The sequence below is a fragment of the Pyrgilauda ruficollis genome, unplaced genomic scaffold, assembly GCF_017590135.1.
Source record: "Pyrgilauda ruficollis isolate IOZ18807 unplaced genomic scaffold, ASM1759013v1 scaffold1, whole genome shotgun sequence".
Lineage (NCBI taxonomy): Eukaryota > Metazoa > Chordata > Aves > Passeriformes > Passeridae > Pyrgilauda > Pyrgilauda ruficollis.
Genome location: NW_024508100.1, coordinates 22,189,361 through 22,261,449, shown reverse-complemented (window position 1 = coordinate 22,261,449; position 72,089 = coordinate 22,189,361). Strand labels below are relative to the sequence as shown.

Genomic DNA, 72,089 nt, shown 5'->3' with positions numbered 1-72,089 from the left:
CTTAAGACCCTCTTATGCAACCGCTGCGTTATGCAATAAACAGCAGCAGGTTGGCACACAGCAGCCGGCGGGCCGCGAGGAAGCCGCCGTACCTTAGATAAGCGCCGGGGGTTGGCGGCCAGGGGCTCGGGGGCTCGGGCAGGGCAGCGCTTCCTATGCAGAAGCTGCTCCAGTGCTTCGGCTTCCTGAGCATCTGCGGCTCACGGGACACGCAGCCCCCACCGCTTTCCCAGTAAGGGCCGTTTGCTTCCTTTCCAGCCAGACAAAAATATAATAAACCACCTAGGTTTTGCAATGGGGCTAAACTGAAACCGCCTGCTTCGGGGGGTTCTCTTCTTCCTCTCTCCTTGTGTACACATGTGTGCGTGTGTGTGTGCACACAAATGCACTTGAAAGAGCGCACTGTGGCGGTGATTTTCTCAGTGGTGGGATATCATTTTGAGAAGAGATAGTCTGATTTCTACACTGTTTTTCTCCGCTTGAAATCTCTTGTAATTCTCTTCACCAGACATTTTAGACCTTTATTCTTTCCTCACTGCACAATGTAGCTCAAACTTTAACCAGAGTGGCCACCACTGCCTCCATGAGAGAGGCAGTAACTCTACATTATTTTGCTCCCAAGGGTTTCTGAAGACATTTAAATGATTTGCATCCTGGCTTTTTCTGAACATGGATGGAAAGCCAACATTTTTGGAGTCTTTGATATTGCAGGCTGCAAAATGTCCCACATATGGACCACAGAGACTCAGAAAGGGACAGAAATGGCACTCTAGTGGCTCTGTTCCCTGGGATTTAAGGGAGCTCAGAGAGGGGAACACAGAAGCCAAAGCTGGGCTACCTTTTGGTGCTCAGGCTCTCAACACAGGGCTCTTTTACCTGCCCTGGAAAGCAGCTGGCAGTGACACCCCAGGGTCACTGCCAGGAGATGGGGAGAGCCTGACTGCTTTCTGTCAGGTGCTCGTTCCTGGCACGTAAAGCCTTGTTTCCAGCTCATTTAAGGAGAACTTTAAGGGATAGCTTTATCTCTGAAGCCTGATGTGGTCTCTGGGCACCAGTTCCTGCCTCGCTCCTCACAGGAGACAGCCTGGCACCTGTGGCAACCATGTGTTTCACGGGGCCAGCAGGTGCATCTCCAGTGGTCCCCGGCGCTTGTTCATCACACCAATCTGCCCCAGCCTGAACTTGCACCTCTCTGCCCTTCTGAGAAGAGAGGAGAGCCTAGCAGGCAGGGGGCATTGCCTAGGGGCAGTGTTTTTAGACATGTGCATTTGTCCAAATGTTTAATGCCAGGGTTTAGGTTGTTAGGATACCTATATGTTTAAAAAGGCATTTTATTTCAATATATTTTAATATTCATCTAAATGCTCACAGTTCCTAAGATTTCTCCAAAGACTAACTTAAAACTTTTTTGCATTGCACTTGAAGGTGATCATATACTTCACAGAAGGGAATGTATTCATGAGAATGTTATGATGAGCTGTCTCTTGTGGTGTCTCAAATAATTTTTGGTAAAACATTTTCTACTAATGCACATTAGTTCAAAAAATTGGTGTCCTGTACCTGGAGTTTCAAAATTAAGAAAGTATTGAAATACTATTTTCCTTTGAGAGTTTTATAATGATCCCAAGCAACGGTTCTCTGAGAAAAGAAACCAGAAATTTGTATTTTTAACGTTTTTTTATTTTTATAATTTAAGGAAGTACAAAATTTAAGGGATAAACTCATTGACTCAACAATTAAAAGCTGAAATAGGCATAAGAAATGTAGATGTTTTCAATTTTTTCCCTGTGTAATGAAGTAAACATTGTGCAACCATAATTCAATCTGATTGTGCTTTTGTCTTGTAATAAGATGCTTTTCTTTTCCCCAACATACTAGCATTAGAAGCATATGCCCAAAGTATTGTTTAAATTCCAGCCAGTCTAGATTGCTTGTTATTTGTTCCAAAGCTTCATTCTCAGTCAAGAAAGCTAGATTTCTGTGTCCTAGTAGATTTTGATTTTTTTTAATCAAAATTATTTGCACTGAAGGAAAACATACGGGAAATGCAAATAGCTTGTGGGCTTTACAGATCAGTACGGAGGAAATTCAACATGCAATCTGTCTGTCCAGCTGTGATTTGCTATGTGTTGAAGCCTTTATATGCTAAACATACGGTATACGGTTGAAGTCTCCTCATGCTATGGATAGCACATCTTTGAAGGAGTGACTTTAAAATGTTCCTTTGCTTGGGGGATTTACCAGTGTGCAGCAGAACTCTTTGAGCCGATGGTCATCGAGTTTTTACCAGCAAATGAACTGGGGAGGGGAGCGGGCTCAAGCACTGCATTAGGATGATTTACATGCTGCAGGGAAAGACCTATAGCCCAATCAGGGACTGTTTTATAGAAAACCTCAAAAGCTGAGCAGTGCTGTTGTTTACATACTGAAAGTGTGAATTTTCAAAGGAAAAAAGACACTCAGAAAGTTTCCATTGCTGGAAAGCAAGTTTTCCTTACTGACGCATGTGTGCCAGCATAAACACTGCTGTGTTGTGTATTTAGAGGTTTTCCAGATCACCCCAACATGAACCTGCTTGCTGAATTTTCTGGCTGTAGATCAGCTTCCAAAATCTCTGACTACCCCATGCATTTCTTTATGGGGTAGTGTTGCAATGCTATAAGAAACGTCATCTAAAGAGAATAACGTAATCCTCCACCATGAATTATCTTAGTCAGTCTTCTGGAAAACTGAATTGCCAAGGGCAAAACATCTCCTCTCTGCATCTGTCAAACTGGGGTAATAGTAATACTTACCTATATCACAAGGGTGCATTTAGGATTAATTACTCCTCTTCATGCCAAGGATAAATTTATCCCATGGCATTCGGTGCTGCCACCCATTAGTGGTAATTTGTATAACTAATTATTGTGATGCCTGCTTGCCTGCCAATGTTTTCACACACACACACACACACACACACACACACACACACCCCCACACACACCCCCCTCTATACCAACTTCCTTCTAGAAGACTTCTTGGCACTAGCACAAGTTCTGAGCAGATCTTTCCCAGCTAGGTCTCACTTATGTTTTCTTTATCTTTAAAACAGTCTTGACAGATGAGTTCCCAAGCAACCTGGGCTGTTTTTCCATAAGGCAAAAGTATTTCCTGGTGACATTTCAGGATACACTTTCAGCCATCTTTTAGAAAAGGAGTTAGAGCAGGATCCAGAGAGAACCTGTCCAAAACTAGGTTGTGAATCTTTCTGTTCTAGCGGGTGACATTAGGTTATGGTGTGCAGCTCAGCAAGAACGTACGGCTCTGCCATGTCAGGGCTGAGGTAGCACTCGGTTCCTCAAGTCAATTGGAAAACTAATTTCCATTTCCAAAAGTCATTTACAGACTGACTGAAACTGTTAATGTTTAACGGATTCACCTCCCACAGCCTCAGCAGTATAAATGCCTTCTTTGTAAGCTTGAGTGATTCATCCTGTCACAGGGTAAGCATCCAAGACAGGTGAAACAGGCTCTCTGCTGGCTGCGGAAATAAACCGGGGCAGGAGCTTGGCTAGGATGCCTAACGTTCAGACAGCCAAAATTAACTGAAATTAATCCCACTTTAAGATGCTTTTGAAGATGGGAATTAGTTTGTAAAGTCACGGCAGCCTAGAACAGCAAAGGTCAGTGAGCACTTCTCTTGGGCTCTTCTCTCAGCTCTGAAAACCTTCTCTCTGTATCACATGAAACTGGTGCTCAGTCAAAAATGCCTTCCCAGTTGTATATCTGAACATGTAAATACAAAGTCCTGTATATAGCACAGTACACTACACTGTTTGCATTTATTAAATCCTTTTCCACTGGAAAATTGGCTCTCTGGCTTTGGATATGCATGACACATAGGAAGGATGTCTGTAATCACTTACACAAATGTCCATATCCTTCTGTTCTTCCTGCTCCCTCCTTACTGTCTCTCGTGTCCAACCAAACTGCACCTTAAACTGGAAAATGAAAAAGCCATGAAGTACTTTCAGTCAGCTAGAATTACGTCTGGGTCTTGAGTATCATAAAAGCCAGAAAAACTGCATTTACTGAAACCTTTTTCTCTGAAAATGTATTAATAATGTATGATCATACTTTGTAGATAATGCAGTAATTGCTTGCTTGATTATGTAGCCAAAATAATCATTTTCAGAGATGCTTGGTGACTGCATTTTGTAACATTTTCAGGGTAACAGATGCTCAGCTATTTGTTCTGGTTCAAAAAACAGCCCTAAATTGAAAGTGAATTACTGTAAATCTTCCACAGATATCTAATTTTACTTTAAAAATACATGCAGCCTAAATAGTCTTATACTCAGGAGGGGGAAATCCACACACAAAGCCCATGTTCAAAAGAACTCAGCACACTGCAATTAGCGTCACACCCTTCCAATCCAGACAAAATACGTACCCAGAGAGCACACATTCACACACACACACATGCAAAAACATGTGCTGTCTTTCAAACCTTGCTTTTAAATGTTGATTCTGCTTCTATGCCCCAAAATAACAGTACTTTAGGTAAGTTTTTTTTTAAGTATGTGCCTATTTCATTAAATAAATACATGGATATGTAAATAAAGGAAAACAAATACATATAAGTAAATAAATTACTAAAGAAAAGTTAATAAATAAAAGCTGTGGTCTTGGCTAGGCTCAAATGCATTTGAAAACCTGTTTGGGTGGGTAACGCTTTGGAAAGTAACAGACTACGCAAAACCTGGCCTCCAAAATGGAACCAATCCAACATACATCTAGGGATAAAAAAATTACTATTTAAGAAAAAAACCACTAAAAGAGCAAAACTTATAAGAAAATGAAACTTTGAACTGACTGTTTCCACCAACTTCATAGACTCAGAGTCATTTAGACTGAAAAAGTCCTTCAAGAGTATCTAGTCCAACCATTAAACCAGCACTGCCAAGATCACCACAAAGCCACGTCTCCATGTAGTCTTCTTTGCCATGATGGTAATTAATAAGGGATCATCACCCTTTATCTCAACCTTTTAGCTTTTCCATCTTGATTTGCTGCCCTTTGCCAGTAACACTATGACCAAGGCTTCGTGAAGGTCCCAGTTCACAGTCTGTGCAGACCAGCTTTCTTACTAAGTGCATAGGTATCCTTTTACTCTGCAAATTCAAGAGCAAAGCTCCCTGCAAAAGGAGCTTTCCCACCTCTGGTGGGGTGCCATGCAGCAGGAGTGTCAAGGAGAGCATGGTGGTGGTGGGCAAAGCCTGAGCAGAGAGGGCATCCACTCTCATGCCAAGGGACAGCATGGCTAGCATGTCACCTGGGGAAGCTGAGCCTCCCACTTACAGGCATTGCTGCCCCAAGGAGGAGGCTATTTGGAAATCAGATCTCATCATGGACTGCTGATTTTTTGACTGAATTCTGAAAACTCCTGTTCTTGGTTTTGCCAGCTACTTTTTATTAAACAACAAATTGCTTTATTTCACTCTCTACAACTCCCTGAAAGGTGGTTGTAGTCAGGTGGGGGTTGGTCTCTTTCTCCAGGCAGCAACTGACAGAACCAGAGGACACAGTCTTAAGCTGCATCAAGGAAAATATAGGCTGGAAATTAAGAAAAAGTTTTTTGCAGAAAGAGTGACAAAGTTCTGGAATGGCCTGCCTGGGGAGGTGGTGGAGTCACCATCCCTGGATATGTTTAAAATAAGACTGGATGTGGCACTCAGTTCCATGGGTTGCTTGAGGTATTAGGGCATGTGTTGGACTTGATGATCTTGAAGGTCTCTTCCAACCTGTGAAGGTCTCTTCCACCAATTCTGTGATTTTTCACAAAGATGTGGGTACATTGTCTTCTCCTTTGTTCACATTGTCACTATGGCCAGGCCTGAGGTAGGAGACAATTAGGAAGCGAGCTGTGACCAGATGTAGCCAGTAGTGCAAATGGGCTCCCCACTACTCAATCCCACATATCATATCCTCATTCAGGGTGCTGCAATTAGATGAAGTAATGTCTGAGACTAAAAGAGGGAGAATGATCTTTTCTATGGTTAGTTTTGCAAATAAAACATTGAAATAAAATGTCTCACTGAAGAGGAAAATAGAAGAAAGAAGTGGCCAATCTGGTTAGTGATAGACTACTTCAGACCTGTTTTTAAACAGGAACTTGGGCTGGAAAAGCAGAAGAAAACATCCCATAAGGTACAGCTGGTCATGGCATGCAGACTAAAGATAAGGGCATCAAAAAGACAATCTGTGCTCAGCGTGGAAGAGGTCAGTGCTCAGAAATTACTCTGTATATTTCTTGTGGGAAGCAATGGGGAGACACTCACCCCTTCTCCTGTGGGTGTCTGTCCCAGCCTGGTGGCATTGCCCCCTCCTTGTACTGCCTCTGCCCATGAGGACATGGGAAAGACTGCAATAAAAATGCTAAATCTTGGAAGATAAGCTTAAATAAAAGAAAAGTAGAGGCACTCTACATGGTTATTAACCACCTCATTTAAGGGGTAATTTTGCAGTCATTATCTATCTGATTTTGAATCTTAGAGTACAATTAATATGGTTAAAAAATATTCCGTGAGTGCTCTACCTCCAATCACAGCCACAGGTCGCTGTTCCCTGAACAACCGGAAAATGCAGATTAGAAAGCAAACTGGGAGGCAAGAGCTACAATATTCTTCATTTCAGCTGGTTCTTCATACCGCGCAGCACAAAATCCTACCTGCTCAAGCACCAGATGCTGGTTTATGTGGTGCCTAAGCATGAACTGAAACTTTCTTTAAACAAAACACACTGGGAACTACCTTTGTTCCAATAAAGCCCTTAATGGAATGGCACAAGCATCAGTATTAGACCTGGGCTTATTTAATATATTTCATAATTCATGATGTAGAATTTTACAAAGTAGTAAATTAATTACAGCTGAAGAACAAACAAAACTGGAAGTTACATACTATGTTGCTGCCAGTAGTTAAACTATTTCTCTGGCAGGAAGATTTCTTTCCTTCCAGCCAAAATTAGTTGGGCAATTACCCCAAATTGCTCTCTCTCCCTGTCCTGGGAGCAACTCCCCCAGGCAGTAGAGCTGGGTGCCATCAACCCTCCCAAGGGAGCTGTGTGTCTGACGGTGGTGCCTGTGCCAGACTGTTTCAAGAGCTTGCTCAGATTGCGTGGACAAAATAGCACAGAATCCATGCCTCCCACACTTTTAGCCTATCTACTTTTATCCTTTCTGTATACTTCTTCCCACATACTTCTGTGGTAGGCATGGAGAAGAAGAACAGCTGCGCAATGACTGCAGGTGGTATTGGAATGCACTGGTGAGGATGTCATGAAGAAGATGAGTTGGCAGGAGCTATCCTGGTAACAATGAGTATCCTCAGAAGCAAACAGTTAGTTTAGCAAGTTGCATCTGCAGGCACTTGGTAAAATAGTTTTCTTGACAGACTTGTCAAAAATAATCAGATTTTTTTTCATGACAAAAGGCCTCTTGACAGCAAGACTAAAAATGCTGCACCTAAAGGGCAGGTGAAAGAATAATGCAAATTCCAAAGTATTTCTTCCTCTTGCAAAGTCTCCATGGTTAGCCTTCCATGCATAGTCATGTCATAATATGCATAATATGCATAAGTCATGATGCATAGACGGTAGAGCTGGCTGTCACAGCAGCCCTGTAGAGCCCGCTTTCTACACTTGGGGTAAAATGCTAGCATCTATTTCAAAAGAGTGATATTGAGCCTGTCTGCTTGGAAGTGATAGACTTTTTGAAGCTCTACGGATGTTCAGGAATGGTCTTTTCAAGTTCAGCATATACTTAGTCAGAAGAGAGGTTTTGGGCTTTATTAGACAAAATGAACAGTATTCATATGGTGTTTATAAAATACACTTGGTTGTTATTTCCCATTGCAGCAGATGGTACCCAAAATAAGAAATGACCTGGAACCTCATTACCAACTGCATCAAGTCTGCACAACACTGCTCCGGGGAGTAGGGAAATATTTGACTAGTTTTAATTTGAAGAAGGCTTTTCTTACTTTCAGGCTCTGAAAAAAGAAATGTAGTGGAAAAGATTAATCACAAATATTCACCATGACACTTGGCAGGATGGAAAATTAGAAGAAATATCCAGCCTTGTGGTGCAGAGTGCCAAACAGTGGTCACTGCTTTGGGTTAAGAAGATACATCCCTGCCATAAGGCAGCTATTCCCAAGGTGTAGGTGATGGACAACTTTTTTCCAACCTCCCCTGAAGCAGGTGATGGAGCTGTTGTCCAAGACTGCAATGCCAAATACCAGAAATAATTTTCCAGGGAAACAGATGAAGTTTCTATAGATGATCAGCTTTGAGGCTGGATCTCCCCACATTTAGGATCTTTGTTGGGTGTCTGACACCACATTCTCAGGATGCCTCCTACAGCTCAGTCCTTACTGCAAGACTCCTTCACTCCTGCAAACTGCTGCTGTCTTGCCTTCCTCTTTCATGCCAGTTTTCAAAAAGTCTGTCTTGGCCTTCCTACTGGAGGAATGACCTCCAGCTACACTGGATTTCACAGCAGGTACAAGTGCCCCCTGAGAGGCTCAGCCGAGCCAGTCAGCTCTGACATCACAAAGGTTGGCTTTCCTGCCTCTCCTCCTTCCCACTTTTTGATGCATTGAGCAGTATCATATTTTGATATTAATTTGAACCTAGAAAAATATGTGCTAGTGTGCAATTCATGTTTAATCGGTCACCAGAAAAATTACTCTTTTTAATTAAAAATAACCATTTACTTGATGGTTGTGCTCTTCAGTTTTTACTGGAGGAAAAGATATGCCAGAGGATAATAATGTTTCAGTGTAGGAAAGCTGGTTTTAGCCTGTTTTCTAAAACTTCCACTGAGCCCCAGAGGCTGTTTACTTGTCATGAAGGAGAAACAAAACAGTTTTTGTTCAAGTTCCTTGTGCAAAGGAGCAGATACATTTTCTTCTCCAGCTGATATGCTGTAGATCAGCTATAACCATATTTGCAGGTATTGCTGTGGTTAGGCTTGTATGAAACCACAGATTACAATTTGGGTGCCAAAGTATCCAGACAGCTCATCATATGACTGCAACAATCTCATAGCACAGCACAAGAGGGGTCTGTGGTTCTTTCTGCCATCTTTGCTCTAGAACTGGCTGCATGCATGTACAAAACTACAACTTCTTCCTATCTATTCTTGACTGGAAGGAGAAGGCTTGGGTAGGCAGACAAGGTGTGCAGATACTTGTCCACAGTTTTAATGTGTGCATATCCATGGGCTTGGGCATAAATCAGGCTCTGCTTCTGAGAGGCTTTTGATATCAGAAGAAAAATCTTGACAAGATGATGAATCTGCACGCGCTCTCTGGCCTGGTGATACCAGCCACATGTGTTGCTTGACGAGACACGTGGGCATCAGGCCAGGAAACATCCTTGGTGATTTTATTTCTGAAAATATTTCTCTTGTCACATAAGTGGTTCCTTGGACTGTCCAGTTACTAGATGGTAAATGAAAGCATTGAAATTCTTACTTTCCAACTGGTTAACAGATATTTTCTTCATCATTTGTACCTACATTACTAATATATACAGTATTTTGCATGCTATAATGCAAAATACTTTGACTTTCTATCAAGACCCTCACTTTTCTCTCTCTAACTCTGAACTAAGGGCAAAGTGTAATGAAGCAGGCATATCTTCAGAGTGAATTATTTTACTGCCATGGAAAATATGACAAAACATGGTTCTTCTTCATCCCTCCCTTCCCTCCCCTCCTTCCATTCAGGGGGGAATGCTCTTTGCTTTGCACAAATGACAAGAGCACGTCCAAACCACTGTCACATGGCTGTTCATGCAGACATTGCTCAGGGCAGAGCTGACAGCGCCGCTCTGATCCCAAGGAAGTGGATCAATCTATTACTTGTGATTGGAAAAGAGCTGGGGTGGTGATCGACACACATGACTATCACACGGCCTCAGGATCCTACGTAATTGCAACAATAGCTTACAAAGATGATTAAAAGCAGATTTGTTCCTAAAGCTGTTCAAAGGAGAGGCCAGAGGGGCTTGGGTCAAACAAGCTGTCTGCCCTGGCAGTGCGTTTGCCTGCGGGACAGTGCGTGCTGCAGCTACGGCCCTACGCAGCACACACACCCCAAAGAGAGCTGAGCCTCCTCCTGATTGAGGAGCAGCTTGCCTAAAACCAGGATCTTCTCCAGTATTGTACTCCTTCACAGAAAAATCAAAAATAGGGAACCCAGCAAGAGCCGAGGGTGGCAAGGCTACTTTATAAAGGAGCAATAAAAAAAATCAAAGCAAACCCACCAACAAACCAACAACAACAACAAAAAAATTTAAAAAAATAAACAAAAAAAAAAAAAACAGCTAACAAAACCCCTCCAAACAAAGAAAGAAAACCACCAAAACAAAAAAAAGAATAAAAGATCCTAAAATTAATTGTTTTTTTCATTGCAGCTCTTTGGGGCAGAGGCCGTAAAGAAGCAGACAATATGCTTCCTGCTGGGATTAACTGACGGAGTAACAGAGACTACCTGGGAAGCAAATCCTCTGGGTTAACTCCTCTCAGTGCTAGAGAAATTCCTGCTCCCTATCAAGTGCTGATGGCATCTTTGCAAGGGCCAATGAGACGCAGTGCAGATGTTCTTCTTGACCCTGGAAGTGCCACATGTGGCTCCACAGAGAAGCTGACTGGTGAGCGCTGGTGGGGATGCTCAGCCCTGTGGTGGAATCCCACTGCTCTTGCTGCCTCGGTCCTGCTGGTGCCTCCCAGAAGGAGCCACACAGCAGAGTGCAGGCAGTGCAATGCTACTTGCAGTCAATGAAGGAATCTTGAAAGAATGTTTTTTTGATGAAAAAAAAAGGTTTTGCTTTTTTCTTCCACTCAAGTGACCAAAATCAAATCAGCTTTGTTCTTTTCCCTGCAAACTTACATGTGAAACTCAAAACAACTGCCACCATTCAAAGGAGTCTGAGAAATGCTAGGAGATGTCTCAGGAGCAGTGGCCAGATGGGATGCAACAAGGTCAGCCATGTCCTCTGGCTCCTGAGGGAGCTGCCTCCCTGTAACCCAGTGCTCTACTTCTGAATGGCAACTCCCCACTACCAGGCTCAGGTATTCCCTGGTATTGCCCCAGGCCTCTGAAGTCTCCAGTAGTTTAACAATAAACTTCTGAAAGGTAATTATAGTCCTTGTATTCTATTAATTTCCTGGGGACGGAGGGGTACTGTTCATATTTTTCTATTTTCTCCATGCCCCATAATGCTAGAAGCTCTAAAAGGAAAAAATAAAACTTCAAATTTAGATAACTGCTTGTAGTGAAGCTATCAGATTTTATCCTACTTAATTTATTTCATCAATATAGTACAAAGGATGCTGACAAACACCCTCTACAAACATTTATTTTCATTATTAAAAGAGAAGGTACTGTAAAACACACTTAATTCCTTACCACTACTACCCTTTTTAGCATCAGTGTTCTGAGACTGAATAGCTGAAATGTATTACACCAGTCATTTCTCCCTCTTCCTTCAAAAGAGAAGCTTTGCAAACACCAGGATTAGAGCGGAAAGCTTTACATGCCTGGCTTCTGAAGGGATAAGGCCAACATTTCTTCTGCTGCAGCCAGCCTTCCCCATGTGCTGGTACCAGAGCAAGAGGCTTGATGGGCTTCTGCTTCTCTCAGCAATGCAGCAATTCCAGACTGTCCCCAGACAGCAGGGGCTGTGCAACTACTTACTGCTTTTGGTGCAGCATTTGCTACTTTTGATCTGTTGTTTCTAGTCCAAGACCTTCCCTGGGTCCTTTGCTCAGAGACATCCTATCGACCAGTGACTTACTTAAAACCCAAAATATGTTATACAAGAATACAGGAAATTTCAAATAGTGCTAATTTCTGGAAGTAACTAGCTAGTGTTTAATCCTAGCAAAAGAAGAAAAATGCAAACAGCTTTTGAATGGCTGAAGGGGAAAATACAAATATGCTTTAATCTCATAAATAAGTTTGAATCAGCTTTGCTATTTTAACTCAAAAGAGAAAATGCCAAAACCAGCATCTGTGAGGTTGTAATTGCCCTTTTTTATTACACTGCTGTGAGGAACTGATTTAATTTTAAAATATTAATGCTTCAACATTGTTTATTTCATTTCTTGAACTGTGGGTTATGAATCTGCTATTTGATTATCAAATGGAAAAGTACCAGAAGGACACACGCCTTGGCAGTAACAGCACACGCAGCACATGCACAGAAAGGCTCTGTTGCCAGGAAACCCCCCCAGAGGGGAGGAAAGGAGCTCTCTCTCTCTAAGTGGGTACCCTCCTTTAGGCCACAGAGAAGGGTCCTGATGGCCACACCAGCTCCACCCACAACCACACATTAAGAGCAAGGCCTCCTGCCCAGTAATGGTACTTGAACCCATTAAAAACACATACAGTCTAATTTGCAGAAGAGCAGCCAGCCACTGGCACGCCTACATCTCAAAATGTACAAATTTGGCACTTTCTACAGCTGGAGAAATTCCTGGGGGTAACTTGTGCTACACACTGATGTTTACTGGTCTATGAGGGAAGCTACATGATGTGCCTTCCCGCGTGGGGACCTGATGGTTGGGTAGCACTAAATGTGCCATGCAAAGCCCTTATCTGATGTTGCTGACAGCGCTTGGGGCAGCGCACACACAAAGCCCAGCGGGCCCTTTGGGCTATACTGGTTTCTGCTGCCTGTCACAACCTAGCTAAAATGATTTCTAGGGTACAGACAGACAGAAAAATCAAGTGACTGGAGCTACTGCTGCTAGTAAATAATCTCTGCTGCCTGGCTGGTAGCTGACAGATAATGATTCTCACCAAGAAGAGTGAATGATAATCAATTTAAGAAATATGGACAATCTTTCAGGAAACATAGCTTCAGAGCAATTTCTGGACAGAAAATTACTAGTTACAGCATAATCTTCTAAGAAATTAGTGCACAGGAAACATGGCAATTGAAGGTCATCTTTAACCATTACTCATAGTTACAGAAGTTTCTATAAGCCACAACTGAACTGCAGAATATAGTATCACATTTTTGTTACATCTTAGGTTCTAAACCAGAAAAGTCTGTGCAACTGTTCCTTCTCCTCTACTGGGACTTAGACCTCCCTACAGGACAAGTAAGAAGCTCCCTAATCCATATACAGGAAGAGGGAAACATTTCACTCTCTGGGTTTCAGCCTACAACACCTGGAATTAAGGATGCTGTTGTCCAACTTCTCCAGTGATCAGTGTGAACATTTTGGTCCAGGGTGTGAATGGTCATTCCCTGGTGAGTTAGCCCAGGAACATGTCTCCATTTGCCTTCCCAAAGACCTATGTAAAGAACCAGAAACAAAAAAATATGTGGTGGTGATGCGTATGATACTGATCACTGACTGCATGTACACCCTAGTGTTTCCATGATCTTTCCTCTTCCTCCCACAATGCCTACAAGTATTTTCTTTTCTAGCTAGTAAAGGGAACAGAGGACAAGTCATTCTAATGTTCAGCACAAGGGGGGGATTTTCTTTTTTACTCCTGACCAAGTGCATGTTACAGCTGAGATTCTCCAAAGTGCCCTTGGCTGACTGCAAAATCACAGAAGGGCTGAGGTTGTAAGGCAGGTCATCTGGCCCAACTCCCCTGCTTAAGGAGGGACACCTAGAGCCCCTTGCCTGCGACCATGTCCACATGGTTTTTGATTATCCATGATAGTCCATGGCCCTGATGGTCCATGCTGATAACATGGTGCTGGTTGCTCTTTATAGCTGGGTACAACAATGCTTTGAAGGGCAGATAATAGACATATTAAATATCAGTATGTGCTTTTCCATGAAAGCTATTGCTTAGAACTGGCAATAAAATAATTCAGAAGGAAATGGGCTGTTTGACCATGAGCAGCAATGGGAGTGGTAATCACTGCAAGCTTTGTAGTAAGAAAATAGGAGCAAGATTTTTTTTTCAGAAAACAGAGATGTAATATCCTAGGGTGTTTCAGAACGGGAAACATTTCAGGAAAATAAAATTAATGATGTGCTAATCAAATAAATATATAAAATAGCTCCTTTGGCTATGCTAAATGAGAATTCACAAATTATTTGGCTGCAGGAATCCCTCAGTATGAACTCTGCTTGAATATGGGGGTGGACAAGATAGGGAAAAATGGTTCCATATCAGACACCATCTTCGTATCTTATGAAGCATTATTAAAAACAATGACAATGCCAATTTTAACAAAGCTTCTACTTCATGGCTCCTGACAAAACTAGGTTATAATTTCCTTAATTAGCTTTAAAAAGCAGAGTGAAGACCTGTGTGGAAGAAAAAAAGAAAAAAAAAAAAAGGAAGCTGTTTTACAAAGGAAGCTGAAGAAGGGGAGCTTTTCAAGGTGGTCTGCTGACAGAACAGGAATGTTTACGGACCAAAATGGTTGAGACCTGTCTCTCATGTAAGTTAGTATGGGTTTTAGTAGGGTAATTCTAGAGACTTATAGGCTCTGTAACTGCTATTAAATCACATACCAACCAGGCCAACCCTTAGGCAGCACAGGAAAAAGTGTGAGCAGGGGAGTCATAGATTTCAAACCTGGAGTAACTACATCAGAGAGTGTCCCACTAAGACACAGAGTACCTGCTCAAGCAAGGGCAGCTTTCCCTCTACAACCCCTCCCACTGCAGCAGCCCCAGGTATCTCCCAGCCGGGCTGCACTCAGCCAGCCCAGCAAGAGTTCTCATGCCAGCCTCAAAGAGGCACCAAGAGCATGTACATTTTTTTAAGCAAGGGTGAACATTCAGCATCACTGCAGCTTTTGAGTGGCTCCAACTGCCTCTGCAACCATTTCCTTAGCAATACTGAGAGATCTTAATTTTAAATACTATTCATGACATACAGACTGCACCAACAGTCTACAAGATCAATCTTCTAATTGCAATTTTCTTCCAAAACAAAGCTGCATTGGAATTTTCAAGTATTTGTCCCACATATTCACAGGTAAAGAACTTACATAGCAAATAAAAATTTTTGGCATGTATTTGCAAGTGTTTCAGAATGCCAAACTTGATCTATGTTTGGCCAGACACTGAGGTTTTGCTTCAACCCAGGAATTTATTAAGACTTACATGAAAATATTCAGTTTTAACGTAATACACATAGTTAACATTTGAATATGTATTTACAGATTTATTTGAACATTTCTTAACTGCAATTCTACAACTGAACAACATATCCATAAGTGTTTCATAAACTTTCAAACACTTACATATTTATACATATAGTTTTTGCATATATATATATATAAAAAAATATTTTTGAGACTCAAGGACTGAGAATAGTCAAAAGGACATTATTGCTACATCTCCATATTTACAAAAACAATGCATAAACCCATTCAAAACACCAAGCCATTGCAAAATAAGTTTCAACCCCCCCCAAATTATAAAAATATAAATTTCATTAACGAAAAAACCCAAACCTCTTTCAGCTAAGTGTCTGTAAAGTACCGAGACATCTATAACAACTAGTTTGTCTACAGTTGCTCCAAAAGCCAACACGTTACAAAAGATCTTTTATAGCATTAAACTGAAAATGCTCAACAACTAGTATGCATAAGAGTGCATCCAAACAAATGGCTAACTTTGGAAAGGTGCAACAGCCTAAGTAAGTTCAGTGCAAATGGCTAATTTTTTTATTTAACTCTGAAAGACAGATTCCTGTAACAATAAACCAAATGCACAGTCATAGAAGGAGCGCGGTATTCAACGTAACCCAAAATATACTACCAGCGTGTGTATTTACAATTACCTTGTATTTGGGCAGTTAGTTACACATGTGAATTGAATGTAAACTCAACCAAAATCCTGGTAAGTAACAGAGTGCTTAAGTGCATTGTAAATAAATAGGTACTCAAGTAGTACTCTGCCTTTGAGAAATACTTCTCTCTTTGCCTTTACTTATTTTTACGGGTCAGAAACAAAGGAAGAAAAGAACCAGCAGTGTTCCTGGTGGGAAGAAAAGGGGTTAGAAAACACTTTTAAGCACAACCCTGGGCTCAACAGATGCTGACCCCCAAGCTTCATTTCTTTCAAAGAAGAATGAAAGGATTATTTCTTTTATGCCATTTGTAAATTTGGCACTTCTCACTATTCTTCATTATCATCTCTGGACTACGAGAGAAACAACTTGGAGTGGAGGAGAATAGCCCTTTCCAGTTAACACTATCCAAGACTGCCTGTGGGAAAGATTCACCTGGGTAGGACAAGATAAAGAAAGGGCCCCCCGGAGAGCATTATTTTTCTCTGGTCTCTCTTAGATAAGATGACTCGTTAAACGGCCTCCTCTCCAGACACACAGTTTACTGGAAGCAGCCTTCCTCCTCTTTTTTGACCAGTTTGGCAGGGCCCACCTATCTTTGGTGAACACTTTTAGATGCAACTATTAGCAAAACAAATGTCAAAGTCTTTGGGCACCCCAGGCAGAGGGCCACAGAAGCAGTTCAGGCTCCATGGTGGAGTGAGACCCAGCAATGGGCAGCTTCATCCTGGCAGATGAAGCTGCCAGGATGCACCAGTGGAAAGTAGTGAATATATCCATGGAAACAGTGCAACTGGTCTGCAAGGGTGACAGCACAGGTGGGAAATAAAATTCCACGCTCTTCCTCCCTTCTTCTCTGGTTTAAATCCCAGAGCTCCCAGGAGGGTTTCCAGCTGTGCTGATCAGCTTTGGAAGGGTCTTGATTCCTTCACCTCTTTTTCCCAGGTAAATACAGCACCCTCACTGGCCTCCAAACTAGAATACCTACCTGGGAAAGCCTTTCAGGCTTGGCTGGATGTGGAAAGGGGTTTACAAAACCATTAACTTAATACTTGTTTATTTAATAAATTCAGAAAAACAAGATTAACTAGAAAATGACTGTATGCATTCCAGGCACAGATCCAGAGACGAATCACTGCAGATTTGGTTTGATCTACAGTCATCTAATTCCACACCCTGGCTTAGGATTTCTTTTGTCAGATGTTTTTTTTCTTTCACATCTGGCTCTCTACTGCAAATACACACAATACAGCAAAATATATACAGCTTCAATTAACACTGCAATGATGCCTGTAACCGTGCTCAGCAGATTAAGTTTATGTATAACAGTGCATGGTAAAGGACAGTATTACAACAACGTTTCAGCTACACAGTGGTAGTAGTGAGTAAAAGAAAGAGAAATTACTGAAGTTGTCCCTCTCTCAGCCCCTGCACAATACAAACAGCTAACACATCATCTCCTCTTCTTCACATGCCACTCAAACATCTTTGCGTACCAGGAGAGGCTGAGTCGAGGAAGCACTGCTGCCCACGGAGTTAATCCTCACCGAGTGATCTGGAGCATTTCCTTGACTGGAAGGTGGGGTTGAGAAATTGGCATAAACCTGCAGAAGCCAAAGACTGGTGTTTATACTCTGCAGACTGCTCCCTTCACACATTCTTGAAAAGCATTCCTTTCTTAGCCTTTTCCCACTGTGTACTATACACTGCTGTGGAAGTGTTCCAGCTCAGGAGCCTCTTTGCAAATCAAAACAGTGTCAAAAGGTCTTGGGGTTAACTACTATTTTAAAGAATCATGAAGCTCAATCTCAGTTACTAAAAACACTGTAGCTTCCAACTGTATGCCAAATTTCAGCTGAGCTCAAAAAAAAAAAAAAAAAAATTAGCTCAGGTTATTACTAAGCTCCCCCAGAAATCTCCCTAATAATTCCTTCAGATTCTTGCTTTTGTTTTAGTAATGCCTGCACCTGCCAAAAATACACTACAGGATGCAATCGAACACCAGCAGCTTTCAGTTTCCTCTTTTCTCAAATTGTCAGGAAGCCATGTACTCTGCCCAAACGAGGCATCCAGAAGGTAAAAGGAAGCTTTTATTTTTAAATCAGGTTTAAACATACTTTTGTAAACCCTAGTAACACACAAAGTTATGGAGAGAGAAAATCCAAGTTTAGGATGTCCCTCCAGTTTTTCTTTGGACTGTTTTTTCCAGTTGCCTGCTCAGAATAAGTTTTCACTATGGAACGGTTGAAAGAGCAGCACACACAATTTGTCACAACGTACCTCCAAGGTTAGGTAAATGGTATTAGGGGAGGGAAGTGAGAAGATGCAGAAGAGTGCCAAAGGCTCCACCCCTTCATCCAATGGCTTTCCTAATAAAAACTAATTATACTTTATTTCTGAGATGCTTCCCAGAATAACAGAATTTTTCATAGTTTAGGATAAGATGAATTTATGCAGTACCATTGCACTTTGTAACATCAAAATTGTTGTGACAAGTCTATTGTGAGTGAGACACATCAGTAATGCAAAAAAATGTTCTGCAGCTAATAAATTTTGGGTATGGGCCTAGATAGATACTGTCGAATGGAATAGCACAAACATCATTCCTACTACCCAGACTGATGATGCAAAGCTACATAAGTAATACTAGATATGCAGTGCCTGGGCTCTCTTTCTCACAGCTCTAGTGTAACATCCTGCTTGAAACTGCTTAGTCCATAACTTACCCGGGGGGCATTATCTGAAAGCTGCTGCTCTATCATCTGTACAATTTGTTTAAATGTGGGTCTCTGTAAGGGATCAGCATCCCAGCAACTCTTCATTATGTCATACCTGTAAAGATACCAAAATTAAGTACTGCTCATGAAGAAATCCTTAGGAGTTTTCATCTCTCCTGCATTATTATTTGAAACAAAAGTGCCACATCTTCTTTAAATGACTTTAAGAACAGGAATGGTGCTGCTAACACCTGTTTTTGTGACAACAGAGAACTCACCACTAATGGGAGGCTCTGGACACAGTGTTCTTTGACAGCTTGTTAAATGCCAATCCATTTACAAAATACTGAATTAGGAATGTCTCATAAAGAAGATCAGTAGCCAGCCCTCTTGCTGTCAGGAAGTACAGCACAAATGCAGATGCTGTACAGTCTGGTAATACATCTCACTGACTTCTTTATCTGAAGTAAAAATGTTTAATTATGTTCTGTGATCTGTCAATAATTTATTGACAGAGAGCAGGTGCCATGACAAAGTGATCAGATGGCACAAGGCATGAGCGTATTTCATTGCTTGTAACAACACAGGCGTGTATTCTGCCAGTTAGAGTACATGAATTATTTAAAACATGAAAAGAACTTCAAGAAATTACAATGGGGCAGTGCAATGAGCCTTAGTGCAAGAACAGAAACTTCCCTTTTTTCGCATCTTTACTGATGTTTGGATGATTGGAGGTGCTGGTTACTCACATTTCAGGTGGTGCACACTCAGGGCTGAACATCCTGTATCCTTCTTTGATCATTTTATAGAACTTGGAGTCCACAGGTATCCCTGGATAGGGGCTGCTTCCTGTTGAGAGAGCAGGTAAGCAACATGATTTCTGCACCTACAGTAAACCCCAAAATGAAGCAGATATGAAGTACACATCTTGAAGGAGCTTACCTAAAGAAAAGAGCTCCCAAAGCAATATCCCGTAAGACCAGACGTCACTCTCAAAGGTGTAGACGCAATTGAAAATACTTTCAGGTGCCATCCACTTCACAGGAAGACGAGCCTTTCCAGGGAAGAGGGAATAAATTAAGACAATGGACATAAGGAATAAAGAATTGACAAGGTAAAATCTACTTGTTCTGGGTTTTTTATGTGCATTAAATATTTTTAAAATCAAGAAGTATCCAATCAAAAAAGAAACTTTTAAAATTTTAAGAGTCTCCAAGTGCTGCATTGCTAGCGATCCATCTTTCTGTGGGTCTACGAAGCTAATATTGTTCCTTGCACTCTGATTTTCTGAATACTGTTTGACTCCTTCTGTCTAGTTAATAAAGGATATCAGTAAGTGATGCTTGGTTCCTTAAGCACATAAGCAAGTCTACTTTGGTGGACTGGCTGTCCCAGACAGCCAAATAAGATTCACATGGTTGAGATGCTTCAAGGCTTTAGTCAATACATCTGCATTAACTCCTCAGTCTACCAGCAGAAAAAATTAAATTCAAATTGAAGTAATATATATTAATATGTATATTTTGGGCAGAAGTGGTATCTGGACTAACTGGATTGATGAGCCAAACCAATTATATGAGGTTCAAAAAGGCCAAGAGGTGGATCCTGCCCTTGGGTCCCAACAACCCTATGCCTTGCTACAGGCTGGGAGATGAATGGCTGGAAAGCTGCCCAGCAGAAAAGGACCTGGGGGTGCTGGTGACCGTGGCTGAACATGAGCTAATGAGTGCCCAGGTGGCCAAGAAAGCCAATGGCATCCCGGCCTGTATCAGCAATAGTGTGGCCAGCAGGACCAGGGCAGTGATGACAATCACTGTACTCAGCACTTGTGAGGCTGCATCTCAAATCCTGTGTCCAGTTTTGAGCCCCTCACTGACATTTAGGTACTGGAGTGTTTCCACAGAAAGGCAACAAAGGTAATGAAGAGTGTGGAACATAGAGCCCTACAGGAAGAAGCTAAGGGACCTGGGGTTGTTTATCCCAAAGAAAAGGAGGCTGGGGGAGACCTTAGTGCTCTCTGCAGCTACCCAAAAGGAAGCTGTAGCAAGGTGGGGAGCTGTCTCTTCTACACAACAAGTGACAGGACCACAGAAAATGGCCTTGAATTGTGCCAGGGGAGGTTTGGACTGGATATTAGGAAAAATTCTTCACCAAAAGGTCTGTCAAGTGATGGAACAGGCTGCCTGGGGAAGTGATGGAGTCACCATCCCTGGACATATTTAAAAGACATGTTACATGTGGGGCTTACAGAAATGGTAATGCTGGGTTAGCAGTTGGAGTGAATTATCTCAAAGGTCTTTTACCACCTGAACAATTCTATGATTCTGTGATTTTTCGTAAGTTTGTGTGGGAATAGACACCTCCTTTATGAATGCTAACTGGAGCAGAAGAAAGGACACAGGAAGCCTTTGCATTTGCTTCCACCTTCCTCTCTCTGGTTTGCCCTTTCCTTGTCTGATTGTAGGAGCTGGTCAGACCTCTGTCCTAAACCCTCTTCCTGCTTTGGAATAAACCAGACCTCTTTCTTCCAATGATCAGAGGGCTTGAACACTTCTCATATAAAGAAAGTTTGAGACAGCTGGGGTTATTCAGTCTGGAGAAGAGAAGGGAGACCTCACTGTGGCTTATAAAAAGAGGACTTATAACAAAGATGGAGTGAGACTTTTTACTGGAGCCTGTGATCACTGAACAAGGAAAAGTGCTTTTAAACTAAAAGGGCATGGATTTAGATTGGAAACAAGGAAAAAAATATGATGAGGATGGTGAGACACTGGAACAGGTAGTCCAGAGAGGTTCTGGACTTCATCTGGGCAACATTTCCAACACTGGAGATGTTCAAGGTCAGACTGGATGGCGCTCTGAGCAAGTGAAAAATGTCCTTGCCCATGGCAGAGGGGACTAGATGATCTTAGAAGGTCCTTCCAACCCTAACCATTCTATGATTCTGTGATTCTATGAACTCAGGAAACTTAAAGGATAACCTAGACAAATAAAACTCAATTGCACACTTCCCTCCTAAGCTGCTGGTCTAAGCTTCCTACTCCCAGGACCCTTTATGATTAGGCAGCTCTTGACCTGACCCTGAGCCTGAAAGTAGCTTGGTTATGCTAAACCTTACTCAATATTTTGTCACAGCAGACATTCACTAATTACTTCAGCTCCTATTGCTCCCTAACCTGAACTTCTAGGCAACTAGTGGCTGGTACTGACATTGTTTTGAAGAAAACCAATAAACCTGTCTGTCCCACAGCCTAAAATAAGGATGCTGTAGATACCTGAGGCATCAAGGCCTGCTGGGTAACAGCACAGCAGCAGAGTTATGTCATACCTGAGCTACCATGGATTGACTGAAGTTAATTGGGAGGCAAACCCCTTTGGTGAGAGATGATCAGGTATGGCATTTTCTCTCTTTATCAGCTTGCCAAAGCCAGGACAGGTAAGCTTTAGTTCATGTGTTGTCAAGCCCCTGAGTAAGGACCAGCCCCTCACGATCAGCTGAACTGGGCACAAGGGCTGCCATGCTGAACAGGGATCTCCTCCTTTGAAAAACTGTGCAAGTGAAAGCATGTGTACTCTGAAGGCAGCAGCTGGCTGCACCTATCTGACACAGACTTAAAACACTAAGCCAGGCAGCATAAATCAATTTGAGATGCAAAATATCTATACTTCATAAACACTTCCCCAGCTTAACCACAGAGAAGCTCGATTTTCTTTTGTAGTAGGGCTCTTTTTACTACACTGGCACTTTAAAGGGGACTGCAAGTGCTGCCAAGGTAATCTGCATCACTTCAAAGTGCCTTTGTACCCCTCCAGAGGTTTAATAGGTACTTGTGAGGTCGGTACTCTTCTACATGGGAGGTTTTAAACTTTTCTCATCAAAACATAGTGTCTTGTTCCAACCCTGTTACAGGGTTAGAACTACAGCTGCAAGCTAAAGCTGTGTTTGTTATACATATGAGGTCAGGATGTCTCTGTTGAATCAGAGAAAACCAAGATGTTTTTGCCTCTCATTGATGCTCTAATCAGTAAATTCACACTTCAGTTTTCATTGTCTAAGTGCTCCCTCACAGAAAAGGAGAAGCTGCAAAACCCTGATTATTTAGATATTTTTTAAATAAGCTATTTCAATAATGGACAAATAGTGCCATATTGGAAAATGTTTCCAAATAATTCCAAAATTTAGGACTGGGATACTAGCATATTTCCATGTCAAAACTAGCAATTACTCACAGAACAGTACCTTTGAGTACATTCATGTATAATAAGAAGATTGGACATCATATTGGTGCAGCAAAAACACTTCTTCCACTACAACATACATTCAGCTATGAGCACATATTTTCCAGTATAACAAGTATAAACCAAGGATTTTGTCAGCACACACATCTATGTCAGAAATTTCCCCTTCTAGCCAACACGGATATATATATATGTATATACCAGAACTGGAAAATCCAGACTTCCATCTAACTAAAAAAACCTTTTATTTGCACATCAAGACAACAGGAACTTGCCTAACTTAAAACAAGTGCATTAAGTATCATGTATACTTACATTTCCTTTGACCACGTAATTTGAGTCATTCCTTATATCTCTTGCCAGGCCAAAGTCACAGATTTTTGTAATTCGACCATGAGTTAGAAGAATATTTCTTGCGGCCAGATCCCTATGAATGCACTAAATAGTAGAAAAACAAACAAAACTAGTTGATAATATCCCTAACAGGCTTGGTTACATGTTTACTTAGCTGTGTAACTTACTGTATTATGCATTTTAAGGCAAGCTGTAAATCACAATGAAGCCATGTGCTAATAAGCTTACTCAGATGAGTAAACATTCTGATCTCATATCTTTACAATAACTACATCAATCCACAGTAATAAAGTTGTCTATGCATTCAGTTTAGAAAATACCAGTCACAGTCATTGAATTTTGCAGTGTTTCACATTCTCAGCTAAAATTTAATGTGCTTTTTTCTGATTTATCAATATCATCACTGGCTTGTTTCCTAATACAGGATAAAACAGAGGGGAAAATGTGGTTTGTTTCCAAAATATTCCCAATATTCTATTAAGTAGTTATTGTCATTGACATAAAAGTGCCGAAAATCTGAAAATAGGGGAAATTAAGGTAACAACTCCAAAGCATACAAACACAGAAACTGAATCCTGTAACAGAAATACTCATCTGGAAAAACTGAATTATTAAGTACCTACAAGAGCTTAAGCAGACTTAAGTATTTTAAAACAGTGGAAATTCTCACATGCCAGTATCTTTCAACGGATGGTCATGCATTCAGTGACCTAACCACCTTATATTCCAGGTTTTACTTTAGAAGTGGACATGTGCTGGTAACTGCAGATCCAGGAGGGTGCCTGAGTTTACCAGCAGCTGTGTTTCTTTGTATAAAACTGTGGAGCCCATGTGTGTTTGTTAGAGAATAGAGGTGACTTTCTAACAAAATTATTTCTTCTTTCATCTGAATGGAGAGTATTAAGCTTCAGCTTTATTGATGGTATTTACCATGCGGGCCACAGCTGTCTAAAAAAATAACTGAAGACAGTTCAATTTTTCTTTTTTCTTTGAAATACAGAACTTTTGGAACTTCTAACCAAAAAATGACCTAAAATATCAAAAGTTATGAAAATCAAGCTGAGAAAGTAACTGCAGATTGCACAAGTAACTTAATCTCTGTCCCTTTAGCATGGTTACACAAGGAACGATTTTTAGTAGTTCCACTGTTTTGGTAGACTTTTGCTCACCTCTGTACACAATGCATTCTGCACTTTGCATACGTGAAGCTGTCATACAGCACTGAAGGAGTAAGGCCAAGGAATGGCCAAGAGTCAGTATGGCTCTGCCTTGTTCCTCCAGAATCAGTGCAGTCTGCATTGAATAGAGACTTTGTCCAAGGGAGGAAGTTCTGATGAAGGCACAGAGTGCTTAAGGCAGTTGCGCTCCCACAACAAGCTCCTATCCCGACTCCTGCACAGCCCTGACGAGTTGTGGAAGAGCAGCTGGGTACTCTGCGTGCTGGTCTTCATGAACCCTCCTGCCTCAAGGATGTGAGGCAATCTGAGGCACCTTATCTACCAGCCCACAGCAGTCTGCATTAACTATTTAACTGCTGGAGTCAGAAGAGTGTAAGTATGCAACAACTGAAGAGGACCAGTAACACATTAGGGCACTGCAGTTTCATTCTGTGATATAGGTGTTAACGCAGCGCTGCCAAAACAGTACCACACATTACTTCCCATCCTCAAGGCGAGGTGATGTTACATTATTTACTGCTATTTAATGCCACTGTGTCTGTAAAAATGGAAGGACTGTAAAGAAAAAGTCACCAGGAATAATACATAGTGGATCCAGGGGCTACTCTTCAGGAAAACAGAAGAAATACAGAATGTGTGTGCTAAGCACTGCATGTCCTCAACAGTGAAGGATGCAGGAGTGTGGTGAATCTGTGTATCATCTGTAATATGCTATGTTTACATGTCAGGCCTGTTTTGAATGTGTTGATAGATGAAAAATAAACTAAAGGGAAGCTTATGCTTTGGTTTGGAAGAAAGAACAGTGGGAGAAAAAAAAAAACAAGTGCAAAAGCAAGTTTTAATGTGCACTTTCTTCAGAGCAGAATTCAAGATACATTTCCCAGTAGCAACAGGACTCCAGGACTGTCTTCCTTTCCTTGAATTGCTTAACTTTGGTTTTACACTTTATTTAAAGTTCACCTGTAGTAGCTACATTAGTTATAATGTTTACATGTTAAATGGCACTTTTGCAATAAAATGCAAGAATAACCACAGGGAGATATTAATTATGCTGTGCTTAAGACTTCTTTATAAATCCCCTTCTATTATGCAATACCTCTCCTATGAAACCCAGAGGAATGTCTATCATGTTCAGTGTAGCCATTGAAAATTTTTTGTGGGTCTCTCAGCTGATTTCATCTTTCCAGAAACTAAAAATCAAGACATCTCCTGTGAATTAAGCCATGCTTAAAAAAAGAGCACACAATGTGGTATCTCCCCCATTTAAGGCAATACTCTGCACGAGAGAAGTAGCAAGTGCAGCATTGTTTAAAACTCATGCAAATAGATACCTTTGCACTGATTCTACTACCCCCAGCAGTGGATATACAGTAACACTGCTTCACAATGACCTCTGTTTTAGGGGATATAAAACATCACTTTTGGCCAAAAAGCACAGTACATAATTCCACCACCACATAAAGCTCCAGGTATGAGAGGGAGCCTATCAGTGCTTGTTGAAAAGAACATAGAAATATTCAGCACTTAAGCACAGATCACTTTAAAACACTGAAAGTGACAAAAAAAATCTACTGATTCTGTCCCTCTCTGAAAATTCTTAACTTACGTTTTTGGAGGCAAGGAAGCTCATGCCCTTTGCCACCTGGTAAGAAAAGCTTAGCAGATCTTCTACATCTAAAGCAAGTTCATCATCTTCTGGCATAGAAAGGGTAACATCCTGATCAGTGTAGGATCCTACACAATGTAAACAACAACAGCTTTTGAGTCAAGCAAGTGTAATCATGGAGAAATCACGTAGAGTTGTTTTGACATTAAACAAAACAGTAATTTTAGTAAGTACCTGTCTAGAATCACATAAATAGCCCATCACCAAAAAGTAAAAAATAATCCTGATACTCCATTTAAGTGTGAAAAAATACAGGACACTGTAATTTAGCATATTGTTCTTTTTCAAGCCCTCTCACATCAATTACTGAGTTTTAGGTGTCCCCATTTACAAGACAAATATGCTAAAACTGAACAAATCCATGAAGCCTGTCTTCCTGCACTCCCATCAGCAAACAGAATTCCTTGTCACTGAACTCACCAGACTTCACAGGTCGTTTTTTGTCAGCCTTTGGTGGGACTGCGTATGACACTCCTGGTTTCATGTCCATGTATTCATTGGCAACATCACTGTAGAGGCAGCAGAGCAAAAGAAACATAGTTTAGTGAAAAAGGTCTCAAAAGCTATCCAAACAAAAAGCCAACATCAGGTCAACCTTCTGAATAATTGCTTTACAGATGATCAGTTCACTGGAAATTCATGGGTGTGTGAAAAAAATGAGGAAATGCCTGTACAGAAAGAGAGGTTTGTTGGTACAGTTAATGGTACACCTCAAAGTTTGGAGTTTGGCTCAGGTGAGCAAACAAAACCACTCACATAAATACTGTTTATACAGACTTCATTCTCTTTATATTAACATCCAGATGTTTCACAGAATCTGCTAGTGCTTCCTTTTTCTGCTTAGGCCAACTTCTACCAGACTATTTCAGCAGTTCAATTGGCAATTGAAATGCAGAAGACAAATGGTAAAAAATATGAAATTCAGAAATTCCCAAGTTCCATAGGGGATTCATATGTATTTCAATAAATCAGTCAAGGCTTGGGACAGCCATCTGCTAGATTCTTTTAAGTTTAAATTTTCTTATTGCTACATATAATTCAAATGTACAGATTTTCATACTATATGGTTTATAAATATACAGTCAGGCACCTTTAGAAATGATGGATGTACTTTGGCATTTTTCACTTCATTACCATTAGAATTCATATACTTCCTTAGCCTGAAACATCTGTTTAGTTTAAGAACAATAAATGCAGCCACAGAGCTAACATGGGAAGGAGCAATGAGATCACCAATAGCTTTAGCTACCACCAGAAAAACATCTGACACATTCAGCAGTAGTAAATACTAACACGAGAATCTTGTAAATACCCTGCTGTTAATAACTCAATTTACAATAACTCAATATGCTTAAACAGCAAGATCCCTTCGCTGAACAGAGGCCACACCTCCAATGTCAAATCACAGCCTTATATTCATCACCCCAGTGGTCCCAACCTCTCTGGGGCATGCCCAGCTACCCATTTATTGCCATGGCACAAACAGCTTCACCAGCACGATGCCTTGCTGGGATAAAGAACTCTTCCAGATCCTTGGGTCTGCCTGCTTCTGTCGTGACTGCCAACACAAAGTAATGGGCCCGCTGGGGCAATAAAAAGACTAAAATTTAGCATGGGCAGGTATTTTAATAGCCCCTAGATTTTGGTAAGCTGTCTCTCACTTTGCAAACGGAAGGAAATCTGCTTGGAAACGCCCTTGGAAAGAACTCTGGGATGGTATATAAAATACAGCAGTTAAAAATATACAGGAGAATTAAGTACAAGAGCAATCTCAGAGCCAGACACAGGTTGTTTCACCACAAAATGCAGTGAGCTGTCAGTGGCAGCCTGCTGCTGACATTTTAAGACACTGGTTTGATTTTTTAAGAAGTAAATTCTGAGGGAAGGAATTTGAGAGAACTCAGTGTATTAACGGCCTGACATTGGAGAAATTGTCGTTAAAGCTGCAAAATAAGCACTACCAAAGTTTACTAACAATAAACACAAATATGTACAAAAATTGGAGCCAAGGAGGTGCATGAAATAACTGCAGAAAATTTGATAAAGAATGTAAACAAAGACTGCATACAATCCACTCTGTATATAATGACACTGTTAGAATAAACCACCCCCTGAACAAATAGCCTCTTAATTAAATTGTTTTCTTGTGCAGCTGAGAATCTTCAAAGCCTGCTGCATTAAATGTTTCTCCACACCTCTTATCCCTAATAAACTTTGATTTCTCTTCCTTCCCAATCTTCTAAAAACACAAGCACATTACAGCAGGTCATACTTACGCCGCAGGCTCTGACTGATGCAAAAGGTTCTCATAAACAGCTGCATCTGCGTGTTCTTCATGTTTTGGACAAATAAATGAATCTCGTTTCCGTCTCAGAAAATTTAAAAGATCACCATAACAGCAATATTCTGTAATGACCAGAGTGGGACCTGTAGATGCATGTAAGGTTTAGAAAGCTGGTGAGTATTGTTTTTAAAGCAGAAAATCCTACATAAAGCTAGCATTCAGTGAAGCACACAGGCTGGACTATTAAAAAAATCACACTGTCTAGCACTGTCTAGACTTGAAAAGTTATAGAAAAGTAACCCAGCATCTTCCCTTTCAAAGATGAACAACTATGGTCCAGCTAAAGCTGTGTCCCAATTAATGTTCAGCCCCTCAATAGCATTGCATTGTATAAAAATTAAACAAATAAGTCTTTTTCTCCTTTTTAATGTTTCTGGCCAGACACATCTGTTTGATTTTGCTCACTTCCTGAAGGAAGTTATTTGTTCCAACGTTAAGAGTAACTCAAGCTTCAAACATTAATCCTTTTGATTCACTTCTGTTTACAGTAGAGCTTCACACTCCTTCAGTAATGTTTTGGAAATGATGTAGAGTGTTATATTCTGCAGTATAATAGGAAAAATCATTCAAACAGAACAGCCTGCTGCGACAGAAAACTACACTGCACAAGGTCTTAGAATATTAAAATGAAATCAGAAAAGGGAATCAAGTCATCTTCAGCATGGATGTTTATAGATCAAATACATGTCTTTTGAGTGAATGACTCCAGCTACGAACCTTGAATATGTAATTACACTATATGTTATTTCATCTCTAAGTTTACTCTCTACCATAATTTCCTAACCTCACTGCTTTATTTCCATTTTTCTGCAGTTAAAAATTATAGCTTTCACAATAGCAGAAGAAGTGTTTGTGGTGTGATTTTCTTACAGACATCACATTTTTTTCCACTGCGAGAGACATGCTTTCGGGCCAGTGAGTTGACTTAGTTGGATGCTTGAAAAAAATTTTTTCATCTTATTTTTAAACCACTAATTGTGAGAAATGTTTTACCTTTGTCTAAAACTATGAATTTTACAAGCTCCTTTTCTTTGAAACATGTGTAAGAATCAATACCATCTTTCATATTAAAATACACACAAATTAAAAAGGCACGTTTCTATCAGTCTATTGACACTTCAGGAGGTTTTGTAGCTGTAAGTTTTGTAGTTTTATTGTGTAAGAAAACAAACTTATGAAGTTAATACTAAATATAAAACATTATGGTTGTGCAATGCTTTTCTTTTTTTTTGAAAATTACTTTTCTCAACTTTCTGCTGCTTAGAATTTGTACTTTTAGTGTTGCCTTAACAGATACACTTGCAGTTTAAACAGAAGGCTGGAAGACTAGACAAGACAAGCTTGTTGACTTCACCTTGGATACCAACAAGGAACCAGTTCTCATTAATGAGGAACAGTGTGGTGGAGGTAAAAATTTATACCATACATTCTGTCATCTCTCAAGAAGAAAGCACCCAACGGTTCACATGAAAGAGAATAAAAGAAACCTTCCTGTTTAGCTGCAGCCACATTGGTCTTACTACTCGTTTTACAATGAGCGTAAAATTCAGTAAATCACAGGTGATAATCATGATGATCTGCAACCTGTCTAAGCATGAAATGTACAATTTTAACATTAAATGTATCATTTCTACACTTAGAGCTGCACCTTGGATTCTTCCTCAAAAAGTTCATCTTCCCCGGCAATTAAAAAAGAACAGAAATAATCAATAATCTATAGATAACCCCACCTCCAATAGTGCAAGCTCCAAGCAGATTCACAATATTAATGTGGTTTCCAAGGTAACTCAGCACTTTGAGCTCTGACATCAAGGCCTCTCTCTCCGTTAAATGGGCACTCGCTGCAAGGCAAAGCACAGCGCTCAGAATGTAACACACCAACCAGATGGAAGAGAGAAAACACGGTGCAGTATACTACAGCAACTTACTTTTCAACATCTTTACTGCTACCGTCATAGCAGCATCAGACTTAAATAAACCATAAGCAGTGGCTTCAACAACTTTCCCAAAAGCTCCAGCGCCAAGGGTTTTACCTAATAAAGCAAACAAAATACTCTGTAACAACTTTGAGTACCTCCTCCTGTAAGGCTCAACGTTTTATTTTTTTATATCAAGGAAGCTATTGCAGACATCCCTGCTTGCCTTTAGTCCCAAGGCAAGAATGAGCAATTATCACTATCTGCATTACTGAGCAAGATCTTTGTGACAAAACCCTGCTGTGTTTGACCAGTCTCATATCTGAGAGACCTGAAGGTTCCACCTTGCAGATGGAACTGCAATAAATCTAAATAAACCTAAATAAATCTAAACTAACCAAAACTCAAACGGTTTCTAGGAAATTCCCATTTGTGATCATAAGGAAGTTGCGTGGGATCTATGTAAACATAGTTGTTTCCATTTATTTCTTCAACCACTTTCCACTGAACTTCATACTTGGGTTTCTGGAAAAGAAAGAGAATGGCTGTTACTACTGAAGACTCAACAATTAGCTCATACACTTTTTTAATTCAGGCAAAGGTGTTTCTAATTTTACCTGCAAATATATGTACACCAGGATCATGACTATGATGCACATCAGTCCTGCAGCCACTCCAAATGCAGTTAGTAAAGGGGTGAAAAGGGTATGTGTACGAATTTGCTCTGAAAAGAAATAGAGAATTCTCCTAAAAATACTGAACAAGAAAACTAAATTAAAAAGATGCAGGTGAAAACCTTTCCTTGTCTCTTCTTTGTGAAATACAGTTTGGGGCTTTGACTTTCCTAGATGCGCTTCAAGTGTATCAGAATGTCTTTCCTGAGCGAGCTGTGGGAGATGGAGCTGGCACAGAAACCATGCAGTTTGATGCCTTCAGAGTCTCAGCTTCATTAATTCAGGAGGTTTGGCACTAAGATCAGTTAATGCAAGGGCTTTGCATGATCTCAATCAAGTTAGGTTAAAGAAACAAGCTTTTATCTGAAGTCCCAATTTCTTCTCCTCCCCTTTGCCCCCCACCGAGGTATGATCACTACAGCACAGTCTTTACAAGGAGAGGTTGTGCCAAGTAGTGAAGAAATATCATTTTACTACAACCCATCTGCCCCAGATCTGGCGTATTTGTTTGTATGTCATATCTGGGTGTAATAGAAAAAAAAGAAGCAGAACATTTGGTTTTGAGAAGATAAGCACAGCTTTACAAACACATTTCAAATCATTTATGTTCTAGTGGGTTTTTCTTCTCCCCCACAAACCTACAAATACCACTACAAAACTCATAAGCCCTTTTGCAGTATGTTGTTGTTACTTCTTTTATACCAGCAGGACACTTGGGCTCCAGGCAAGTTGCAGACCACATTTTTCCTGAGACATTGTAAAAACCTAAAATAAAATGCAATCTTTCTTTGAAAAAAGAAGTGATGGCCTAAATACTCAGAACAGAAAAACAGGAAAACAAAAGGGAGAGAGGGGGGAAAGCCAGGGTAATGCTGTAGGTGGTTTTCCTCTGTGCTGCACAGACAAAAGAAACCCACCTACCTACTGCACTGCAGAACAGGTGCCATAAAAAGACAGTACCAAAATAGTAATTGAAAAATTAAAGCAAGACTTTGACAGGCAGAACATGCAATGTAGTATGTTATCATGTGATCAGCCACAGTACTGTAAACCTTCTTGCAGCTAAACCACTTAAAATCCTTTTCCAGAAAGAGCCACACACCACCCATGTTTTGTGGACGTTACCTTTAATAGCAAAGTTGAAGAAAGCAGAGCTCCTGTCCCCGTTGCTGGAGGCCTCACAGCACACGGTGCCGGTGCTCCTGAACATGCTGGCGTTAATGGTGCTTTCAACCAGGACTCGTTCAAATGACGGCACTGATGAATTTGTGTAACCAATCTTGACATCCATGGGGGATAGTGTTGGTGAATCAAAACACCTGGAGAGACAATACTGACAGTTACCTGCAATGGATCGCTACCTGAAGTGCCAGACCAACAGAGAACTGAACAAATCTGGTCAACAAAGGGATTCAGCTGAAGATGTTAACCCTGAAACAGCCTACTCATGGTGACTCATGGTGTTGTATGTAGTGGGAGAAATGGATACATACACTTAGCCTGGCCCAACTGGAGACCACCATGTCTTTGCATTTGCTTTTGGTTAGACATACCTACACGTCTGTAACTTCTCTATGGGTTTTATAGCATTCAACACACATTTTAAATTTAATTGTCAAGCAGTTGTCTATTACCCACTTCTGAAAATGTTCCCCAAACATCATCTTATTACAGCACAAAAGAAGTCCATGATATACATAAAGACCATTAAGCTTACATGCAGTCAGAAAACAGCCAGTTATTTTCTCCCAAGATGTTGCTTCTCTTTCATATGTCACATATTACTACAAGAGCACACATTTAAGATTTTAAAAAAGGTACTATTTGAAAACATTAAGGAAATAACAATTATTTTGACATACATTTTAGCCATAATAGTTTTATTTAGGCATAAAACAAATTACAGCAGTGGGAAGGAGACCATTAATTGCTAGTATGATATCTATAACCATGGGGGAAGTCAAGCAAAACCTTAAAACTTGCTTCACAAATGCTCACTCACTTCACAGTGAAACTCTACAATCTTCTTATAAACATCTGGTTTTAAAAACATCCAACTTCATTCATAACACTGGACTTGTTTACTTGTCATATGTTTCATGTGAACAGAAATCTAATTACATTATGCCTGGAAAAATTACTTCACCACACAATAAAACAAATTATAACAGCCATATTCGCAAGTGATTCTGTGATTGCCATTCTGTGAAATTGCATATAGAACATGTGTCATTTGGGACCAAGCTGATAAAAGCCATAGCTAGCTTGCAGCAGAAACTTTGGCTTTTACTTTTACACAGCAAAAGTGTTGGTTATTCCCCTTGCAAGGACAGAATACAAAGGACAAAAATGAAATGTATCTCTGCATTCCCACAAAATACTGCAAATAATGCAATGCCAAAAATCATGAAAACCACAATGTAACATTTGAATGTAACTATTACCAAGTAATTTCATTTTATTAATTTGCAATTAGCAATTGGATGTGTTGCACCTAAAACAACCTTTGGAGACTCTTGTATACTTAACTTACCTCTGCTCAGTTCCTGGGCAAAAATACCAGTATATGGTAGGGGCTGGGAATCCAGCTGCTACGCACTGGAGAACACCATTGCTAAGTATATCCAGAGTGATAATCTCAGGCTTTGCTGCAATAAAGAAAAGCAACAGTCACCCACTAGGGGAACACAGAATGTACACTGCTATTTGCTCTTCACACCAGCAACCTGTGTGCCTCAAAATCCATGGAATCACTCAGGTGAGCAAGACCTTCTTATGCTTAAGGATGTCTGGGTCTGAACTGGTGTCCTGCAAAAATCTAACATCTGTGAAAATATTAGCTCTTACACTGAATGCTTGGACTGGACATTAGAAGAATATCTTATCTCCCGACTATCTGATTTGATGAAAGATCCTGAACCACCAAAGCTAACAGCTTAAACAACCCAAAGAAGTGAGTCCTTGGAACAACAGTAAAGTTCCCATTCCTGCACAGCATGACTTTACCCATCTATAAAAAGGACAGTTTCTTCCCAGTTAAAAGTGTACTAAATCTGTCAAACCACATCCTTCTTACATCTGCCCTGTGTATTCAATATTACCACTGCAAGGCAGCCAGTGCAGACCTCCCAACAGAGGACATACATCCCTCTAAGACACTGAACTGCCCAACTGCCTGATTCTCTGAAACATTCCAGGTAGAGGAAGCCTCTGGAATGTGGGCTGAACATATTAGCTTTCCAAATGAGAATTTGTGATTGCGCTGGTAGTTTAGAAAGCAATTAATCTAGCCAATGCCTTCTGTCACATCCTGCACAGGAGTTAGTCCTGCAGTTGGTTTAGGAGCCCCTGTTTCAAGTATGGCAGGAAACCAGTGCAGTCAGGTGGACTTTAGAGTCATTAGTCCAATGTCATAGGCTTCAGCCAAGAGTACACCAACACAACACAGCAAGGTTGTTTTCCTGACGAAACTGAAACCTTACTTCCCTTAACAACCTTAGCTTCCTTGCAAATCACCCAAAGAGAAGTTAATGAAAGAAACTATGAAAGACTATATTGCAATGATTCTGCCCACCTGACAGATACAAGTTAAGAGCCCATTATCAGTTACTATGGCTTTACAGAAATGTAAGATGAACTCCTAATTCTAGAAAGCAGTGAAGCTGTATAGGCTACAGTGGGAAAACATAGATTTGTTTCAAATGAATCCCATGTACAAAGACTGCACAGCCTTAGTTTTTAATGAATATTCTACTCTCTGATTAAATTAGAGTCAACAAAGCACACGTATATTCTCAATCACATACCACCTCCTCGTGACTCATGTTACAGGAACCGAATGTTCTTTCATTTCTAAATCCGCATGTTGTGTTTTATACAAAACACCAAGAACCAAACATTGTTGCAAAATGTTGAGACTGATTTTCAGCATTACTCATTTGGTGAGGAACTTTCTCAGAGTACACAGCATCTCTCCCAGCCTCAATGCTCACAGAACACATGTAATTCACATTTCTGAAATTCCAATCAAAATGGCTGGATTGTGAAATTGTAATTAGCTAAACTACAACCCATGTGCTAGTTGTTTAGGTATATGCTGTGTTTTAGGCAACATTACACCACAATGTAACTCAAGAAATGAGAGAACTCAGAAGTTCATAAGAGGCATCTGTGCATTAAGCCATGGAAAAATACTGGGCCAGAGTTGGTCTCTGTGTAACATCTGAAGCTGAGTGAGGGAGACGAAATGCCCGTATTAGTTAGGCTCTTTCCACTGTAAAAACCCAGTGCAATAAAAGACTGTCTACATGGCCACGACCCCACATGGACTCACCCTGCCAGAGTGAGGAGATGAGAGGCGATGCAGCCCAGGCAGAGTGGTCCAGCCTTGCTTGAGCTGCAGCAGCCTCTGAGAAGTGCTGACCTAAGAGCAGCTCTGCCTGTCATGTGCCTAGTGCAGCACTTTCATATGGCAATTAGCACGATCAGTCTCTCCCCACCAGCACTGAGGGCTCCCAAGCCTCTCTGGCTCAGAGACATTAAGGGATGCATTTCACTTGAGGCAGCAAAGAGCCCCACACCAGTACCCAAGGGGACTGAGATGGCTGCTCCTGCAATTGCCACCGGCTGCTCCTTTGCCAGCTCAGGCCACGCGTCTCAGCACCCTCGGCCCTTTCTGGCAGCCAGAGCACCTTTCTCAACCACCAGTGTAGGGACTTCAGGGGATGCTGGAACAAAGATGGACTGGCTTTTGCAAACAGATGCCAAGCTGTCACCACGCCTCTTCTTTTAAAAAGGGATTTTACTGTACTAGATTCTATGACTTGCACTGCCTAATTACCCCTCCTGCTATCAGACTCCTAATGACTAGATGTTGCTAACTGTTCTGACTTTAACCCCTTAAATATTTAAGATTTTATTACACTGCTCAGCATATATACATACTGCCTTCTGTAATCATGCATTAAATGTCTTAAACTTCTAATTTCACTAAGTTGCTTTCTAACTTTTATTAATGTTGATTCTGAATATATCAAAGACGACTTGTAAGAGGTCACTCCTATTTCAATTCAATGTTCTGTATAATGAAATTCTGCATTTAATTGCTTTCTATTGCCAATTTCCCTTCCTTCATTGTTACTGAAGTAAATGTCTAAAAAGTAACACTTAATAGGTATTGTCAGTCATCCCAGACAAAAAGAGAGTTTTTTTCCTGCTGGAGCTACATTTTCTGGATTGTGACAAATCTTTTTACAATATCATGGTGATTCCTCATTGTTCACTGCATAGTCGAATGACAGGAAAACAACTGAGCTTGGCTTCATGGGATCTATATTACCATGACCAGTTTTCTCTTTGCAGCAGGAGCCCTAACTACAAAGATAGTATTTTGTTGACTATAATTAAGCTGAGATATTGTTTTGCACTAAATTCAGTTACTAGTTGGAAGATCCCTCTGCTAATTGCTAGATACACAATACTCTGCCACTCTGGAGATTTCTACAGATTCTTAATTGTAATTGAGTACAGTATGCTGCTTGTCAAGCTGTAATTTTCTTTTTGGTTCCTAATTTTAGAGCTGCTTACCTCTATACATTTATTATTAATTACTACACTATTTTAAAAGCAATTTAGTATTGTTTCAGATTAGCATATGCAATTGCTAAATATGTTTAAATCCAAGCCAAGTACTTCTGCACTGGGTTTGTCATGTCTTTTAGCAAATGCTTCAGAATCAGTTTTTGTTTACGTGAAGACATTCTCCTGATTATGAATCCTGTTTTACCTGTTTGGTTATTTTCTGCTGATTACATGCCCAAGCCAGACATGTAAACATCACGAGCTACATCTAAGCAATTTATGCAAAATCCTTGACAACAATGTCAGGTGAGGATACACCATTAGCTCAGGATCTGACCCACCCACATATGACTCACCTTTGGCAGTCACTCTACTATGTCAAATAATATGGTACATTGTCATGCAGTTTGTGTTTCACAGCTAAATGATGAGCATTTTACAAGCCAGCGAAAACCCCTTTTCTAGGGGTTGTTGTTAAAAACAACCCCTAGAAAGACCAATCTATTAATCTCTCATTTTCAAAATGAAAGAATGTTTAAAGGAGCTTAGTCAAAATGCCAAAAGAAACTTTTTGAGTTAAGTGCATTGCTTCAGCCATGGCTGCAATCCACCCAGGGCCACAGTGCAGGATAGCGTGGGCTCTATGAGACTGCCTTAGTGTCCTCATGACATCCCAAGACTGATCTTACAAGACCAGCAGTTGAAGAAAGAAGGAAACAGACTAGAATGCTGCCAGTTGTATGGACAAGCCATTCAGAAGAACAAAAGTGTCTATGTTCCCTCTTGCCTTGTCCATTCCGCTTCTCTATTCTCTCTTCCTGGTCTGGTTTCCTAACCACGAGCCACGGGGATTTTCAGCTTTTATTAGGTAGCACATGCCTCAAAAGAGGCAACATGGAGATCTGCATTGAGAACTGACACCTGATGATGCCAGAACTGTGAGATAGTGTTTTTTTAGTTCTTGTGCCCAGACTACAACCCAGGCAACCTGCAATATCTCCCATTCCTTCAGAGAAATTAAAACTTCTGGCTCAATATTTTGCTCCATTAATCTTTTAAACACTAGAAGTATCCCTCATGACTGTGACCCATGCTCACTCACTGAGACAAAGGACATCTGAGATCACCAGTGCCCTCATCTCAGAAATCAGAGCTAGGAAACACAGAAGGTACAATGCAAGTGTCAACATTCATAGATGAAGGAAGAAATACCATGTTTTGAAAGGAGCCCAAGTGACATTTCTAGATCCAAACTATGTCACTACTAATAGAGATGCTACAAATGTTGATCTTCAATGATAAATGAGAAGAATTCAGAAATTAACAGCAAGGACTTGATGCATTTGTGGAAGTCTTGACAATCCTCTGTGTAAAACTATGCCTGAAAAAGGACACACTGCTGCTAAAGCATAGCAGCAACACAAAACTGCATTTGCAGCACATTCACTTACTTTCGATACGGTTCCTCCTGCTGGGCTCAAAGGCCCTCTTGGCTTAATTTTCCTTAAGCCTGGCCTTTAGCAGCAGCCAATATCTGTCGGCTGAGCGCATGAAATGCTCTAAGAGGATGGCTCTGCAAAGCACAGGGTTTTCTGAAGGTTTCACTGAATTAATTTTGAAGTTTGGCTTTTGTCTTGAAGAATGCTATTTGAAACTGAAGCCAGTGCTCTGTCTTAATAAGCATGTCCCAAAGATGACAACAAACACATTTGTAAAGCTACGCAGATTTCTTTAAAACAATGGTGATTTATACTATTATACAGAAGTACTTAGATGCCAAAAGGCATCTAAATGTGAGTAATTCTCCTGACAAGCTTTCAAACTCTGCATCCAACTCAAATAAATTAAGGACAATTAAAAGCTTGACTTGGTTGCCAAAAATGCAAATTATAATCCCTGTGTATCCTGCTCCACCTCAAATTATAAAAGGTTTATGATACATACTTATTTTTGAGATCATGTTTCCAGGTGCTGCAGGTTTTTTCTATATAAACAACCTAGCTGCTCTCTGGTAATCTCTGGAATACATTCGCTAGAATATAAGGTCATGCTGGATAGTAGGTGGATTTGTGTGAGTACTCTGCACTTTTATATCTTGACATTTAGTTTTCCAGCATGTGCTTCACTTCAGAAAGCCTCTCATATGCTGAACCACACTGTGACATCTTGTGCATACATTATGTTGTATAAAATACAATGACTATGATAATGAAATATTTCAGACTGTTCACTTTACTTACTTTTCACATAGACATTAAATGTTACAGAGGAGCTGGCATCAGAGTTGGACACAAAAAATGTGTAAATGCCTCCTTCTGTTCCTTTTAATCGTGTAAGGTGAAGTTCACTTGTGTAACTGCAAAGAAAAAATTTAAGCATTACTAAGACACACAACTTGCTCTGAACAGGCAACTGCTGCATGAAAAAGGAGGGAATTTTCTGCAGACATCATCCATGCAAACACTCCTATCTTACATTATGATTGCCATTGCACTTCCAACATCCAGAAGTCTGGCCAGTTCTAACACCCAGATGTGAGCCTGCGTGGCAGCTGAGCCTCAGACTCAGACCATGCATGCATCACCACCTGCTCCTCTTCTCACTGAGGAAGGAACACAGATTGTCAACGCAGGCCACATGTTCTAGGTGCTTCACTGGATTTTTGGAAGACAAGGGATCAGGAGAGAACAGTGCTCAGTGGAAATAAAAGCATAAGCTTTTTTCCACAGCACTGGGGTCTGCTGTGGCAGTGAAGAGAGTTTCTGCACACAACCAACCTTAATTCTCTATTCTGCTTATTGGACAGGAATGTAGGTGAGTCGTGAGTAAACAGCACGCTGGTCCTCAGATGGTGCGGCTAGCTCCACGCTATTCCAAATGTAGGTCGGCGGACTGCACCAGTTACTGTGGCAAGCCACATGTGCTACATCTTTTACGGTCACAATTTTCTCACCATCCCCACTTTCCTCTTCACAGAGCAGACCCTAGTCTGCTGTTCCAGAGTGAAATCGACACTACAGCCATGCACATTACCTGTTATTGCCCACAGTCTTGAACTTGACATCATGGTCTGAGGAATTCTGTAATGTTTCATTCATGTACATCCAGACTTCTTCTTTTGGTTTTGGATATGCTTCATATTCAACTGTTAAGTTTCCGTTTTGTCCTGCATTTATATCTATTGTGGTATTCATTGTTGCAAACAAACGAACAAATCCTTTAGCTGATGGTCGTAAGAGAAGAAAAACAATTTCAGGGCCATTTAGAAGTTTGTGAGTACTCTAACCACACTCACATGACTTCAAGATCAGTGATCAAACATCAAAATGTGAAACAAGAGACCTCATCTGCAAAGCAGTACTTAAACCCTCACCTGCCAAAACTAACATTACTAGCTACATATAGCATGAGGCACAGAACTTAAAACAGCCTCGAGTGCCTTAGCACCAATAATTCCATCTTCTGGTGACAAATTCATTCTATATGCATTTGGAAAAATGCAAGCATGTGTTTGATTCTACTCAGGTATTTCTATTTTTCCAAAAATTTGACTTGCTAACTGTCTGGTGTGAAAGAAACATTATGAGAAAAGCACACTAAAATAATTTATTACAATATATTAGAGTATTAGAGGCATCTTTGTCAAGTGTAATTAAGAACAACATTACAAATGAAGCTATTAAAAGCTGCAATTAGAGAAAAATGTGCTAAGTCCACAGGCCTGGATACCAATCATCTTAAACTAAGGCATTTCTGTACATCTGCTGCTGGGTCTTAATCTTTCATTTGGCAGATAGCATTTATCACTGCGCAGTTCCGTTCCAAAATATCATGTCTAACAACATCCTTGCTGTAGTGGTTTTAATTTCATTAATAAACTCATCAGATTGAGGATTCACTTTAGAAAGACAAGTTTTTAGTCCTATTACAGAAATTCATAAGGGAATCATCAGTTTGACAGGCAGATTGCAATTACAAGGAAACACATTTACTGAGAGCTTGAATTTAGACCTAAAGTCAATCTCAGAGCCCTGCTTCTTCCCACTTTCCAGTAATCAAACTGCTGTGGCCAGCTGGGCACCCGAGCTTGGGAAAGCCAGAGCCAGTGGGGCTTGGTGAAAGCATATGGATCTGGCAGAGCGCTTGACAGATGCTTTGAAGACGAAAGGATGAAGTAAATTCACAGCAGACAGGTATGCTCTAAAATAGTCTCCATCATCAGAAAAGAGGAAAAGATTTCATATCTGGAAACTGAAGATTTGCAGTTCCTTTGCAATGCTTTTTTCAGTTTTCTGTGTAAACACAGGATGCCCTATGCAAGCTATATTCAAAATCAGACCCAATTCCCATCAAATAAAATTTTATTATAATGCTATCAGTCCCTATAATGCAGTTCTAGTACCTTCTACAGTTAAATTATCTGATAGAAAAAGCAATTAGGAATTTTACAAAAAATACACATTATTTCTTGTAAAACTTCTGGCTAATGTTAAAGCCACAGTGATTTAGTATCTATTGCAATCCCAGATCTCTATGCACCACTTCCCAGGACCCTGGGAGCTGGCACAGTTCAGGTAAATATAGTCAGTTTGACAATAAATGGTGAAAGGCATCCAAAAGTTGGAGCTTATTTAAGTCAAATTTGAGAGGGTGGAGAGAGAAAACTATCTCAGAAAGGAAAGATTCCACCTTTTCTCTGGCATTTTTTATTAAATACAAACTTTATATTTTACTAAAGAAAAATTTTATTTCCTACTTTTTATAATGCCATGCATTATTTTAAACCCCAGACTTTCCAAAGTCAATCCTTTTTAAAGCTACATTTGCATATGTAGTAGCAGTAAGAATTTCTGTAGTGAAGAACTTCCCTCCTCTTATAATAAAAGCTTTCACATTGATCCCCTTGGGGAGAAGATTTTCTTTCATACTTCACACTGTTTCATCTTTTACATATGAATGTAGTCTCTCCTGTAAAAAAATGAGGAAAACATCCCTTTCATTGTGAGCCCTATCCCCTCAACCAGCACAGCAAGGTTAAGGGCACTCAAACCTCTGCCTGTTTGCTGAAGGTCTGACCCACACGGGTCAAACACTTCTGTTTTCCTACGTTACCAGGGAAAGCAAAACAAGCAGTGTGGCTGGAGTGCGTGTCTGTGCAACAGAAAAACGGATTTGAAAAGGAAAAAAAGAATCCAGGGCTACACTTCCCTTAGTTACTACACCCTTGAATGGAACTGAAACAGTAGTAGCAACTACACAGACCAGAATGATCTTATTAACTATAGCAATATGTCCTTAATTGTACTCAATTTATCAAATGAGTAGGTTTCAGCAGCTTTAACATTCAAAAGGCACTGTGTGTCACCCAAGTTAATATATAGCAGAGTCTAAACACATCTGTTATTAAACAAGAGGAGGAAGGGAGTTTGCTCACTGTTTAGGGACATGATCCAAAATCTGTAGAAGTGATGGATAGTGGCTTTAACAAGCGGGTGACCTCTGAAACAATTTCATGCTGTCTTTGTGCACCACGATGTTGCTCACAGCATTATTTTAAATCGAGGTACAACTACAGCTTGTACGTAAAAACCATTGACACACTGTCAGTGAGATTCCCCATGCTCGGAAAGCAGGTATTGAAGATGTGCTTTGCCCTTGTGCTGCCTCATTACTTGGGCATAGGGACAGTACCAGGAGCAGGTAAATTAGTTTCTTTGTCAAAACAGGTTTAAATTTTAGATTAAGCCAGGAAGGATGAGACAAACCAGAGGGACAGAAACACTGTTGGGTGGTTGTTCTAGTATCACTTTCCAACAACAAGCAAAGGGCTATAGAAGTTAAAGCAGTCATACACACAACTTCCTGAGCCATCCCATATTGTACCAGTCAGCAATAACCTTTACAGAAAACCAACTTAACTTGCTGAGGTTTGGGGAAAAGGAGAGAAAAGGAAGGCAAGACTCCCCAGTGTTCTCACTTTTCATCTCCTGCTCTAAGAAATGTTAAGATTTCTATAAGAAGTATTTACCTAGAGCTTTCAAGGTTACTGTGGCGTTGGTTTTTCCAAAAGAGTTTTCTGCTTGGCATGTGAATTCTCCAGAATCATTAACTCCCACTGAACGGATGTTCAATGTTAATTTCCTTTCGTATCCATAATCACCCAAATTTCTGCTTTTTCTTATAACAGTCTGTCGGTAAAAAACAATTAACATCTAAAACACTGTGTATGCATCATCTTTCCTAGATAAATTAAAAATAGAAGTAATTATAACTTTGCCATATTAATATTCATAACTTTAAACCGGAATAGTAAGCCAGCACGACAAACCTGTCACTAGAATCTCTCCATGCAAAATAAGTGTGTGATCAGCTGCCTTTGGGAGATAATGTCCTCTCCTAAGTCCTATCCCCTTCCCTTCTTCCTTCTTCTTTTTTTTTTCTTTTCTCCTCAAGCTCCCTTCTCAGGCAAGAATGTGGAGGGACATGGGGTGGGGGTGGGGTGAATTTGGGACTATGTTCACCTGCCCCAAGAGAGTCAAATGGAGGAGACCAAACCAAGACAAAAAGAGCTAGACCTCTAGCTTCTTCAAATGTCCCCATTACCTGATGACAAGGCTGTCGTGGCCAAGGTCAGACCCAGCTCATTCAGACTCGATTTCCAACACTAAGGTGAGGATTGGTGAGAGGGTAAGTAACCAACTGAAAGTTTTATTTGCACAAACAGCACTTCTAACTGTAGGGCTTGATGCAAAATGACCACTGAGTCCTGACTTTCCTAATGCTCAGAAGCTGAAGCTCTTGCATGAAGTCTTTGAATCTCAGAAGTGTGGTTCACCCCTCAAATGACGCCTGAAGTTCAGCAACTCTCTAATGGTTTCAATGCTTCCCAGCAAATCACAAGAGAGGATTTAACATCCTGGGGCTTCATTTTAATCATGTTGCACTATGTTCCAAGGCCACAGCATCTCCTGATTGCAGGCATGCTGCACGAGGTCTGCTGGCAGCAGACTATACACAGCATCCTCCCACTGGTACCCACTCAGATTCTTGGTCCACAGCAATATAAATTTATTAATCTTAAAGGAAACTGGAAACTTCATTCTCTTAAATATGCCATGATTCTATAGATTTGCACAGAAAAAATAAATGCTCTGAGATGCTGACTTTAGTCTCTCTGAGAACTTTCGGTATGGTTGAAAAGACTGATAAAATTTACACTGATTAAACCAAATGCAGACCTGGACATGTCAGGATTTTCTAACTGAATTATTGCAATTCTTGGATGTTCCAAGAGCTGCTAAACAAATTAAAGCTTCTAAATGCAATTTTGATTCCTCTTGACTTATCATAATCACAAGAGAAGTATATTCAGTATAGATGCGCTTGCTAATAGCCAATCTCCTAATTTTCCAAAGTGGTGATAACTTCAGATACTTGGACAAAGCATTTTGGTTTTTTTTCTCTCATCTATTCAGGACAAAATGTAATTCTGAATCTACTTGAAGATGAAATTTATGTGTTCTCTTTCAATACAAAATTAAATTTGATAGTCAGTATTTCAAAGACAGCAGCTCCTACAATTTACTAGAAAGGACAGAAAAATCAAACTTATTGGGAAAATACTTTCCTTGTGGCTTTTACACATTAAATAAAAAGTTATAAAGCACAAAAAATGAAGGGAAGGCCTGAATTCCATCAGTCTGTAACACAGGAAAGAGAGGGGAATGAGAGAAGAAATGAAATTCTCAGATGAAGGTCCTGAACAGGAATAAAAGCAGATCTGCATCTCCCAAGCCACCTTCATGTCACTTAGACCTTCTCAACATTCAGAGCTGTGGGGTGGAATTTCTGGAGCAGCGAGCACTTCCCAAGAACAGCTTTGCCAGAGCTGGTGGATTTGCTAAGCACAGCATGCCCAGCCCCAGGGAACAGGACTCCTGTTTATTATGTTCCCGAGGAGATGTGATTTATCCAAATACCACAGGAGTCTTCCATATACATGGGCTGAGAATTACGTATTCTAGTCACTAACATTAGCAGTAAAAGATCAGTCAATTAGCATGGGAAAGTATATGGTAGGAGTTACTAAAAAGTCTTCACAAGGGCTTTTAATTAATTTAAATTTCAAGGTACATCCAGAAGATCAAGGAGCATTCTGAAGAACAACCCAATGCCTGCTGCTCATTTCAAAGCTGGCAGCACACTGGCTTACCAGGGAAGGTGATCTCTCTGCCCCTTTTCTGCAGAATAGCTGCACTGCCAGTATCAAAATCCTGGAGCACTGAGCCTCTCAGTAATACAACTTGGTGATGCCAGTCAGTAACTTCATCTATCACTGGCAGACAGAAGCCAGTTCACTGGTTCATTTTTCAGAGCTTTTCCAGTTAGTGAGGCACACCATGTAATTTAAATGAATTAATCATTCCTATGGATGCCTACTACTATTCCTGTCACGCACAACCCCATGCTAATTAGCAGGTATTTTACTGTTAATGATAACAACTAGAATATGTAATTTGTAGTCCATGTGTTGATATTTGCAGCTCCCATTGATTGCAATGTGATGTGTAGGCACTCCACGCTTCCGTATTTAGGAAGCCCAACAGAGGTCACCTAAACTTCACATTGAAGAGCCTAACTTTAATTTCTTTTTGGGAAGAGAAACCCATGCAGATGCTTTTCCTCCCAGCCATCCTCAAGGGCACAAGACAATTGCTACCCTCTCACCAGTCTGTGGGATACTGAATCTTTGTAAATGCAACAAATCCAAATCAGTACAGCATCAGGTACCCAAGACAAGCACGTGAATGTCTACAGAGAGTCTGTGTACTGTGCTGAGGCACACATGATAGAATTAAAGGAACTTACCCCACTTTTGTGAGAAATCCAACTAGATTGTACACTGCTGTCCACATCTGTGATTATGCATGTAACTTCAAAATCTTCCCCTTCTTTGAGAAGCTCATAGCTTTTTGATAAGGTGATGACAGGAAGAGTTTTGTGAACTGGAAAACAATTTAGAAGTTTATTACTTTTCATTAGTCTCAGCTCTTCCAGGGGGGATAAAAATCAACAGTCATTAATTAACTTTCCAATAAAATCAAGGCTCTGAGATGTATTCAACGTTTTTAACGTATTACACACTTGTTCCTTTAGAACAAGCACATTTCTGCTTCAACCTTGCTTCAAATTACACTTAAAAGTTAGATAATACTTGTTAGAGCATAGAAACTTGCATGAAGAAACCTGAATGATGTTGAACCATCAATGAGACAATTAATTTTGTGACAGTGATTAAAAAGTAGCACTCTGGAACTGAAAACATGGTGAGGATCAGTCACTGAAGAACAGCAGCCCAGCACTAACTGCAGATTTTAATTACAAAACATTACAGCCAACAGAAAGTACTGTCTGACAGGTTCCTGAAAAGCTCCTGATGGACAGCCTAAGAAGGACAGGTACAGCTCAAGGAATTCTGCACACCTGTGCCTGAAAGCACCACAACCTCTGCTTACAGTGGTGGCTCACAGTTTGTCACTCAAGAAGCAGGTGGTGACATGCAGACGTGGGGTAGCCGTACCCTGTTCTGCTTCACTATGTCTTTTGTCAACAGTCAGGTGAATCTGAGGACTATGTGTCTCCAGCTTCTGCAAAGCTCTTCAACTCTTCCTCTGTTCCCCTCACGGTTTGCTTTTCTATTTTCTTTATCCTTTCTTCAAATTTTCCTCTTTTATCAAACTCCAGTTAACTTTGCTCTAGGGCTTTCACACAGAAGACAGACTGTGAATGTGGCATGTATTAGACAAAGTCTTTCAGACTCTCCTTCTGCCTCTGACACAACTTTTGTAGTTATCTTACGTAAATTGTACAAAGCTTAGGAAAACCCCATGCTTCTCAGCCATTCGTACTTTAAAAATAATGTTTTCCTCATGTTGCTGAAAGAAGCTACAGAAGAGAGCAAAGAAACATGTTTGCTCTCTTTAGATATAAAGGCTCACACAAAAATCCCCCTCAGCAATCAGCAGTACCCAAGTGACAGAAGGATGGCAGCGCAGAAGGCATTCTGTGTTCTCATCTGCCAGAAACATCTCTGGACATCCAAAAAAAAGCCCTAAGTCCATAAAGCCTCTCATTGTTTTGAGAAGGGCTGTACATAAACACACCCTGTGCTATCATAGCTGCTGTGTGTTTCAGTCCTCCTGCACAGCTCCCTGTTTCATGGATGTCTCTTCAGTCTTTCTGTACCAGAAGCTCACATCTGGGGGTCTGAGTGCTGTGGTTGTAACTACAAAATCATTATCCACCAAAGCATCTCCAATGCATTTAAATGTTGAGCCAAGGAGAAAGTGAGAGTTTTACTTGATGAACTCAGCAAGGATCAAACTCTACAGCACAGTAATTACAATACTGAGGGTGACAATGCCGAATTTCCAAATCAACAGAACAAAAAGACTTAAAGTTGCCAAAGTAAACTCACACTTGAGATGGTCCTCACTCCTCAACCTCTTGCCCCACCTCCAAATAGAATGGGCAGGTCACAGAGACCCTGCCATGGAGCAAACACCAGCGTGTGTGTGCCCTCATCACACCACAGGGCAGCCTCCCTCACCAGCACAAGGTGACGTGCTGCTGTGGCCTGGCCTCAGCTCCCAAGGCCTGGCACGGCGCAGGCAGCGGGGATGAGCACAGCAGCCTGCTGGCCCCAGCTCTGCTCCTTCTCTTTCGGCAGCAGCCTCAGCTGCAGCACGAGGTGGCTTCATTCCAAGTGTCCAGAGCTACACGGAGAACAAACTCATTTACTTGCCCCTGAGGAAATGCCAAGCCAGCCTGGCTGGCTGAACTGCTCCCTCCACTTCCCTCCTGGGTATTTCCCCACCCAATAATGACACACGGGGCAAGTGCAGGCTCCAAACTGCCCAGACAAAACCGGCCTGTGAAGTCCAGCAGACAGACATCAGGCTTCTCCTCCTTCCCAAACCCACCTAAGCACCCAACCCTAGGGCACAGGCTGTGGCAAGGTCAAGTGTAGGGTAGCACCAACAGGTTTGCCAAGCGTAGTGCTGCATGTAGCAGCTCAGCCACAATGCACTCCCCATCATCATCTGTGCACACAGCTGCTGCTGTGACCATCTTCACTCAATAATATGAAGACAAAAACCTCCTTTCACAAGCTCTGCATCTCCACCAAACCTCTATTCGTCAATGCCATTTATCAGTTTCTTCTACTGTCACTTGTGTGCAACAGACACAGGAGTCAGGCGCTGAAATAATTTTGCCTGCATAAACCTGTACAAACCTCAGGATGCTGGTTTGCCCTCAAAATTTAACAGCATAACCACACGTCTTGAGGTGTGAAAACAAATGTCTGGAAATCACCAGGAACAGAAAATAAAGCTCATCATGGCCAAAACTTCTGAGCAGAGCCACAAGCCAAGTGTCATGAGATCAATCTGTGCCCCGACACAACTTGCCCAAAACAAGCTTTCTAAGCTCACCACTTTCCTTTGGACAGAAGTGGGGTTTCACAGCTTTTCTCTATACCTCCTGGGAATCAAGTTCTCTACAAGAAGGCAAAAATCCTGTGTTACCTGGTCTCACATTCAAGAAAATCTTCTCTGATATCTTCTGAACTCCATTGTGTTTGGCCAAGCACTGGTAGCAGCCCTTGAACGACCTCTGTACGTTCTTTATAACAATGCCTTTCTGGGGATTGGGAATGAACGTCATATTTTTGGGGAGACGTTTGCCATCACATCTTTTCAGTGTGAAATTCGTAACATTTGGATCTGTTAGTGGGCACACTAGCAGGATGTCACTGTCTTCTTTTCCATAGATCAGAGAATCAACAAGGAAGAGCACATTTGGATCTGTGAAGAAACACAAAGATCTGTCAGACAAGCTGGCATGGGAACTTCTGATTATCCTAACTCTACAACTGGGCACTTGTCAAAGAAAGTTTTACTTTCAGCCAGTAAAACTGAGTATTGCCTAATTCGTGTTTACCAAGAGAGATAAAATTTTCTCCTAAAAGAGCAGCATGACAGGAGACGTGCAGTAGCATTCAATACCAGACACACTAAAGAATTATGTGCACTAAAAATAATCTTACTGCTTTTTTATTTGGAGATGGAGGGCATTTTTTTTTGCCTTGTTTAGGTCCAAAATATCCCCACAACAGTAAACAGATTTTCACAGACCACTAGAAGTAATTTGCTTTAGCTAGTGGCAGGGCTGTAAGGTTTCATGCCCACGGGAGGATTTGAAAGAAATTTATGAGCAAATGGAAGTTGAAAAGCACCTAAATTATGGTTTTCACTTCTGTAAAATACATAATCTAAATGAACACACATTGCTACCAGAGGAAGCAGCAAACAACTTCTCTCTTTCTCTCCGCTCCCTGAAAGCAGAGATTATTTTTAGCCTCCTTAGAAGAAAAACTGGGCATACAAACAGCACATCTGATTGAAAAATAATCATGCAATCTTTTACAAGGTAATTTTCCTATAGCATTTCATCTCAGCCAACCACAGCACACAAACATACAGTACTTTAAACACTTCTACAACCAAAGTTGAAGCCTATGTCCAAGCCTAAGCCGTGCCATATGTCATGACCTTGAAATGCTAAGAAGCTGGCAAACACACAAATAAAGGAATGTGTGATGACAAACACTCTGTAAAGTTTATTTGAGATTCCATCTGCCCTCTCTACAGAGTAGAATGAATTTGAAAAACAAAAACAGAGATAAAAGTTTTCTTTCTTTTTTTGCAAACATGCTTACAACTTGAATGATTAGAGATCAACAAACCATGGCTTATCGAGGAAGACTGAGAGAATTTGTTTAAGATGATGGACAATGTGCATTTGGTTTAAGACAAGAAGTACCAGACTGAAAATGAAGCCTGGGATGTTTATGTAAGCAATTCACTACATCAGTAACAGAGAAGTTACTGTCTGGTTTATAGCCTAGCATGAGGGCGTAGCTTTAGCTGAATTTGATATTACCACTCAAGAAAGCCTCCACAGGTTTTGAAGCATCAGTTTAGAATTAGAGGATGAAGATTACTAAGAAATGAAAAAAAAAAATACCTAAATAATTTCTGAACAGAACCAAAATCTGACATTTTGCACACAGAGATCTTAAAAGAAATGCTATGATTAGCTGTCACTGCTGAGCAGGAAGAGCATGGATTAAAAGTACTCATCTAAATGTCCCTGCTAACACACATAACTGATTGCTCTCTACTCAGTGCCCCTTTCTCCAGTATGGACTGAACCAAGATACCTTCATTAGGCAGAAAGTATGGCTCCCGACAACTACCAAAAAAAAAAGAAAGAAATTTTTGAAAATAGCAGGAACAAAGACCTGTTTCACTAACAGCTGAAATTGCAGGCAAGGCCTTGACTGGAGCAAGCAGAATTGCTGAGGTGCTCCCCTTGCATCCTCAATCCCCATCTGGAAGGGAACAGCAGAGTAAGAAGACATGAAAGGACTTCTTATAGAGTATCCAGTCAAACAAGGCTGCTCATGGTCATGTTCTTCCTTTCATGGCCTTCTACCCCATGGACGTCTTGGGTTGTACCTGCCTTCTGGACATACCACAGGTTTCCAACACAGTGCTTATCAGTGCTTCTATCTAAAAAACTTGAGATCAAAATTAAGAGATTTTTCTCTCTTATGCAGGAGTCTGAAGTAGGCTTGCTTGGATCAGGAAAAAATATGCTTTTTAGATACAACACAAGTACTTTCTGCCCAAAGAGAAAGGTGAAGCAGGTACACATCCACAGTCTGTCATCGCTGTGTCATTCTGGGTCACAGAAACAGGAGAAATTTGGATTTAGTATCGTCAGAAGAACACAAGATATCAACAGATGCCACCATTTTAGATGTCACTATGTAGGATCAAGGATCTTGGTCCTGCCCTCTCTTCACTCCACTTTACAAGCGGAAAAGTATAATGGGGTGTTTGTGGCAACCCCACAAGCAGCAGAGCATATGGCAGCATCTTGCAGGTGAGGTAAGATGTCATTAAACCATGCCTGATGCAAAATGATGGTCAACCTCACAAACATACTTATTTCACTGCCAGGAACTTGACAAAGTTAAGGTTGCACATTTTGTACACAACTGAGAAAAAAGATAGTGACGTGTTGCACGAGGGCCACACAACTTCACTGATGCTTTGGTAAGCTTGCTCAGGAGAGCTGCCTGCAATCCTGAAGTGAAGGAGTCATGAAGGAGTCACTCATGTAAAGGAAGGCAAAAACATCTCTATGATCATAGCTATCTGAGATAATTACCATAACCTTCCAGAAAAACAATCAGGGTAGGTAAAGTGAAGATTGTTTACCACATGTAGGTAAAATACTTGTCAGATTTCCTTTAGTCACAGTCTCAGAGAAAAACAGAAAACTTATCCATGGTAGCTGAATGGCTATTTGGAGAACTCAGGAGCAGTTAAAGGAGCACTCTTTAAATTATGTGGCTGCTATGCCAGACATCTTCCCTCATGAAAATAACCTGTGCTGTGCTTGTATCTCCCTGTCTTGGAGAACAACCTTGCAGTAATTCTCAAAGGACTAGTAGGGTTCAGAGGGAGCTCTTTGAGACAACCCCTGCTGGTCAAGGAATGCTGTCTTCAAGAATGATGCCGTAGGACTTTTTTCCATCAACAGGTTAGGAAGACCACCAGAGCTATGTGAAGGAGAAGCGAAGTAACTGTTTTCCTGGAAAAGTGCCAGGCACGGTAAACTGTGAGCTCTGGGGCAGCTGATGCAGACATACATCAGCAGAGAAGAAATCTGAAGAAAACACTGCACAAAGAAGAGCAATAAAGGATGAGAAATGTGTCAGAGCAGAAGGACTTTTTTCCCTGTCTGAGACATTTCTGATCAGTCACAAGGTAGATCAGAAGCTGAAGGCAGAGGAATCATCAATGTTTGCTAGCTTAGGCCTGGGAGCACAGTCTCGAAAGACCAAATCCTTCAGGCTGACTGCCTCAGTAAATTAAAAGCTTAGGACCAAACTTTACATGACTCCACAGTGATGGATGGCACAGAATTAAAAAGACATTTCTACGTATTTCTTGCTTCTTCACTGTATAACTGACTCATACAACAGAATCAGGTCACTTAGGTAGTATCTAGAAAGGGAGCTTGGATAAGCTTTACCACAAAATTAATGGGGATGTAAAGAGGAACTCATCCAGAACTTTGTGCTGCTGATAAAGACCATTGCAAGCAAAGCAGAGAATGAGGTTTCTTCCTACTGGATAGGGAGAAAGATTTATTCTACTAGATTTTGTTCTCCTGCTGTACTTCAAATTCAGCCCATCCTCCAACATTTATTGTCCTATTATTTTGGGAGTGGAGATGGAAGGGAGGTGGGGGGGGGGGGGTGTAAGGGGAGGGGTGAGAAACACAAATAATGCCTTCATTGATATTTACCTTTAACAAAAACATAATAAGAGGAGACAATACTCCCTTTGCTTCTGCACGTGTATCTGCCTATGTCTCTGACTGTTGCATTTTTGGTGTACCACTCTTTCTCGTTGGAACTCCTTGCTTTTGCCGATGGGTCTGAGTTCTGGAAATTCCAGGTCACAGGTCCCTCCTCATTGCACGGCAGCCTTAATTCCTCCCCTTTATTCACAACCCGTACATGGGACAGTGCACCACCTGGAAAAAAAAAAGCACAAAATAGAGTGTCTGTCAATACAACACTCTGCTTTTTTTCAGCAGTTAAATTATTATTTATAGCTGTATATGTGCAACTAATACTTTGGATTTCTTTCTTAAAAATACTAAGCTGCAATGGCACTGTGCAATTCTACAGACACCTTTTGGCTTGTAAGACCTTTGGCACACAGAGAAAATAACAGTGCAGGTGGAAACCGGCCTCTAAAAAACCTTTGGAAAGTAAAGTTTCAGATGCATCACTTTCTGCAATGTTTTGGCTTTTGAATGGGAACAGACCCAAGCTATTTAAAAATTAAATTCAAGAACATATGAGTCTGATCCTACATGGCAGCACTTTTAATCATTCTTTGTCATTTACTCAGTATGTTGCCAAGAACTAAAGTTTCCTTGCTCAACAGTTATCTTTTTATAACTGCTCTCTCATATATTCAGATGCTCCACTCATACTCTTGAATTAGAAGTGTCCAGTTTAATGAAGGCATCAGAACATGCTTTCCATACTTGTTTGTTTCTTTACCTGAAGCGCCAATTCAACATTTCTTACACAAAAAACCATGCAAAATGTTCAAGTTTCCATCCCAATGCTACCAAATTAGTTTCACTGAAGCACCAATCTCCCAGTCTCCAAAGCTGCTCTAATTGACTATTTAGCTTCTTTTTCACTGAACACCCCCTAACACAATGTTTTAAATGTTCTCACAAAATAAACTCCTGTAAAATTAGCAGCTCCAGTTCACAGCTCCCAACCAGTTCCCAACTGTCTACACAGAGAAAGGAGCACATTTAGGCTTCCTTAGCTCTACTGTCAGGGCAAACCAATCAGGGGGTTGCTGAGTTAGCACACCCATGGTTTCAAAGTCTTAATGAGCCTACAAAAATGGAGTTCAAAGTCAAAAATCCAGATAAATTCTCACTGTTTCGGACCTACTTGAATATCAGAAGAACACAGGCAAGTATTGAGGTGATCTTGCAGTAACAAACCCTTCCCCTTTTAGACTAGCTCTTCAGTGCTACGAGTAATCCTTAGCTCACAATAACTGTGCTGCTTGCTCATGCCACACAAGACTGTACAACATTCGTGTGTAGTAGCAGAGTCACACCAGTGAAAATGCTACTTGCATGCAAAACCACACTCTGCAGCTCCATTCAGAGGCTGAATTTCCCTACCCACACAGATAACAACAGACATTCAGGAAAAACAATCGGATAATTACTTGGCATGAGGTTATACACTCCAGACTTAATTCACTCATCTCACAGCTTTAGTGGTTCTTAAGGTATATACGGGATTAAGACCCAGTCAGGTAACTGCTCCTCTTCCTGACAAATCCACCACAGAGTAGGAAGCAAAGGATGGCCAGACCACCTGCAGAGACTAATTACTTTGTTTGTTTGTAGTCTGAAAGGAGCCCTCCTTGGAATTAGAATTTATCAGTGTTAAACTCAACTGGCATTGATTGTTCCAGTGTCACCAAGCAATTTTCCACATGAGATCTACTAATCCTGCATATATGCTTCCATGACTGAACGCATAAACAACCATCCTAGAAATAAAAATTGCCAGAAAAAGGCAGAAAAAAGCAACTTTTAATTTCAGATCTGCTACCTCAAAGTGCAGGTGTGTGTCTAAGCTGTGGTAAGTAGCTCAAACAAGAAGAGAGGAAGTCCATGATCTCCGAAGAACAAGTGCCAGTCAGCAGTGGAATGGTAAACAGGAAAGTTGGAAAAATCCTTTGCCCTAGGCAAAGAGGTGCCCGACAGCAGGGCTGAGGCAAGAAGACCTCTGATTTTCAAACCCCTCAGATCAGAGCCAGAACTTCTGGCATGTGAGAAGACAGAGGGCAATGACCTCTGAGAAGGGCTCCTGAACAACAGGTCCTTCATGGGGACCTCTTTGGAAAACTGCTCTGCTCACTCCCCACAGACCACAGGGCAGTTCAGGTGACAAATCGCATGAGCTGCATAAAACAGCAAAAGCGTGGTGTGGTATAGGTATCCTGGCACTACCTTAATGATGAGTCAGGATCGAGAAAGCAGAAGATGTGTGTTGCAGTTCGTTTGGGGGGGCTTCCCGAGGAGTCCCCCCTAAGCTGAGTGTTGGCTGATGGCAGCAGGCAGGCAAAGAGACTCCACACAGCTTCCGAGGGTACTGATTAGATGAGGGTTTATTGGGGGTCCCACCCCCAGGAGCAGCATGGTTACTGAGGGAGAAGGGGAAAAGCGGGGGGGGGAGGGGGAGAGAGAGGGAGAACTCGGGGGACAGCCTAGGGAGGGAACGGCCAAGAGAGTCTGGTGTGCCTCGCACGGCTTAACAGGGAGATTCAAAGTGCGCGCGGAATAAGATTTGGGCCAATGGGATTACAGATACATGAGACTTCAGGGCAGGACCAAAGGTTTGAGATAAACTGCACATTTTCAGGGGGGTGACAGATCATACCATTTAACTAAAATGCAACACCACAGATGTGGACAACCTTCACTGTCATCACTCCATGCCTGCAGCCAGCAAGGTCTCAGCTTGGGCCCTGCCAGGGAGGTGCTGGACTGGGATAGCCCCCACTGCCCAGTGTCTCGAGGAGCACAGTCCTGGGCAGGTCACAGAGACCCTGTCATGGAGCAAACACCAGCGTGTGTGTGCCCTCATCACACCACAGGGCAGCCTCCCTCACCAGCACAAGGTGACGTGCTGCTGTGGCCTGACCTCAGCTCCCAAGGCCTGGCACGGCGCAGGCAGCGGGGATGAGCACAGCAGCCTGCTGGCCCCAGCTCTGCTCCTTCTCTTTCGGCAGCAGCCTCAGCTGCAGCACGAGGTGGCTTCATTCCAAGTGTCCAGAGCTACACGGAGAACAAACTCATTTACTTGCCCCTGAGGAAATGCCAAGCCAGCCTGGCTGGCTGAACTGCTCCCTCCACTTCCCTCCTGGGTATTTCCCCACCCAATAATGACACACGGGGCAAGTGCAGGCTCCAAACTGCCCAGACAAAACCGGCCTGTGAAGTCCAGCAGACAGACATCAGGCTTCTCCTCCTTCCCAAACCCACCTAAGCACCCAACCCTAGGGCACAGGCTGTGGCAAGGTCAAGTGTAGGGTAGCACCAACAGGTTTGCAGAGGAAAAAAGGACCCATTAAAGGTAGCAGTGTAAAGATTGAAGTCATAATTGACCTCCTAAGGATGGATTTGTCAAACCATACACATCACTGTGTTGTGTGTAAATGCTGACAGGTTCTGCAGTAACAAACCCTTCCCCTTATGAAGGCCAGCTCGATAGTCCTACAAACACTCACCACCATATCCCTCTGATGGACAGCACAGACTGGATGTGTAACAGCCATGCCTCAGCCAGGGGGAACATTTCTCAAAACCCAACTCCACTTGCATGCAAAACCACACTCTGCAGCTCCATTCAGAGGCTGAATTTCCCTACCCACACAGATAACAACAGACATTCAGGAAAAACAATCGGATAATTACTTGGCATGAGGTTATACACTCCAGACTTAATTCACTCATCTCACAGCTTTAGTGGTTCTTAAGGTATATACGGGATTAAGACCAGGTCAGGTAACTGCTCCTCTTCCTGACAAATCCACCACAGAGTAGGAAGCAAAGGATGGCCAGACCACCTGCAGAGACTAATTACTTTTTGGTCTGGGCTTTGGAGGAAGCCCTTGTTCTGTCCCCATCTCCCTCCAGTGAAGATTTACCAGTGCTAAACCCAACAGACAAGTCCACTACTGCATGTTTTTCCAGCACTACCAGAATTTTTCCGTAAGTTCCACTAATCTCCTACATAAACTCACATGACTTAACAGATAAAACAGTATCCCACAAAAAGTAATTGCCAGAAAGATTAGAAAAGCGTAATTTCATATTTTTATGGAATGCTTATGACTCTTATCTACTCTTTCCTCTAGCCCTCATCCTATCCATTCCGATTAGGAGTTCAAGTCTTTGCAACACTTACTAGCAGGACTATCCAGCAAGTTATTGGTAAGTTTTTAAAGGTAGTAAACAACACAGCCTGACCTGTCCAGAGGCACAAGAAATACATTATGTAGCAGAGGTGAAAAAAAAAAAAGAGAACACTAGCACAATGTGGTGAAGTATCACTCATATTTCGAGATTGTTTTGCTATTGTTCCTTTTGTGCAGTCTATGATTTCTCTGCAAAACGACTTACAAATTCAATAATGCCTTGTGTAAAGGATTCCCAGAGTGTAAAGGGTTTTTTCCTCTTGCCTTCTGAAAATAATGTCTCTTCAAAAAAACTATGACAGTGTAGGGACAACCGGTTGTAAACACAATGACTATTAGATTCGCTTCCTATTACGCACCAAAATATCATCTGTCTTTAAAAAGAGAATTAAAATGGTATTTAGAAAGATGAAAATGACTTTGTATCTTCTTTTTGGAGGAATAATTAAGTGACAGAAATCTGAGAGTTTAACTAACAACTTGTAATCCAGTGCACTAATCCCCACAGCATGTGTCCATCTGCTCTCTGCTCATCTTTTCTCAGACTCATGTCTGAGACTGCTCCATTTGCATGGCACCCGAGTGATGGGGCTCTTTCCAGGCCCCCTGTTGCTCTTATGGACTCCAGTAACATCAACCATGTAATCACAGCCACGACACCAAGATCCATAATTCAGGAATCAGTTGTGTTGGCAGTATATATGCTAGAGGTAGTAGGGATCTCCAAGTGCCAAACCCCATGGGATACAGTGGACAGGGAAACAGTGGGTATGCATCCTTACTTTGTTATCTACCCCACACCTGGGCATGCCCCCACCCTCTCTCCACCTCAGCACACCTTGGAAAGGAGGTGGAATACGACTTCAATATTCAACTGAGTGTGCTCATCTCAGTGAGGCCCACCTGACCACAGGAACAACTCAGGACAAGAAGAGAGGAAACCTGTCTTCTGATCATATGAGTTCTGTGGTCTCAAGTGGTGCTGATGATCCCTCTGTTGATCACAGATTGTGGATCCCACCGTGACACATTCAACATTCCCCACACACTGCACAGCCAGAGTACCACACTGGGATTCTGGATGACCCTCTAGAGTTGTCCTCAAGGGCAACTAGAGTGTGTAGTTAACATATGCTAACAAAAACACACTGATAATGGCAAATAAGTCACAATTTTAAGAAAAACTAAAATAAACTCATACGCTCAGAGCTGGACAGCCCAAGTTCCATTTTGGGTGTACTAAATTTGAGTCCTACAGCTGAAGAGCTTCACTTCTACAACCCTAACTTCTCTTTGTAATATAAAAAACTTAGGTTAAAAACTACAATGCTGGGAACAATCACTTGATAACAAGGCTGTGTAACTGAAAAAAGAATATATAAATATATTAAAATGAAGGGAGAGGGAGGAAAGAGGAGGAGTACAGCAGTTGTGAATTCTGCATGCAGAAGGAACATCTGGAAAACCAAGCTGGAGGAATTAGAAAATCAAACAGCTCTAGATAATACTGATAGGAAATGCAGGTCAAATTGCAGGGATATGATTAAGGACAGCAGAATGTTCCTGTAACAATTAAGGGATGTGCAAACAACAAAAGCTCTGGCTAAGGAGTGAACCATCCTGGGAAAAAAATACAGTTTATGCTGGAGCTTTTCAGCCTCAACACATCAGGTGCAAGTCCACATCAAACTCGCAAGCAACTGGAAACTATACCCAGCTGCCAAGCAAACAAAGGATGTGGGACTGCCATGGAATAAGATGAAGAGTCAAACACTGTGGATTTTATTCCCAGCGCTGCCACAGATTTCCTGCACAACCTTAGGCCAACAGGTTAGTGTCTCTGTGACCACTTCCTCTTTCAACTCTTATCTAAACATTAAAAGGAACAAGAAGTTTGTGGCAGCTCTATAACACAACAGATTGCTTCCAAAGAAAAATAAAACAAAAAACCCTGTGCCTTATCCCACGCCCTTCCACTTTCAAGTTGTGTTGAACATCTCCCAGGGCAGAGGCACAGTGCTGCTTCCCAGAGCAGTCACAACCTGCTCACATCCAGTACCAGCCGCTCTGCCAAGCCCACAGGACTGGCACCGCCCTGCCAACAGGTTCACTGCTGCTCAGCAAGGGCAAATCCCTCACCCTGCCTCCCCAAGGGCTGGGACACATTGCAAGGGCATGGCAGGCTCCTCTGAACATCTGCCTTTTCCTCTTGCAGTTGTCCATAACCTTCATAGTCATCATTTAAGCTGTACAAACACTGCACAACGAAAAACAAGTGACCTGACCATGACCTGATCCTAACCATGATTTCTAAAGCAGTTAACGTTTTTCTATCATAAATGCACAGAGGAGCTAAACTTCAAGAGACAAAATGTCCACAACTTTTGCGTAAGATTGTGGGGCTTGGATACAATTGGAGAGAGTATTTTTTTCAGTGCCTATACATTCTGGGCACTGGCTTCATTTCAAGGGCTATCACACAGACCTCAGCCACCGTGGTTTTTCATCTACAACAGCATAAGAGAGCAAAAACAAGAGATATGCTTTATCAGTTAAAGTAGTGGAACTGCTGTAGATGCAATGGTCCAGGGATATCAGCAAGACATGGCTTGCAGCGAAGTAATATCCTCTTTCAGCATACCCAGCACTGCTGGAAAAAATGAACGCGTTTTCAGACACACAAGTCCCCTGTAGGTCTAAAAGAAGAGCAGAAGCAAAACCACCTCTTTTACACAACTGCAGAGGTCCTGGCCAGAAGCCTGCTCAATCCTCTGTAGAGTATTTACACATAGGTCTAATTGAGGAAATCACCTTTCCAACCCCGTTTCTTATTTGTTAAAGCCACTATGACAGTTGACATATGCTATGATGGACATGAATGTAAGATCCTTTCAGTTACATTTTCTTTGTCTTGCCATTTTATGCCCCAAGGAAAAATATAAAGTGTCAAACTTTCATGTTAATTGCACTGAAACAACTTGAATTTACTCTGATGTATAAAATCTCCCAGATTTTTCAAAGGAGAGATGGTATCATATGCTTACTTGTTTTGTTCCACTTCACTAAACAGACACTCTCCCTTATGCTAGATGAAAAGTTTAGCAATGGCAAATGTCAGTTTTGAATTATTTGATCTGAAAGCTACATCAGATCCTGTTTCAGCCAGGCTGTAGGGGTAAAGGTGGCTAGCAAAAGAAACCATCCATACCAACACCCACACTAGTGCCTTCCTCAAAGACATAGACCAAAAAATACCCAACACATGATTGATTGTCCCTGCAAGTGTTACAGACTCTCAGCATATCTGAACAACACAAATCCTTGCTGACTGTCTCCTCTGCCCCAACTTCTTTTCAGAGACTGAAGAATTATCTGTCACTGGACACATACTTAAGTCTAGGCTGATTAGGCTTTCCTGCAGAACCAAGCGGTTTGTTTCTAACCCATCTCCAGGATCGGTGCTATCTGCTGACCAACAGACTCTTCAGTGTTGTGTTTTCCAAGCAGAAACAAAGAGCTCACGAGCTAGTGCTCACTCTGAAGTCTTGGATTCTTGGAAGCTATATATTACTAAGCAGTAGACCAGTGTAGAGGATTAATGAGGGCTTTGACTTTTACCCAGCTGCATGAGGGCAACCCCTGTCTTCCCAGCCAGCCCTGCTTGCCCCCTCACCCCCAAAGAGAAGGGGGCAGAGGAAGGGCACTCTGGAGAGAAGGAGGCGGGAGCTCACTAGCACAGCACTCAAAGGCACAGCCAAGCTGACTCCATCTGCAAACAGCATCAAGGAGAAATGAAGATCTCCCACACAAAGAGCAAGTGTGGAACCAGCCAGCTGATTCCCACCCATGGCAAACCCAAGAGAGGAAGTGGCAGGAGGTTAGAACAAAGGTTGTCTTTATCATTTGTGGAGGCATGAGCATGAGGAACTACAGAGGCTGTGGCTGAGAGGCACCCCCCTTTGCAGTGAGGCCCCATGGTAACCTTTGAGCTCCATAGTCTGGGCTTGCACCTACATGGACCTGTCCCATGACACACCTCATGCCCTGGCAGGGCACTATACAGAACAAGTGAGAGGCACTTGGTGCTTAGCACTTGCAGAGAAAAGCACTCAGGAGAACTGAGGGGACACTCAGCTACACCTGGAGAGAGGTTATACACCCCCCAGAACAAGGTGTGGTGAATCAGGAAAAGCCAGGATCAGAGACAGGTATCAAGAAGCCAAATCCAGCAAGCTCTATAGACCCTGTACATCCCTATCTCCATGAGAAACATTCACAGAATCTTCAGGCAGAATAATCATGGGCACCTGGGACAATCCCTGGCTTGTGGGTGGAAGCCAGCAGGTCTTCCTGCAGGGGGTCTTGTCACACCAATTAGTGATGTAGCTAGCAGCACTTTGCTTCAGCACTTCAGAAGCAGGCTTAGCAGAGCAAATTCCTCACATGACCATGTGAGAGCTGCCCTATGCATGCAAGTGCAAGACTCACTCAAGGCCAGGGGCTGGGGGAAGCAACTGCACCTTCCAGAGACAGAGACACACCTTCCTCTTCCCTGCTGGCTTTACTTCCCTTGCTGGGGTGAGGAAAATCCAGCCATGCACACAGGCTATTGTTCCTGCCTGCTGAGCAGCTTGCCCTTTCTGACAGGCATCCCTCACTCTGCAAATAGAGCCATTTGTCAAAAGCAGACAAGTAGCTGAATATAATTCTAGTTTAGCACACATACTAAATGGCTACAGCAGGATCAAACACCACGTTTCTTTCCAAGGCTGAGTACAGTACCTCCCTGGATCCTCCTTTTTTGAGAAGTCATGGCGTTGGGGCTTTTTCTGTTTTTTTGGGGTTTGTTTTTTGAAGGAGTACTACGTGTACCACAGTAGCCCAGTCACTTATCTTGAAGCACTATGTGTGACAACCTACACTAGGTGATTAATTAATTTCATTATATTACATTGATGCACTGTGGTCTCTTATACCGAAACTTCCTACCATGGAAGGAATCTACAGGCAATGTATTAATGAATAAAACCAAACCCAATGCATGACTGACCTGCAAGGCTTTTTTTTTAAACTAGAATGGTCAATGCTAACAACAACCTGGTAATTCTTATTCAAAGAGAAACACAGCGTACAGCTCAATATGTATGTATGTACACACACAAGTAGATTTGCAAAAAAAAAAAAAAAAGAGCAACTGTATGCCACAGCGCTTGTCAACATTGAGATTTATACATTTAGACTGATTCTTACTCCTACTGAATTATTGCCTTCTTTCCTCTAATTTCCAAAATTACTTATTAACCAGCTGTCCCCATGGTTAGTTTTGTCAGCTGTTAGACACATAAATAAACAAATGATGAAGTAAGTATGGAGAATGATTAGAAGGAATGAAAAAGCACACTAATGCATAGTGTATTCATATTCAGCTGTCATGCGCCCCATCTATTCCTTTAATGGCTCTTTCTTCTCACTTCTCTTTGCTGACATTTACATTAAAAGGTGCAGTGTCTTTCAACTTCCATTTTGAACGAATGTTCCTTGTAATGAGCAACATAGGCTTGAAAGCATGTTTTCTGAAATGCAGTGAAAAGGTAATTTTAATGAAGAGAAACGAGAAAACTGGAGAACAGTAAATCGCTTTGCAATCTGAATTAATGCCTATTTGGAAAAGGCTCAACTGAGGAAGGAGATGTAAGACTTTTGGCAATGTGAATTCTAATTATTTCAAGTCTTGGCAGTAATTTTATCAAATAGTAGCAATTTCATTAAAAGGTGCACTGGTAATCATCTACATAAGGCCTCCAGAGGGGAAAATATACCAATAATTGCATAATTATGTTATCACTGCTCTTATGATGGACCACATTAAATACCACAAAGAGGAACACTGCTTTTTACTTTCTCTAGATATTTAGTTCAGTACATTTTCCTAGAAGATTACAGCAATAAACAAGACTTTCAGATTAACATGTTCACCAAATTTTGCAGAAAAGACACAGTTATCTTTTATGTCCATAATACTTTGTATTCTCTTTTCCTTCAATGAAAGAACTGACAGATTAATGAGAAAAATTCTGGGTACAGTAATAAGATAGAGTATTTATATAGTTGCGTTACCAACATACAAGTCATTGCATCATGTCATACAGGCACATGGCACAGGACCCAGGATTTAAGAGGCAGGTTTTAGGATATTTCCACATATAAATTAAGTGCATCTATTCAGAAAATTTTTATAAGCCTGCAAGAACTTAGATTTCCCTTGTCTAAATAACACTTAAACTTTTCTATTAAGATTATAGTAAAAAATTGTTGTAAAAGCATTGTTTTACAGACAATACCAAATCTAGTAAGTAATTTTTTAGTAAGGTACCCAATATATTAGATATGTATCTTTTTATATACCTTCTTAAACTATGACTGGGACAGTTTCTGGAGGAGTCACTGGCACATTTCTCAGAACACCCTCAGGTGAAAAATTTCACCTCAGACAATCACACCACCACCCAGCAACATCTGTCACTGATACTGTCTTAAAAGTGCTTTGAATATAGAAACTTGGATATATTTCTGACAATTCAGCTTCATTTCCTCAGTCATCTGGCAATGAGATAAATAATTCTCCAATATCACAGAAATCCAACTCATAGTTTTTGCTTTTAAATTGTATTTTATTTTCTAGTTTACTTAAAAGCCTCATCAGAAACTGCATATACGTTGCATATATATGGTTAACTGCTGGCTGAAAAGTAGTCCTTCTTCCTGCTCCAGGAAAGATACACATAGGACTACTTAATGTGAGTCCAGCCTGAGTGCCTGCTTAAACAGAGAATCCCATTCCAGCATCTCTTCTGAATAGATCTAGCTTATAAAGGAGGAGACCAGAAACACGGGGCTTACTTCTGTTCCTTCCATTTGACCTCTTTTATTGTTCTGCATACCTCAAATCCTAGGTATGATAACATTAATACTACTGCAAAGTCAGCAATTTTATGTATAATACCTGGAAGTCAGACATGCTATGGAATAGGAAACTTTAACAGCTTGTGTTAAAACGAACACTAATGGGAGGAAGCTTTTATTTTGTGGAAGGTAACAATTTTTTTCAAAGTATAAAAGTTATGCTCACCCAGAAAGCACTTCCATGATATAGACAATAGCAAACAAGCATTAAAAGTGAAGAAGAGAGAATCGGCCAGCCACTGAGCAGCAAAAAATGAATGCTTCAGGATCAGGTCCTAGCACAGAATTGTATACAAGGCATAAAACCAGAACCATTTCAGGTAAAAATACTCTATTAAGCTGCATATTTAATATTACAAGAAAAAGTAAAACCACAGCGTTTTTATAATGTACATTTTCGTTTTAAAAGGTAAAAATACTCAACAGTGATTTTGAAAATACAGCAATGTAAATTTAAACTTACAGCTCCTCTAATCATTAAAAAAATAAAAGTAAAAATTTATTCGAGCTGTAAATTTGCTTTCAGCATTTTAAAGATAATATAACTACTGGATTCATCAAAGTCAGCCCCTGAGCACCTTCAGGCAGGTTGTGCTGCAGCAACAAACCAGCCTTTGACATGTGGAGTTTCCTAGCAGGTGCAGAGAAAATATTTTCTTTATTTCAGTTCATTCAGTACAACTCAATTAAGTAACAAGTCCATTCAAAGAGGAGCGACTGATCTGGAGCTGAAAAAAACCATGAATGTTTCTTTCCATTGCTATTCTAAGAATAAGGAGAGAATGACATGGATTAGTTCTAAAATTTTTGTAGCATAGTGATTAGAAGCCACCAGTTTTGACTACAGATAGGCCTTTCAGGCATTAATTCCTTTTTCAAAACATTTCTCAATGAGTTTTTTCTTCTGAATTGGCTGGCTTCTATGTGGTGCTATTTTTTATCTAACGGAAGAACATTTCGGAATTCTTGTTTCCGTCATTGTAATCGATGCAAATCATCAGCAAAAATCAATTACCTAATACAAGAAATGTCAACATTTTCTATTTTCATACTAAAACATACACATGAAGAATCAGGATCAGTGTATATATAACAAGCTACATAATTGCTTAAATACAGGCACAGTGATTAATCAAAGTAAGTATAACATTAACTGCAAAGGCTATATTTAATTAAAACTCTATCTCAATGGTAATAAAGGAGGTTAAACCTTTCTTTGCAAAATGATTAAGTACAAATGCAAAACAGTTAAAATGAGGCTTACTGTTGGCTGATTTAAATCATGATTAAAATCAGATTTACAATGCTTTGAATCAAATTGAAGCACATAGTACAGGGGGAGGTGACCATTTTATTGAACCTGGAAACACTGCATTTCTCATCTGCAGTCAGGTGTCAGTTTCACACATCATATCTAGAAGAAATGCAAACAAGTCTAAGAGTGCTGAGAAGAGAAGGAGGAGAAGGACTTACAAAAGACATTCCAAAAGAAAATGTCTGAAAAGGTTTATCATGGAAAAGAGAAGCCGAAGGGTTTATATCATCAAAGTGTAAAATATTATTATAAAAAAGGATGTTGATGAGTAGTTCATATATCCAAAAGACCAGGAGAATAAAAGGATGGAGTTAGGCAACCAGCAAGGGAGATTAAGTATCAGAAGAAGCTTTTGACCTTTAATACTTATTTACTAGAAAAAAACAGGTGGTAAGAGTCTGCAGCACAAATCTGCCTTAGAGCAGGTTAGAATGAAAGTCTGTGTGGGGAGATCTGCTCCATCTGACTACAAGGAAGAGCTGGGGACAGACCAGATCTCTGCAGGTCTCTTCCAGCCTTACTCATAGTTCTATGGAAGCTTCTGAAGCCTTGCCATGTCTCTTAGAAACCCAGCTGCAGGAAGAAGATGAATGCATGAGAAAGTCAGATTTCATGCAGCAAAGTATGAAGTTTCCAGTCCTGAGGCCTGCAGACAAAACCTTCAACATGTGACATCCAGTGAAGCCATTAACTCCTGCACAAAAAACAGATTAAGCAAGAGAGCCAAGAGCAAGTTTTAAATCTCACGATACCCGTCAGCAGGAATCTGGTTAGTTCTGAATGGCCTAGCTATGTGAACACCCAAAACATTTCTATTACACAGCTCACTGGGATTTTCCACCCCTCCAAAGCATGCAGGCTCTGAATGACAGGTTATAATCAACCAAGCTTAATTTCTTTTTCCTGTGTGGCTTTTGCACAATGCCTTTCTGTAAAACAAATCCACTCTAGCCTTCTCTTCTCCAGACTGAACATCCTCAGCTTTCTCAGCCCGTCTTCACAGGAGACCTGCTCCAGCCCTCTGGTCCCTCATGGGGAGCACAGGTACCCAGCAGGAGCAGAGGAGCACTGCCTAGCTTAACACAGTGACTGACAGGAAAAGACAGGAGATGCAGGACTAACCTGGCATTTGCCGTGCTTCCAAAGAACCTGTAAGAGGTGCATCTCTCTGATTTTCACATTTGCCTGCCACAGTTCTCATCTCTTCTTAACTTAAATCAGCCCATGCATCCTCTTTATCACTTAGATTTACAACTGCCAGTGCCTAGTTGACCAGAGAATTCTTCTCCATATCAGATATTTGATTGTGCTACCTGATTACAGATTCAACTGCCAAGATGACATTTAAAATTATAGGCACTGAATGCAGTCAGCTCCCCCAGTGACAAAAAACCCTGTAGCTCCTAATGTTACCCAGTGATGCTTCATTTTAGTTCAATTTCAAGCAATGATCCCTATGGAGCAGCCCAGAAGTTGCATAGCATGGTAGCAACATTAGGATTTTTTCTGTTATTTACATGTCTCTTTGCTGGTAAAGTCAAGAGCCTGACATGCTGTAAAAAAAAAAAAAAATCTTTTGCAACGCGAAAAATATCATTAAAAATCCATTAAATCTGAAAACTGGTGTTTTCAGAATAAATCAATATAATCCCCAAGAGGAAATCCACTGAGAAAATAACATTTACTGAGCTTTCTAATTGGTATCCCCTAGAAAACAGGAGTCACGTTCTCCCCTCAAACACAGATGTTTACACTCTCCTTAGGCTTTTATCACTAACGGCAGCAATCTTGGCCAGTGGACAAACAATACACTTCAGTTGTCATTAGGTTTGGCAGCCAGCCAAGAAGACTGCTCACACGCGTAAAATTACGTTCATTTATGACTGTTTGCAGGATTCATTGTGTCAAACAGGGTTCTGTTGGAAAAACACCTTCTAGTTTCCTAAAAGTCACTGAAAAAGACAAGCACAATACTATAGAATACATTAATATAGAAGAATACTAGTAATTTTAAAATTCCTTCTATGCCAAGTTCTCAGAATTTCTGTGTGCATTCTCTTCAGATTTTTTTAAATAAATGACCAAAAGATGTAACACACTTTCCTTAGACGCCACAGCATCAGCTCTTCTCTCCCACCTAAAGTTACAATGAACACCTTAAGCTCTGTTACAGCTGAGAAGCCCCAACTAGGGAAGCTGAGTTTCCAAGGGACAGAAACATCTGCAACTTGTTTCTTGTGCATGGGAACAGTCAGAAAGACATTCAGAAATTTTAGAAAGGTAAAGTTATGTACTTAAAGTGAGAGGGTACTTACAATAAATGCAATGCATTAGGATATCAGACCTCATTTCCTCTAGCCATTCTCTGAACAGCTGAAAGAGACTTAAGGAAATGAGTCAAAATCCTGGAAGATGTTTGTACTAGATGAAAAAGAAAACAACATCTGTAAAATCATGTGTCACATCCATAGAGCAAGACAATGTGTAACACTTGATCTCTGCAACGGCATTCATCTTCGTGGACAGAAAAAAAAAAAACAACCAAAAGCTGAAAAGTGGCTTAACCTTGAGCAATTACTGCCTCTCTTCTACAAGACTGATATGAGATTATATCAGTCATTGTGTACTGTAGATAAACATATATGTTGTTGAAACTCTTTGATGCATGGTTCTTGTTTTATCCAGAAATTGTTGTTCCTTACCTTCAGATTCCATCAGACTGTTTACTGTTCAGACTAGAAAGCAGCTTTCCTTCAAACTACAAATGCCTAGTATTTGGCATTTAGTTTGGCAGCTCCACATAGTCCTTAAAAATCTTTCTAATAGCTTGCAGTAACAACAAATTATAGTTCAGACAGAAATCCAAATACAACAGAGGTACCATTAGTCTCTCAGAACAGACCTGAGAGCAAAAAGGACAAGCTTCACTAGGAGAACCTCCTACTGACTGGAATATGACTCAAATGTTTCTCCCAAGACCTGTCCTAGCTCACGTTTACATGTGCTAAAGACATATCCCTTCCAATTCCACCTGTATCCTGGTGCAGCACGTCCCTTCTGGAGGTGACTCAGGATCCTTTGCTTAGTTCAGGCACCTGCAAAGAAGCGTTACTGTTTGGACAATCACTGGGAGAGCTGGAGCGAGATGGAAAACCCACAGAGAGCCAATACAACCAACAGTACTACAGCTGCAGTCATCTGTTGACAAGAGGCTCTCTCTGGCAAAATAAGCACATGGAAATGCCTTCAGTCTCTATGAATGGTATTTAAACAGGATGTAAATGGGAGTCTCACTTCTTGCCAAATTTGTCACATTCTTTATAATAAAGCCTGAACAAAAATCACTCACACACTTGCAGGGAAAAGGTTCCCAGTGGCAGTGCAAGGAAAAAGAGTTGAATATTGAGCAATCTTTGACATTTCCATTCTGCTCCTGGCAGTGGCCTTAGGCTACATTTCTTCACAGGAGACTCTGCACTGCCAGAGGGGAGGGAGGAAAAGGAGAAGGAGAAAGCAGAGATGGAAATGGGAGTAGGGAGGGCAGGATGCTCAGATGACTTGAGGAGGGTCAAGGCAATGACTGAATGACAGCAATCAGAATCCTCATCAAATTCAATCTTCCTCCTTCAAGCTTCCTGCCTCATGGCTGACAGGTAGCAGGGAGCATGATGAAAACAGACATTCTTCCCTCTGGGCACAGGGAGAGTCTCCTATTACTCTGCAGCTGATTGGGGGGGGGGGGGGGGGGGGGGGAGGAAGTTTGCATTGATGGATGGATGCTGAAGGGAACCATGTCCAGTCTTTCATGACTACAGGATGGAAACACAAGGGACTCTGCCAGAGTACTGGATGATGGGGGACAAAGCAAGCCTTGAGGGAGGACAGGAGAAGAAAAGATCATTCCAGAATATTGCATCAAAATGAGGATGAGGCAAGTCCAAATGGAAGGAAGTATGGAAGCATGTTAGTTTGCAAGAAAAACAAAAAGTAGGAAGGGACTATGGACAGAAAAGATGAGTGATTTACCCTTTGAGAAGCTACATTGAGCTGTTTTCTACATCCTCTTTCCCAGCTTGCAACTGAAGGAAGACGCTCTTGACTAACAGCCAAAAAAAGATACTTATTATAAACCTGTATACTGATAAACAGGATAGGTCTCAACAGGGAGATCATCTCAGCCAAGTGTCTACACTGAGGAAAAACCAAAGTAGCACAGGGTCAAGCTAGCTCTGGAGCAATCCAGAACAGCACATCAGCTCTGTCCTGCCTGTCACTTCTGATGTTCCTATGCTGCTGCCAGTACTGGAACCATCACAATGATACCTCGCCCAGCACCACAAAACCAGCCCAGAATACTCCTACATCTGTGTGATACACAGATGATGCACACACATACCCAAGGACAGCTGTCTTTTGCAGTATCAAGTTATTTCTTACAACATAATGTGGTTTTGTTCACACAAGTTTTTGTCTGATGTGTCCCTGAAGTCTCCCAAAGTAGGTGTATAAACCCAGAAGAACGAGCATGAGAAAGGTTCTCCTTGGTTCTCCAGTACTCTAGAAATTGCACCTCTGTATTCCAGGACATGCTGCCAGTGTGACTTGTTTCCCAAGCTTTCCTTAAGGACACTCTAACTAATGAAAGGTAACTTTAAAGTGCAGGCAAGAAATTAATGAAGTAAAAAAAGTTGGCAAGTATCAACCATTTCAACATTTAAAAAATTTCTTTCTAGGAATAACTCATTGGTAGGAGACTTTTCCACTCCTGTGGCCAAAGCATTTTGCAGCCTTATGTGAGTACTTCTAAATAGGAAAGCCCAAATTGCCAGATACCACACTTACTCAGATTACCAATAAACAAAAGGCAGCAAACACAAAAAGTTACCTAGACAAAACCATTAAGGCATGCTAAAATGTTTTACAACGCAGAAGTGTAAATTGTCACTCCTGTTGGTTTCTGGTGTTTTAGTGGTATTTGCTCGCCTGGGCAGAGGCTGGCGGAGCCCTGCCCGTCTGTGGCACACAGGGTGCTCTGCAAGGCTCCTCTCTGCTGGTGGCAGCAGACGTTAAACACCTATCGCTGTGCATCGCTTCCCTGGATCCTCAGCTCGTTCTTAGATAAGCAGCGAAAGAACCTTTCACGTTATCTCCTTTCAGACTTCAGTGCCCAGGACCAAATTCCCCCGGAAGGTCTAGCAGCGACCTCCTTCCAGCACCTTCTCTGGACACAGCCAAACGCCTCCTAAGCCCACAAACCACGAAAGGAGATGCACGGCGGCTCTGAAAGCCGTGTGCGAAGCTGCCCAGCTCCGCGGCCATACAGTATTTAAACCGTTAGACCCGTGCTCCAGAGCTGAGAGGTCACGCAAATAAACTCCCTTTTTAGAAAGGAGTGGAAGGGAGCCTACAACACATCAAAGTTTTAGCACCAGCTGACCCCCCAAAGGCCTGAAAGGCTCCTATCGCCCTCCTCTTCACCGCGAAGGTCCGCCAGTGCCGCAAGAGACGAGCCCTGATGCCCCGTCCGGCGGCGAGCCGTGCAGCCGGGGCACGGGCGGACGCAGAGGGCAGCGAGCCCACCTGCCCGCCGGGAGGCTGCACCCCGCGGCACAGCGCTGGACACCTGCCGCCGGCCGCTCGTTCCTGCCCATTGTTCAACGAGCACTTAACCGCGGGGACATTTTGTACTGATCCCCGGAGAGTTTATTGACAAAACAGCCCGGCCGGGGAGGTGGAGGGGGGTGGAGGGGTTCCCTGCCGGCCCCTCTCCCAGCCCCGGACAGCCGCGCACGGCAAACAAAGGACTTTATTTCCCCCGGCGGGGCGTCCCACAAGGGCAGCGCGGGGCGATGCCGGGCACACCCGGGCTGCCGCCCGACCCCCGGCGTGGCGCTGCCCGTGCAAGGGGCCGCCAGCGCCGAAGTTTTCCCTGCCGCCGCCCGTTCGGACCCCGGCCCCGCGGGGCTCCGCGCCCGCCCGCGCCCGCGGCTCCCACCTGCGGGGAAGAGGCTCAGCAGCAGCAGCACGGTGTGCGCCAGCTCCCGGGCGAGGATCGCGCCCTCCATCCCGGCGCGGCCGCCGCTCGCACCGCCCGGCGCGGAGATGCCCGAGCCCCCGCGGGAGGGAGCGGAGTAGAGCCGGCCCCGCCCCGCGCCCGCGCCGCGCCCCCGCCCCGCGCCGCGGGGATGGGCGCAGGTGAGGAGCTCCCCCGCCCCCGGGGAAGGGCCGCGCTCCGGGCTGCCTCCCGTGGGCTCGCCGTAAAGCCCCTAAATAGAGTGGTGTAAGAAAAAAGGACAGAGCCCCGTGGCTGAATGTGCGCGCAGTGCTGCCATGGGGGAGAGCTCGCTCTCCTCACGGGCAGCGCTCGCTCTCCTCACGGGCAGCATTCTGCCGTGCCGAGCACCCGAGGGATCGGGGCTGCGTAAGGCCGAGTGGAACGTGGAGCGGAGAAAGGTGGGGGGGAGCGGTCGGGCTGGGAACGGGAGCTGGAAACGGAGAGAGCATCCCATAAAGGGCAGGTACAAAGCCATGTGCCTAGCTTTGAAATCCTGACTGATCGCTCCTGGGGGTGTTACAGCAGATTCTGGAGGCACCAAAGGTATCGCCTCCGCCCTGGCTCCCACTGCTGAGATCCACTCGGCCCGCTGTGGGCCACCACCTATTAAGGGCCAGGGCACCTCGAGTGAGAGTTAGAAGTGCGTGCTGTGGCACAAAGCGAAGACTTGAAATAAGTGGCTGGTTTGGTATGGAAACGAGAAAACTGACAAGAAGCTTAAACGTGGAAAGAGTCCTTAAGAAAAGGATTGTGAGCGATTGTTTTTCATGTTCCTCAAGGGCAAGATAAAAAGTTATCCATTTAGGTCTCAGGGAAAAAAAATCGCTTAAATGTAAGGAAGACAATTGCAAAGAGCAAGGAGGATTTAGACTACAAATGCGTTGCGAGAAGGGGTTGTGGAATCCACAGAGGGGTTTTTTTAAGCACCGATGAGACCACTGATGAGGTTCTGGGAGCACTCACTTCTGTAGCTGCAGAGCTGGAGTGGAGCTGCTCTGCAGGCAGAAATAACACAAACTACACAAATTTCTGGCTTTAACACTGCTTTGGCAGTCAGTGTCACACGCTGTTAAGGTGGAAGAAAGGTACACAAGTGACCCAGGCAAAGGAGTCATGCATGCATTCACCAGCCATGCTCTGCCCAAGGTATACGCAGGCAGCACCTGAACAGGGTGTGGGCAAAGGACACAGGGAGTGTCAGAAAACCCGTAACAACACTACAGAAAGATGTAGAGGACATATGGCAAAACTTTCACCCCTGGAAAAATATAAATGTAGACTTCTTGAAATATGTTGGTACAGATCAGAAAAATTATTGAAGGTAAAATATTCCTTTTTTTTTTTTTTTTCTTCATCTTCCTTTCTTTTTCACTGCTGTCAGATTTTTTCCCAAGGTTAATAGCGCTGTCCCACATGGTCCAGCATGAGATGAAAGTCTTGTCTTACATGTTTAAAATGGCTCTCTCCATTTCTTTACTCTCTTTCATCTCTGACAGCCAGTCTCTTTTGATAGGTGAATCCTTCCTCTGCTGCAAAATGGAATACTTTTTTGTTAGCACACCAACAATTTCAAAATCAAATA

The 72,089-nt window shown here is 41.7% G+C and overlaps 1 protein-coding gene across 2 annotated transcripts; it reads right to left on the bottom strand.

The window, feature by feature from the left end:
* Nucleotides 1–12,179: 12,179 nt before the first annotated feature.
* On the bottom strand, nucleotides 12,180–70,576 carry KIT (KIT proto-oncogene, receptor tyrosine kinase). Of its 2 annotated transcripts, XM_041458799.1 has the most exons (22): nucleotides 70,448–70,576; nucleotides 51,946–52,176; nucleotides 48,087–48,365; nucleotides 45,367–45,503; nucleotides 42,527–42,686; nucleotides 39,532–39,721; nucleotides 38,739–38,854; nucleotides 33,452–33,566; nucleotides 32,044–32,237; nucleotides 30,862–30,968; nucleotides 30,643–30,769; nucleotides 30,257–30,361; nucleotides 30,059–30,169; nucleotides 28,261–28,411; nucleotides 26,405–26,493; nucleotides 25,925–26,052; nucleotides 23,102–23,224; nucleotides 19,490–19,601; nucleotides 19,297–19,396; nucleotides 18,557–18,662; nucleotides 17,327–17,434; nucleotides 12,180–13,355 (listed from the first exon to the last, which is right to left on the bottom strand). In XM_041458799.1, the coding sequence occupies exons 1-22, from the start codon at nucleotides 70,515–70,517 to the stop codon at nucleotides 13,317–13,319; spliced, it is 2,898 nt and encodes a 965-aa protein (XP_041314733.1). In that variant the 5' UTR covers nucleotides 70,518–70,576; the 3' UTR covers nucleotides 12,180–13,316. The 2 variants fall into 2 exon arrangements, with proteins under 2 accessions (XP_041314733.1, XP_041314742.1); XM_041458808.1 differs by lacking the exon at nucleotides 12,180–13,355 and having other exon boundaries at nucleotides 15,117–17,434.
* Nucleotides 70,577–72,089: the final 1,513 nt, after the last annotated feature.

What these genes read in the sequence shown, in the direction of transcription:
- KIT (XM_041458799.1), bottom strand. Translation starts at nt 70,517, where the DNA reads ATGGAGGGCGCGATCCTCGCCCGGGAGCTGGCGCACACCGTGCTGCTG. An exon ending in CATCAGTCAGAGCCTGCGGC is followed by an intron (nt 26,494 to 28,260) that starts GTAAGTATGACC and finishes CTGCCTCTACAG; the next exon opens with TGATGTTGCCAATGAATACA. An exon ending in TTGGGAGCTCTTTTCTTTAG is followed by an intron (nt 19,397 to 19,489) that starts GTAAGCTCCTTC and finishes CTCTCTCAACAG; the next exon opens with GAAGCAGCCCCTATCCAGGG.